Consider the following 72,089-nt stretch of genomic DNA (forward strand, 5'->3'; position numbering starts at 1 on the left):
TAAAGCTGTGAAACTGATTTTATTTTTTTTTCTTTTATTCTTTAAATACTGTACACATTCTCCTTGATATCTTAGGGTGTATCGCATAGTTTAAAATTTTCATTAACTTTGTGAAATCAGAAGCTAGGAGCTTAAAACTTTAACCTGAATAAAAGGCCATAAACATGCCTTAAGAAATGAAACATATTTAAAAATAAGAATAATACAATTAACCAGTTACCTTAGAAAATACGTGCAATGCTTAAATTTTCATGACTCATAGCCATTTTGTCAATTTCCCAACAATTTTTCACCCCTGAACCAACGTGATGCAACCACTTACGTCCTGCTCCCTAATTACTGAACGTATAACATTCTTAGCGCATTGTGACAAGAGAAAACAATCCATACACCCATTCATCCATCTAAATCCTAACCAGTTTAAGCATCGATGCATGATTTCTGCAATCATCTACCCATACATATACCCATCTACAAATGCATACATCCAGCAGTCAACTCACCCATCCACTCACCCAGCTCACATGCATGTATCATCTAACACGCATGCATCCATATATCCATGCAAACATCCATTCTATAATAATTAGAACCTAATGTCTATTCAGCTTAATAAATCAAATATTCTTTGCCAGTAGCTTATATAAATGTGTTTTTACATTCACATAATTGTACTTTTTTATCATAGTTAAATAATAAATTGGTAAAAATAAAATATCACTTTAAAATCAAGTTTAAATCAATTCACACTATATATATAATAACAAACAAACAAACAATAAAAAATTAGTATTAGACCTTCATACCACAATTTTGATACTTTCTATTTAAATTATTAATTATAGAATATTTAGAAATTTTTATTATATTTTTTATAGTTTTAACATCCATGAGTCTTTTTAAAAATAATACGGAGTCCAAATGATAATGCGATATGCAACAAGAAGTAGTTCATTTATTTTTCAGAAAAACAAATACAGATGTGCTTTCCCTTACACAAACCAGATCTAAAATATATATAATAGATTCTAACATTTAGTACGATTAAAATAATTATCATCAATATAATAAAAATAATAATAATAATGAGAATAAAAAATAATAATAATAATAATAATAATAATAATAATAATAATAAAATAGCATTTCGTATGAGTGGGAACCATATTTGACTCACAGGTATGTGATATAACCTTTGTTTGAGGACAACAAATGCTCAACGCCCGCTTATTGTCTAGCATTGTGCATTGTTGTTTTCGAGAATACATTTTTACAATACAAGTCGATATTAAATTAGTGACCCTCTGGGTCGATGCCATTTTCATTCAAATGTATAATTTGTATAAAACTTTTTAGAGGTCCATTAGGCAATTTATAAGTAGTTAAAATATTGTTAAAACTTCTGGATGCACCAAAAACAATCTCTTCAAATATAATCTCCTTTTTAAAGGGTCTAAACAAATATGTGACAGAAGAGGGACAAAGTTTACATACACTGCCACCACAAAAACTTAATTGTGGCGTCTGTAAATTAACAAAGCAGATTTTCTTCTAAAAATAATTTTTTGTTGAGGTTTTACGGCGCACCTAACAATAAGGGTCTTATGGGGCCGAAACAGGAAAATTTTGATTTTGGGGCTAACCCTTCTGTGTTACGTGTCCTCACCAAAATAAGGAGGTTTCTGATGGTACCCTGTGGAGAAAAATACTTGGACCTGGACAGAGGGTTCTGTAAAACACAAAATTTATGCCGCTTTCAAAATACGGTTTATTTAGCTTTCAAAAAATCGGGGCCCCTCCGCTATAAAAATTTCTTTCAAATGGGACAAAAACGGGAATACCAATAAAAAATGATGAATGACAAAATAAAAAAAATTTGAACAGCATCAAAACTTTTTCCCAAATTTCCCGAAAATACAAAAATTTTATGCGTTTTCAAATAATTTTTTTACTTTCAAAAACCCGGGGCTTCCCGCCTTTCAAATTTTTCAAAATATCCCACATGCTTTTAGTGAAATTTAAAATCAATGAAGTAGAAATAAATAAAAGGGGGCCCAAAAGGGTTGGGAAGTAAAATGATAAAATTTTGGGATGAAAAAATATATTAAAATTTTTAAAAGCTTTTTGGGACTTTAATGGGAAAAAATTTAACATAAAACTTTAACGAATATAAAACCTTTGCCCACAGTTTTAAAATTTAAAAACCAGTTTTCAAATCCCCCCAAACTGCTGGAGTTTCAGAGAGTTTTTCAAATTCATTTATTCCCTTTACGATCAATAGGTAAAGAGGATTCTGATAAAATTTTGAAAATTTCTTTTAAAGGAAAAAGGGGGGAAAAAAGAATATCTTTTTAAAATTATTTTCTTTGTTTTAAATGGACTTTTTTTCTTTCACTTTTATGCCTTTTTTTGAAAAGGGCAAACAATTTTTTTAAAAATGTATTTTTAATTTAAAATACCTTTGCAGCAGTTTTTTTTTGTTTTAAAACCCCAAATTTGCTTCATTTTCCCCTTCCCACGGGTTTTAACCGTACCCAAAATCCAGTATCAAAAAAATCCTTAAAAAAGTATCAGCTAAAATTTTAAACAGTAAAAAACCCTTAACAAAATCAAAAACGGTACACGGGGTAATTGTGTAAATAAAAATTTTAAATTGTTTTAAAATTTAAAGTTTTAAAATTTAAAACAAAAAAAGAAAAAAGTTACTTTTAAAAAACCCATTTTATCTTTTAAATTATACTTTTATAACCAGACAAAAAACTCTAAAAAAATCATTTCCGCTTTAATTTTCGGGGAGCTTTTTATAAACTACCCAAGAACACTCTATTTAATTGAAAAACTAAATACTTGAAATATGACACTAAAATATTACATTCGGGATTGTTGAAGCATAACAACTATGAAATGAAAATCATTTTCAAATGTTATTATGTTTATAACTTTATACTTGAAAAATAGACCAATTTCAATTTAAACACAAAATATGAACTAAACAGATATTATCGAGCGCGACACAAGTTCTTTGATATTCAACAAATTCAATGTATAAATTCAAAAATTCAATATCTCTTTATAAATTACGCACCGTAATATAATTATATAGCTATATGTATTTTTTTTATCACATTGCATACGCATTATAAATTACCTTTTTGTAACTTAAAGTATGAAATAATTGTTTGTTTTACGTTCTTTATACATATTTTTAATGTGACATTGATAAGTACATTTGTACTTATGACAACTGTTATATTCTTATAATTCATGCCATTCAAGTATTTGCCGTTCTCCAAGCGTATTCCTCTAGGATAAATGTTTAACGAAAGAACGGCCGGAATATTTCGAATATCAAGTGAAAAAAATTTCTTTCTCTAATTTGCCACATAACCATCCACATGCATGAGGAGAATTGCGAAAATAGCATCATCCGTGATTGTCTTAAAAATCATACAAGGCTTCCTTTTTGCTGCTTTGATGAATTTAATGTTGATGAATTGACGCGTTTTATGTATATTAGGTACTTTGTTTTTGACCCAAACAAAGAGAAACAGTTCCAATTTTCTTTATTATTCAGTCAGCAAACACGAAATACATTTGATTTCCTCTCTTCTTGACATTAATATTAACCTGAATATTCTGAAAATAAACCATCGGCCAAAAATCCAGGTATTTTAATAATTAACCCGGAAACATAGCAGGTTGGGCAATAGTTGATTGACTGAGGACAATAACTTAAAAATAAACAAAACTCTGAACCTCTTGATGAAAAATGATATATTACATACCCTATATACATGTGAAATATGTTCCTTTCTTTAACATGAGCTCGATTAAGTTCTTTGAATTAAAAGATTGCAATTACATATGATTTCTTTTAAAGAAATCACATAATTATGATGATTATTAAAAGCATTAACCAATAAAATCTTTTCAATAGACAAATTTTTTTATTGTGGTCATAATACAGTAAATTGCTCCAAATGCAAATCAGTCAAATCCTTCAAATGTTTCAAAATGTCATGACTCTTTTTTAAACTTTGCTGTCGGTCCGTCTACAGTATATGCACTCGGTTTCAAGATGACAGTATATAAATACTGTATAGGTTTGTGAGTGACAGAAAAATTATTAAAAAATAATGCCCTTTTTGTGCTTAAGTGTTCGCCAGAGAACAAAAATTGTTCTGTCATAATTGTCAAACGCAGAACATATTAAATATTATGCGCATAATTAATATAGTTAAAGTGTAAAATGCTTCTTTAGACAGTTAAGTATATAAAAGTTATGTTTTAACGTTAAGCATTCACTATATCAAAACCTAATAAATGGAAACATTCCCTCGAGGCCTAATTTAATAATTTTGAAACGAATTTTATGGGAATGACTTCATTATCTGCGCATGATTCAAAGAAATTTTGATCACCCATTTCCACAAGTTGAATTCATGGAAAGTAATTGAAAAAAAAAAAAAGAAAAAGAAACTAGTGAGTACAAATTTTCTTTTTTATATTGTTTTCTGCTGTTGTTAACATATGAAAATTCAATTTATCTCTTCATGCGATTAAAAACTCTTTGATGGGTGTCGTTCTGTATTGATTTTTTACGTACCTGTTGAAATATGGTAATACAAATTTTCATTTAAATCCTAAACAGAAACAATTAATGTGAAAAGACTCTCGGGTAAGATCCTAATAATTAAACGATCAAACCTGTTTGTTAATGAAAGAAATCATCTAGATCTCTATCGCTAATAACAATTTTAATAGGTCAATTTGAAATAGAAGGACAAACAAGATCATATAAATCCCTCCTTTGACCTCTTTATGTTTGAATAGAAAAAATAAGAAAACAAATTAACAATGTGCTCTTTTTTTTAACAATTACGTTGTGGCGGAAAAATCTTCAGTTATGGGAAAAGCCTGATCTTGACCATATAAATTAGACAGGTTGCTCACTCCCAATCGGTACACTCTTTGCAAAATATTAAAAAAATACCCTCTTTTTACATGCAACTAAGGTCATTTCTCCGCTGAAAAACAAATAGACGACATACAAGAAATCTTATGTATGTTTCATTCTACTTGAATAAAAAGCTGGTATGTCAGTGTAAAAGCGAGTACCATGGAAAAAACAAGAAATGTTGAACTATGTCTTTCTTTAAGGAATTTTTAAAATTCGTTCAATACCTTGGCAATTTAACAATTTAATTACTACACAAAAGTCGAGAAGGGTTTTCGCCCAACCCACCACCGCCTCAGCATGAAAATTGTTGGCGAAATGAAACCCCAAGATTTTACATTGTTATAACATGTAGTTTAATTTTAAATTATCTACGTAAAAATATAAAATAAATAAGTCCCAAAAATAAATTCATTTTAAAATAAACATAACTACACTTTAACTTTCGGTTTCTTAGCGGAAAAGGGTTACCTTTTCTATTATTTTTCCCTATCAAAGTACCCGCCTTTCATTTTCGTTTTTTAGAAAAAACCGGTACCCTCTTAAAGCATGTTATATAATAATATAAGTAAATCAAATATTGATTCTTTTTATCACATTTTGCGTTGTCTAGAAACCGGACTAAAAATTGAGAATTCGGACAAAGAACCCCATTACAATTAAAAAATACCCAATACTGAAACGAAAAAGGAAAAGGCTATTAAAATTTGTTACTAGACATGTGAAGTCGGTAAGCTTTTAAATCTATAAAAAAATGGCCATTTTATAACGGGTTGTCCCCAATTCTCGAAAAGCAGAGGGGTTCTAATCGCGATTTGTTTTTACTTTTAAAATCTAACAATTTTTAGTCTCAATATTTTGGACGCCAAGACCGACCGATGAACACAAGGCCCAATAATTAAAATAGATGTCTGTTATATAAATACAAATTCCTGGTTTAAAACAATTTTTTTGGCCAACCACTCGGATGTCAGTAGGGTCCCCTTGCATTTTCAACAAATTCGTGACGATCTATACCTGGCAATAAGGCTGTAAACTATCTCCAATAGTTGAAACCTTCCAATTTTCCAAAAATAACCCTTCATCGGGTTTTCGAGATTTGAAGGATTTACCAATCGATTGGCGCCCTTAGAGTCCTCTTACTTTTCGGGAATTTGTTATAAAACACCGGTACACTCTCTTAAGCATTATATTAATAATATAAGTAATATCAAATATTGACTTTTTTATCATATTTTGCGTTGTAGAAACCGGACTAAAGAATCTAGCCTAGGCTTAGAGCCCTCTACTTTTCGGGAATGTGTTATAAAAATATCATTTTAATAAAACTACCGACATTTTATATTATGGAAAAAACGAGGAAAGATTGTGACTGTGTCATACAATTTTATTTAGTTCTCTGTCGCATACTCAATTCTATCTTTTCCTTTTTTACTACGAAAATTGATAAAAAAGTTAAGAATGTTATGTTAACTTAATTATACCGTGCTTGAAAGGGAAAATCAAGCAAGAGGTTTTACCCTTGCCGCTGAGAACAACCGAAATATCACAGCACTTTTTTAAACCCTGAAATTGACTGAAAAAGAAATTAAGCGATTCTAATGATAATGCCTAATTTCGGATCGGTGGCAATTGCATTACTGCCATTTTTCAGCTCATTTATAATAATTAAAAACGAATTTAACATCATACTGATAAAGTTTTAATAAAGATGAACTCGTTTCCTTAATAACGTATGCTTCAAAACATTTTGTTTGTTAATGACATGAACGATAGAGTTATGCAGTAAGTCATCACTCATTACTCGAAGGGCGGCATTTAGTTTCCAAATAATATATGCAAACTTACCACAAAAATTTTTTTCAAAGGGCAAACGGCATCTTAGGGGGTGAAATTTATTAAAGCTTCATGTTTTGGGTACACCAAACTACCAAAAACCCCGGGATTCAAGGGGGCAAATTTTTCTAGAACTTGGGCTGACCCCCCAATTCATCCTCATAACTTTATTTTCCATTTAATTTCTTTTTGCCGTTTTTTAAGTATTTAAAATTAAAACACATATTTAATGTTTTTAATTTTAAGTTTTGTAAAACAAAAACTTCCCAAAAAAGCCTCGAATCTTAGTAAACACCGGGGGAAAAATCAAATGACTTTTACAAAATTCTGCAATAATTTAAAAAGGGAGAAAAAAAAAACCCGTTTTTTTTAATTCAAACAAAAATTGCAATTTTAATGAAAATTTTAAAACCCACCAAAAAGGTCATGGGGTTTGTAGTTGTAAAAATTTAATTTTTAGAACTAACGTTCATTATAAAAATTATTAATGGGTAAATTGTAATAAGTTATGTGAACTAACGAAAATTTTCTCCGCCGAAAATTAATATTCCCCAAATAAAAGAATTAGGATTTACCAAGAGGTTTGTTACCATAAAGTATTATGCTGCTTATGACCATTTGAAAAATATATGGCCTTCCTTAAAATTACATCATTTCAAGATGTACATCCGAATGTACCAGTACAGACCTCCGAAGAGTACTGGTATCTAAATAACTGACAGTTGAGCAGTCATATAAATATGCTAGCGGCCGCTTGAATGTCGTATATGACACTACAATAAAGATGGACACAATTTGACAAGTGTGCTATTGTGTCTATCTTTGAAACGGACAAAAGACCTCACTTTTTCGAATGTTAAAGCGGACAATTCTAGGCCTGGACACGAAAAACGTCGTATCAAAAAATACAGGTATTAAAAAACGCCGTCCAATCATATTTACATTTGTTGTTAACCGAAAAATATACCTTTTAAAGTTGTCAAAATGCTTTTGATTGTGTGCATCTGACAAATGCGATGTCGACGCCTGTACAAAAATTACTATTATACTGCCATGAATTATAGTAAGTAGAATAGAGAAATAAAGAATCCCTAAAGAAAGTTCAACACGACAAAATTGAAAATGTTGCTTCGCTCGGTTTTGATTGAGCCTGTTCATGGACGGTATGGAAAGTGCAAGTTTACCGTCCACCCACCCCCCTAGCACCAGCTTAAGCAGAATTCAATATTTAACACGAAAATAAAAGTGAAAATTTTGAATTAGAAACATCCTAGGTGTGTTCATACGGCATTTATCATGGAACGTTAATAGACCTAGTAAGACCCATTCCATAAAACCCGTTTATTAATTCCCCCAAATAGAAAAAGCTTGCTCCCAAAACCCAAGAAAACCCAATGGGTGGGAACTAAATCAAAAGCTAATTTGAAAGGGGATCTGAAGGGTTATAAGCCTGACCACTATCACAAATTTATGACGTCAAAAAGGGGGCCACATTTAACAAAAGCAGGCAACATATCCTAAGGAAGATTAAACAGTATTCAAGTAGGAATACTGGAACCACCCAAGTTGAAAAAAGCCAAACAGAAGCCTATGCAGCCTACAAAAAGGTAGAAAAATGCATTGTGTAATATGAAGTATGCAAATTAATAAACCCAATACAAATACTTCATTAACAGAGCTATCTATTTTATATGCACAATACTTATACACAGAATAGTACATTTGTCTGTTAATTGTATTTTCAAAGGTACCCAGCCATTCTTCTAATGTTGAGTTTTTTTACGTACTAGTATATAATATAATAGATTGTTAAACAAGCGCTGATTGGCGTAATTTATCTGGTATATCTGCTAGTTATGGGGCCGTCACACCTTGACGTTCTGGTCAGCGTACTATTACGTTTAAGAAACCGTTTTGAGTCGCCAATAGTTGCTCGGAAAACGCCAGAAAAAAAACGCGGTGTGAACGCCAGCGCCAGTGAACGTCAGTAGTCGCCGGGAATCGGCGTAGATCGCTGGTCCGGAAAAAAAATTTGAACATTCACAAATTTCTCACTCAGACCAGCGTTCTTCCACGATTAAATTCCAAACACTGAAGAACGTTTAAGAACGTTCATGGAACGTTTTATTGACTTTCGCAGAGCGTTGCACACGTTCGGCTATTGTTAGTCAGTTTTTACTCAATTGCAGTGAGCGACTTACTGGCGACCTGTCAACAACCGTTGAACGGTCTTCAAGCCAAGCACACAAAACCTGTTACTAAAAGTAAACGAACTTCTTTTTGGCGTCCATTAAGCGTCATTTGCGCGTCATTCGACCGTTTCACGAACGTTTATGCATATGTTAAAAACAGGGTTGGGCTATCCTTGAGTATGCCTACAATGGAAGATCCTGAAAGATTAAGTATGCTATATATGTTTGCTATGGCAAAGCATCAAGTAGATGTACTACACTTAAACTTATCTGAACATATCGAGGGAATTCATTCTCAAAGAAGACCCCGATATTCATCCACAGAGAAGAAGACCCCGACGAAGACGACAGTGTTGGACTGTATCATGAATATAAAGACGTGAAGGATTTGGAAATACACAATGTAGCTAGTAGGAAAAGCCCTCATCCCAATCTACTTTTTGGCGACATAATGCTGAATTTACAAACTCACAAGAACAACCGAATTCACTAAGAAATTTCCAGCGTTCTATATCCGTAAAAATTACACACGCCATCAGACGCTATCAGGCGTTGACAATTAGTTCGTTTCGCACCAGTGGCACGTTAGCACACGTTTATGGGTTTCAGGCTTATCTTACTTGGTCGCTGTTTCACGCTTCTCGTGCGTTAGACACACGCTAGTATTGCGTTATACGCACGTTCATTACACACTAGATGTGTCAACGTCATTCAAAAACGTTCAAAAATTGAACGATTGAAACGTTCAGAGAGCGTTGGCCAGAACGTCAAGGTGACGGACCTTTAGATGAATAACTACGCATGTACACAATGCAGTACAGATTAGGGCATATTGTGGCCTTTCAAAGTGTCTATCGAATAGTATAGCCGAAATGTTCTCTCAAGGATAAACCATTCCGTGTATTTTGTTTTTTGTATGGTGGAAGAGATAAAGTTACCGAATATTAATAAGGTCTTTCCGACGGTGTCCATTATGTTAAGACATGATGATACTTGACCAAGAAGCAATGATATAACTATGTTAGTCGAGAAGAAATAGATTTTTTCGATTCTCATCAACTCTATAATGGATAAAATATATGTAGGCATACCTTGAAACAGAGATTGTCCAGATATCTTTATTATTCCATCAAGCATTGATAGTTAACGTCATGTTGCGTTGATATATGTCGACATGCTAACATAGGGTCATCACGAACACAGCATCTGGAGGTGGAGTGGGATTCAATAATAGGTTTTGGAGCGTCACCCCAAATAACAAGACGTAGTATGCATGTCTTGTGCTAATTCGTATATATCCTGAATCGTAGAAATACAAATAGAGGGCCAATAAAGTAACTAAATGATATACACCGAGAATGCTGCACACAAACTTACCATTTCCAACTACCATTTTGCATCGTTTGAAAACCACAGTTCGAATGTTGAAGTTGAGGTTGAATCTAAAGTACATGGGAAAGAATTATCATTGTTCGCTTTGCACAGCCCTCCATTCATTTTCAAATTGGTTTTGAAATAAGAGAACTGGCTTTGAAAATATGAATTAGAAATGGTTTTGTTTATGTGTTCCGCAATTCCACTCTATTTCATTTATGATGTCATAGGTCACGTGGGATTGTCACCCTAAAGATGTGATTGAACGAAATTAATTTGAATCTAGCGAAATTTAGGACATACGAAATTTAGTACAAAATTTCGCCCCTTAGATGCGAAAATTATCGCGTGTTTCTAGCGAAAATTTGTGGACGAAACAGAACACCGTACATATAGTTTTAATTTCATTTAAACATTCAGGCGGTTTTACAAAAAGCCGTTAAGTGTATTAAATTAATTTTCTTTTTACATATACGTATACGATGAGATACAAGGGACATTGGTAATGTTTTATGTATCAGGTACACATGGTGTAGCTAATACTTTTGCACATGTGTACTAGAGCATGTACACGCAGTTAAAAGAAAAATCTGCATACGTGTTAACTTTTACGTGCACAGAAATCAACTCCTACATGCACTCGTAACTATCATTTGCATTATATTAGTTATTAGATGCGACAGTAAAAGCTAAAAGTAGTGCATGTTTTGTCAGTCAAAGTATTTTTTCGACACGCCTCATGTGATAGTTGACACATGTACACGTGTAAACATTGTGTGCACACGTGCTAAATTATTGCGTGCGTACGACATGGCTTATACAGGCACACGCAAGGACTACTACACGAGCATAAATCAGTAAAACGTGTATGTATTTTTTTACACATGCGCACGTTAAACTAATAATTGACGTGCACTAGTCCTCACGTGTAAGCTACGACGGGTACGCGCAACACGTAAGGACGTACGCAAAAGTAGCACGTGCGCTTGTAATAAGTGAAATATTTCCTATGTCCCTTTATGCTACCGAACTACGCTTTTCTTTTTGTGAGACAGCAGGAAAATAATTTGGGTCATTATGAAATTTTATCTTGATGATTCATTCAAGCCAGTCACGAAACACCTTTTGTTATAATACTCAATAGCTAGATACAGCTTGAATTCGCTATTCCTTTCATTAGCAATATTGACAAATAGGGGTGTCGATAATACTTATATAGAAACATACTGTATATCGTCTAAATCTTTCACCACCTTAACAATTACTCCTGCTTTATTCGTTCAGCGTAATACGTAGCGTAATAGTAGAGTATTTGTTTCGTGTTTGTATAAACCATGGTTCGAATCCTTGAAAAGGGATTTTTTATCTTCCAATATATATATTTTTAACACATATTTGCTTTCTATAGCTGAAGTTAGAGACACAAAAGTCGTGGTTATGGTGATAAATGAGCTATGAAAAGATATAAATTTATAAATACACATGAAAACAAATGAGTAAAAAATGTAAGGGAGTTTCAAATAGAATAGAATTGATAATACTTTTTAATCTGTTCAATGACTATTAAAAACAAATACATACACTTTTGCTTAACCGTTATAAGTTTAACTTTAAAATGTGCAAACTCTTTACTAAATTACAGGTTAATGAAAATGAATATGAAATGTGTTCTGAAAGTAAAAACCATACACACAAAAAATTTATCAAAGATATACAAACGCAGTTTTGAACTGGAACACGCATTTTCATAACATGCACTCTTCGTAGCGTGAATGCTATAACCACCACGCTATTCGGATTGACGTGTCCATACCCACTTTTATTATTCTACGTTTATTGCAATAAAATGTAAAATGTAATAACTTGCACAACCCATATTATCATAATGGTACGACGGGTTAATGTAAACGTTATCGTGTTCGGCTTATACAACCCAATCCCATTGAATAACGTTAAAATATGTCACTTGATACTAGTCCAATGATCTTATAAAGGTATAATTCAATACAAAAAAGAAGCTATAATTCAATACAAAGAAAAAAAAACCTTGAGTTTATCTATTGCCTCAGCCTTGTTTTTAACAACTGCGTAGTTACCTTATTACATGTCTTTGTCAGATACGTATCTCACTACGGTTTTGAATTTCGCTCACGAAGGTTGATATATTTTGTTTTGTTTCTTATAATAGTTTTGATCTATACGGACTTGTAGAATATAATAACATGATTTTAAAGAGCCTTGATATTAAAATATATATTGAACGCACATAAGACGTAGATAATTATAATAATAATATCAGTTAGATGTTTGTCCCTTTTATCAATAGTTTGGTGCATATATGACCCGATTCGCTAGGCGAGCGCTATTTGTATAAACCGTCATATAACCTGCAACGATTTTTTACAACGAATTTATAATACGGCAATCATCTTTTATAAATTAACATTAGCTCCATATATTGATTATATAAACGTTATGAATGTCCAATGAAGTGCAACGTCAAAACGGGCGCGTATATAAATTAAAATTATGAACATTTAATATCTAGATAAGATAAAATATTTTTGAGTTGTTTATTTTTCTGTCATTGGCAAAAAAACAAATTGTCTTAACAAATAAGGTAATACTATGTAATTTGTGTTGAATTGTACAAATGACTGGACTTAATGTTATTTATTGTGTACTTGGTAGTAACATACGTGTCCCATGTATCATGTCCGCTATACAGTAAAGTTTGGAATAACTCTAGCTTACAGACTAGTTTCTTTGTTACACAATGAATATGTTATTTAAGTGACTCTCTGAAAGTTTCAAACAGATTACCATTGAAATAATAAGAGAAATGATTTAATCTTATGAATTGAATAGTTTTGATATTTCGCACGCACCCATGACCTTTGTAGCGGACAACTTCTCAATAATACTCAGATACTGCAACCTTTATTTTATTGGTGCTGATAAAAAAATTAACCTTAAAATTCATCTCAAGTAAAACTTAATATATATATTAATGTTATAATTATACAGATGCTGAATACAGTTTGTAATGATTGAACATTTTTGTGATAGATTTATATTGTGAAATTGAAATGTAGGAATTTTCAGACTGCTTCCAGTTTATTGACAGCTTCATTTCGTTATACATGTTTATTCATGATTTGATATCGAATGAAATTAACTTGACATATGCAATAACTCTGTTCATAGATAATATGTCATAGACATAAGCTTCGCCAGAACTTCATCGCGTTACTTCATTAATATACTTGACTTCATGTAGACCATTTTTGCAACAAGTGATTTAAATAGCAACCATTGACTTTCATAGTCACCTATGGCTTTCCGTTGCAACCATAGTCATAGTCTTCCATAGCAACCAGTGACTTTTGAAGCAACAAGTGGCTCACACAGAAACCAATGATTACCATATCAACCATAGACATCTTAAGCGCCCAATGCTTGTCATATAAACCATTGATTTTTCAAAGCAATCATTTACTTTCCATAGCAACAATTGACTTTCCATAGCAATCAGTGCCTTCCGAGGCTACCATTGACTTTACATGGCAACCAGTGGTTCTCTACAGCAACTATTGACTTTTCATACCAACCATTGACTACAATAACAACCAGTGTCTTTCAAAAGCAACCATAAACTTCCATAGCAACAAGTGACTTCCCAAAGCAACAAGTGACTAATATATAAACTATTGATTTTCCACTGCAACCATATACTTCTTTAGCACCCAATGACTTTCCTTGCCATCCAGTGATTTGCCATAGCAACTAATGACTTACCATATCATTAATTGATTTGCAATAGCAACCGGTGACTTTCTACAGCAACCAACAACTTTCATAGCAACTAGTGATTTAAAATAGCAATTAATAACTGTCATTGCAACCATTGACATTCCAATGCACCCATGGACTTCTTAGCACCCGATGACGTTTTAAACATGCAGTGATTTGTCATAGCAACCATTGACGTGACATGGCAACCGTTGATTTTCCATATCAACAATAGACTACTTTAGCACCCTATGACTTTCGTGGTAAGAAAAGATATTAAATAAGTGGATATATCGATATCAGAGATGCTTTAAATGTAACGGACGCTACTTTGAGAAGTTATGGGCGATACAGGACACGTCAGAAATAAAAATAACCCCAGTGACGTCGCTGACGTCACCATCGTTACCTAGGACGCTGACAGTCGGTGGGCATTGCCTTTTGCGCCGTTAAATGACAGTTCCTCATACGCGATTGGAATTATATGTACAATTGTATATTAAATTGCGTTTCCGGTCATGTAATTTTTATGAATAATGTTTACCTAACAAAAAAATATAAGCACAGTCTACGAATATATTGTATATTGGACGCCCCTTAAATGTTTACAGTAAAAGCTAAAAAAAATTTTTTTTGCAGAGTTGACAAAAGCTAGAAGTTAGTTTTGCATGAACTATTGTAAAGTTAACCTCTACCATGATTGTTTAAATTATATCCCTGGGGTCAAAATTGGCCGCGCCCCGGATCAATGGTTTTCATTATGCACATACATGTGTAGAAGAAACCTAAACAAATCTTGTCGCGAGGTACAAGGCTTAGAGCTTTGATAATTGAAGCATAATATTATTTATAGGTCATGAACCGAAGTTGTTCCCAATTTTGTTACAGTTTAAATAAAACCCAGATTATATACTTGCTAAATGTCAAACAAAGTGCGTGTATCAATTTTTTTTTATGAAATAACTCATACCATTCTATTGAATACATTCTTGAATGGTTGAATTACCTTTTTTTCCTCAGCAGAAAAGTTATAATTTGCTATTTTCTTTACTTTAAGTTTCAAATTGAGACTTTTGTTGCAGAATAAGCAATGTCTTAAGTAAGGACTGTTTACACGACAACAACAGTAACTTTTATCAAATTGTATGAAAGATTATTGCTTGATTTATTACACATTATAATAATGCCTATAAGTAATAAAATAGAGATAAAAGAATCCTTAACAGAAGTTAAACACGGAAAACATGAAAATGTTGCATGCTCAATTTGAATGAACCTGTTCATGGACGGTAGTGGTAACTGCAAGCTACCTACCGTCCAAGCCTCCTAGCACCAGCTTCAGCAGAATTCACATTAAACATTAACTGGTTAACTTGAGATTTTTTTTTAACATTTGTGGATGTGTTCATATGGCGGTTATCATGAAACTTCCAATGTGACACGTTTTTGCCATTCCATGAAAAGCGGCATATTACCCCCAGGTTAAAAATTGCGTGTGCCCTAAACCAAAAGAAAATGAGTGAAACTAAATAAAATGAAATTTTGAGAGGGGATCGGAGGTTATGAAGCCTGCATACCACAGATTAGCTGTCAAAAGACAGAATTAAAAAGCAGGTAATACCCTAAGGGTGATTAAACAGTATTTAAGTGAGAAATACTGCAACCTTGAATTTCATTTTAAGTTAGATTTCCTTCTACAATAATGTATTTTGTAAGTATTTAAAAAGGGTTTGTTACGTTTGGCTTTCTTGGATTTTAAGTTTCAACGACACTGAGGTCATGTGAAAACATTCCTGCTTTAGTGTAAAGAAATGCACCAGATACCCTTTGTGAAACATTTTAGACACGAGCGGGCACCTGACTAGAACCACCGACCTTCAGTAAATTAGCTTGATAGATTCGTCACATACAAAGAATCCAAAGTCATGATGGGATTTCAACAGCAGTAAAGGAAAGATAATTTGAAGTCGACGGCCTTATCCCGACTCTGCCACTATTATAACGTATATACATATCATAATATGTAACTCCATTAGGCTAACTGGAGAAGATACTGTAATTGTCTGACCTTAATTTATACTCTATAACTTTCAATATTATTTTCTTTTTCAGAAACATGAAAACTTCTATACAGGATGTCTGAATTAAAATAAAAACAAAACGGTTTTTAATTAATAATGACAAAATAACCGTTACTTCAACAAAGAAGCGTTCGAAATGACGTCATATCATAATTTGATTTGAATGCTTTGGTTCGAGATGAGAAGGATCTTTAAACCTTAATTGCCTTTTTTCAAAATCTATGCTTTGGGGTTTTCGTATCCCCGATTGCAACCAAAACTATTTAAACAACCTCGGTAGAAAGTTATGTAAATTTCATACTTTTAGTCAAGTAGTTACTGAGCGGATGAGATTGCACACACATGCGTACGACAGACAGACGAATAGCCATCGGGCCAATAAGCTCACAGAGATTTAAAAGTTTATGTAACATTTATACATTTTACTTAGCATATATAGAAAATATTTAAGTCTAAACTGTAACCGAAATCGGGGTAAAACTGTAACAAAATCGGATAAAAATCGCTAGGTCTATGCTGTAACCCTGCACAAATCACATCGATCTATACTGTAACGTAGTTTATTTTTCAAACGCATTGAACTAACAGGAAAATAGGTTTAACTGGTCATTTACTTTTATAAACGTTTTCTAACATAAAAGACTAACGTTGTGCAGATTTTCTTTTTCAGGGCATGCATAAATTATGTCGGGATGGGAGAAAAATGCGTTGGTCTCTCGATTCAAATTTTCAAACTGTAAAATCTGCATATTAATGAGACAATATAGAGATAAATCTGCGGTGCAGGGTCTGGAGAAAAATATGACTAGATACCGGATTCTGTTCCTTACAAGCAAAGCACAAAAACATATTTTAGAAACTAAACTACTTGTAGTATGGGCCGGAATAAAAACCACCTACCTGTCCTCCCCACAAATAATCCTCCATCTTTAAAATTCTATACTGTAACACGTTCCCTATGGTGTGTTTTAGATGTAAGTTTTAATCTTGATCTAAGCTGACCTAGATTTCGATGATGTTACCTACTTTCTTGTCCTTTTATATAAAGCTATGAAATTTTGACTATGGATACAGATATTATTAGGACTTTGATATCAGCTGACTTAGATTTAGACAAAGTGACCTACTTTCTTGTCCTTTTATATAAAGCTATGCAATTTTGACTATGTGAATGGATACAGATATTATTAGGACTTTGATATCACTTGACTTAGATTTAGACAAAGTGACCTACTTTCTTGTCTTTTGATGTACAACCATGTAATTTAAGCCATGTTGTAAGAATGAAGTTTGGTATTAGCTTACCAAGACTTAGTTGAAGTAACATTATATGGCTTTTTATATACAGCTTTCACATTCTGGCGTGGAACAGATGTTTGACGTAATATGACCTAGATATTAAACAATGTTCAATGTCTTGTAATAAACGCTAGCTTTCACTGTTTTCACACAAATGGCAAGGCTGTCATCATGTAAGCGCGTTGAGGCCAATGGTCCATCGTAAGATATACTTAGTTAAAAGCAGTTGAAAACATTGTCTCGTAATTGTATGAAACTTTCAAACTGCACATGATGACATCAATAAATGTATTAAAATTGCAATCACAAATCATCAATGCAACTGGACATTTGTACTGTGTGGAATTTGGCGATAATAGTACAAGTAATTTTTAAATAAATTTAAAACGTATGAATGTAGATTTATTAAGAATTATTCAATCGCCCTTAATGGTTTAACCAGTTTTATGTAGAACTTTACTGGTCGTTTTCTCTCTGACAAATGGCTCAAATGTGCATTTGACTACAGGCGATAGAAACCTAGAAGATAAAAAAAAACTTATCAAATACAGTAAAACAGAATCCCTAAAGAAATTCCAACACAACAGAATTGAAAATGTTGCAAGCTCGGTTTGATTGAGCCTGGACGGTACTGGAAAGTGCAAGTTACCGTCCACGCCCCCTAGCACCGGCTAAAGCAGAATTCAACATTTAACACGAAACTGGTGAAATTTTGAATTTAGAAACATCCGCAGATGTGTTCATACGGCGATTAAAATAACTTATATTTGCTCTCGTCTTTATAAATACATAAACGTACACTTGTATTTTAAATGTGTATAAAGCTATATATCAGATGAAAAAAAAATGTTTTTATTTTAAAAAAGAATACTTCCAAAATGCTTGTACGAAATAAAAAGGCAATAAATTGCCTTAAAGCGAGTGGCGCATGCACACATCCATGTCTAAACGGATAAAAACCCTACTTTAAATAGCCAAACAATATTTTGTTTAGGAACATTTATTCTGTTTACTTAAATTTTACAAATGTGTTATATAACAGAGACAACTTTTTCGGATTTTTTTTTTGAAAATGGATGCGGAAGCAAATATTTTTATTATTAATTTACGCTCATATATATTGTTTTTTTCTTACTATTAGTTAACGTTCAATAAATGGTTTGTAATATTTTCATCATCACGCAATTAATTACGAAATAAAAAAAAGTGTGAAGGGGACACCGTGTTTTTCTTATTGATTTTGAGAGTGTGATTTTCAGAGGAAAAAAGGATGAATTTTGTAACAAAAATTTTAATACAGTCACATCTATTTCATTCGTTTGTATTTCTGGGACATTCATTGAAAGATTATGGAGTAATCTTTCATTTGATTCCAAAATTATTCGACTTTTTATATAAAAAAAATAAGAAGGGACGCTGTGTTTTCCTTCATTTTTTTTTTTAAATAGGAAAAGGCGCCGTGTATTATACCTGTCCGTACATTTCGGTAGTTCGTAAATACGTGGAAACACGTTTTCTTAAAATGTATTTTCTGTATTAGCGTTTTTGATTTCATTTGTATATTTCAGATACAGATAGATATCTATAAGTGTGCAAACTTGCTTATGCATTATATAAAATGAAAGATACAAGCTTGTAAATATGTTGTTGTTTTCCACGTTAAGTCAATTTCTAAGATTTACATGTAAACTTGTTATATAAAAGCAGGTGCCTTCAATTAAGAGGCATATTATTTGCTGTGCACGAATACAATAAAAAATGCCAGACATGCATCTTCACATTTTCAAAGTAGTTCTCAAAAGGAGCCCTTTACATGTCTAAATTTAACCCTTATTTCCGTTTTTATTTAAAATTCAGACTATGCCAATATGTCAACGACCGGCACTGAAAAACATTGCAGACTGTGCCTCATGCTTAGTAAAGGTGGAACAAAAGCATGTCATCATCTTCTATTAAAGCGTGTGGAAGATCTTAAACCAAGGGATCCTCAACCAAACGAATGGACACTTGCATCATTTTTGAACAGTAAAAAGCAAATGATAATTACGTCAAACCTTTCGAAGGAGAAGTATAAAGTCCTATTTCCAAACACCGGTGCTACAGTGCTTTCTAACTGGGATTTATCACTTTACTGTCACGTTCTTACTTCATACTGTGATTTGACTAGTTTAGATTGGTTGGATATAGAAAATTTGCGAACAATACGGAATGATCTCTGTCACATGAACGACGCCGAAATCACAGATCAGAAGTTTGAAAGCTACTGTGTAACGATACAAGTGATCATTGGTAGAATCTTGGAGAAACTCGATGCCAACGATTTGAAGCTAGAGCTTGACACAATCATCAACAATTTAAAAAGTGGACCTCTTTCGATTGACGAATCGCTGAAAGAAATGCGTAAGTTTTATTTGATGGAATTGGACATCCGTGAACAGTTGGAACATGGTACGTCGCTTAATCCATTAAATACTATATAAAGAATCATTTTCTTCCAAACCTTAATGACCGATTAAAATCAAAAAAGTGTTTTTATGTTAATGAATACACTGTCATACGACATGATGCGTTTTTTTTCACATACTTTGCTTAAAGAAATAACTTGCAGCGCACATTGTTAAAATATAAAATACAAATACAGTCAGTATATGATAACACATGCTTACGTTTATGCTAACGTATCTTTTTTTACAGTTTTAGAAAAACTTGAGGAACTTAGCAACAAGTTCGACCAAACAGCAAGTTCAGGAATCGATTCAACAAGGAACAATGTTGTTCCTGGTAATGGCCAATTTTTACACTAAGTCTTGTCTTTTTTTTGTGATTACATGTCAGAAAAAAAGTTCTAGCTTTAGCGAAAATATGTCACAAAGAAAAACTAATTAAATACAATCTTTTATAAATTATAAATTATTCATTTTATTTTAGAAAATACTTTTCATTATCTGGACTGTATAAGTGAAAAACAATTGCGACGTGGAAATGCGATTTTTTTCAATATATATTTCAAATGATTATTTAAATAATAAAGTATTGAATTACTGAACAGAATGAATACAATTACGTCATATTCTTAACATTTACCTGCTTTATGAATGATATCAGAAAAACAGTATTAAACAGTATTAAATTTAAAAAAATCATATTTTTGCAAATACTTCCGCACGCAAAGAGTTTACTTTTTGACTTTCGCAAAATATTTGTACGCATAAATTTCCACTTAATACAGTAATTTGATTATTTTAACAATGAAAAAATGTATGTTAACATTCAATCTATTAAAGTGAAATACTTTCTTTTCATAAAAACTCCTACTTAAAGGATAACATGAATAACACATTTCATGAAAATGTATGTGTGTCATCATTATCTATACATTTCTTTTCAAACTTATTAGACTTATATACCATTAACTCTCTTATACTTTATTTCTTACTACAGGAGTCAATATTGTTCTTGTTTTAAAAAATGTCAATGACGAAGAAGAAGAAAACATGTCTTATGTTTTACAACAGTTGTTTGAAGAAGTCATAAATGAGGACAATGGACTCAAATCCACCATACCACCCAATTCATATATTGGACTCAGAGCGGCAGTCAATAAAACATATCAGATATTTCTTTCAAAAGGATGGAAAATCATAAGCGCAAAACATAAATGCATACAACTACAAATAAGATGTAGTAATTTTAAATCGCTTGCCGCCTTGTTAAGGGAACATATTAATGGACAAATAGACAACCATCTTACAGATTTAAATGAATCATTAACAGAGTGTGTCAATGGAGGAAAGTCATGCTTTCAAACTATGATCTATAAAGACGAGTTTTGGAATGTTTTGGATAAATCAAGTAAGAAACTATGTTCTCATAAAATGACAAAAAATTGAACACCCGTATTTTTTTGTTTGTTGTTCTTGTTTCGTGTTTTTTGTTTTGTTAGAAAACCTGAAATGTATCGATTCAGGACAACTCCATACGATACTTTTCTATAAGTCATCATTGTTTGCATTTAACTGCAATTTTGGGAGATTGCGCAAGTATAAAGATTAATATATTCAATCTTAACATTCAAGATATATTACTAAATATGTTTAGTATTATATTTAATGACACATATGTTACACTTAAGTTGCAAATATATGTACAAGTTATTAGACAAATGTTTTGTGTACCACAATTAATAGTTGGACCTATCTTTCTTGTTAATTTTAGTCTCATCCGTCGATAGATTTTTATCCGAAGTCAACATCGACTTATCAAAGCAAAAGGATAACGTGCAACCACTCAATAAAGGCAGGGGGCTTATATTATCGTTAACAGCTCAAAACCTAATGTCTGGCAGTAACAAATCTTTCGAGGGAGACTGCAACAATGAGCTTCGTACTTCTCTACAATTACTGACATCAGAACTAGAATCAGAATTCCATGCCCCACATTTATCGATTCAAGGAAGTTGCTCGACAAATGTGAATTGCGAAACAGATGGTAAGTTTTTTAATTCTAATTCTAGTTTTTAAAATTAAATTTTCGAGTTTTAACTATATTCAAAGCGTCGTTCTCGTCGTGGCCGCTAGCATTTGCCATATTTTTTCTTTTTGATCGGTTGTCTTCTTGTCTTGACATAGCATTCTTTTGCACAAGAACTTTAAGTAAATCAGAATGAACTTGACGTTGATTGATAAATAATATTGATCTTGTAGGTTTAAATTTGAACTTTATTTAACTTTGCTAACACGTGGCTTGTTGTTTATGACTGATTGGTTTCTTCCTCCTCCAAGAAGATCAAATGGATCATGACTAAAGTCATATATGACTATTAACTTGATAGTCAAATTTTGAATTTTGCTTGTTTACTTTTATTTTTATCGGTTTTAACAAATGATTGGACATTTTTGAGACAACTAATTTTAGGATAACGCTTTTAATTATTAAACTTTATTTGAACTTGAATCATATATGGTCTTAAACGTTAAATCATTGTTATCTCAAAGTGTTTGCAATTATTTGCTAAAACTTTGTAAGTAATAAATTGATTGTCTTAATTCTTGGGCAGAATGCAACAGTCTAAAGGACAAAACTGATTTTGACAGTTATTTGACATTGACATTAAGGGACAAAATTTGCTAAAATTGTCTTAAACGTTGTTTCGTACTGTATGGATTTAACAAATTATTTTTCGTCTTCAAAAGAAAAATGACAAAACCAATATGTGGATATAATTTCAATTCTGACATTGATAATTTAAATGACCATGACATTGATCATGAAATAAATTAACATTTGCTTACATTGTCGTGATATTAAGAGGATATTTTTTCGTTTGCGTGAAATATGGCATATATTTTCACGAAACATGAAAATATGTTGCATTTTATCATGCTGAGTTGTTTTGTATTTATCAAATTTTTCAAACAAAACGGCGAAAGAAGTCCCTTAAAATAAATATGAGTTTTGACTCCGCCCACTTTCATATTTATATTTCATATTTATTTTAAAAAAATATGAAATATATTTGACTGATATAGCACCATATATCATGGGTAAAATTAAATAATATTATATATTCACAAAATTAATATGATTCGTTCTTACACGCAAAGTATTTTTAAAAACTATTAAATTTTGCTTAAATTTTAATTATCTATTTACAGATTTGATTTATACTAATATCCTAAAATTTTGCCGTCAGGACCATATTAATTTATCAAATTTTGCCCTAATTGTGATAATTTTATCTTGTTTACTGTTTTATTTATACACGCACTTCGATAAACAATATTATTAAGAAAATTAATTTTTCTAGTTTGACTATAATGTCAAAGTGACCCTGACCGTCATGTTCAAGTTTTAATTTTGCTTCAAAAGGTTTTGTTTTTATTCAATAAAATGGACTTTTTTAATTTATCTGAAATTGAAAAGTACTTATGACAAAGTTTATAACAGTACCGATTGAAACTGATCAATGACTAAATGGCATTGCTTCCAAGATTCATTTATTTATTTATTGTTTCTTTTTTTTTCTTTTTTTTTTTTTTTGGGGGGGGGGGGGGGTAGGTGATTCTTGAAAGCAATATTCTTTTTCTTTGACTTTTAACTATAATGACTTTGAAATATAAGAGAAAGGTGAGCTTGGCTGTGGCGATAAGTACAGTGTTCTTTTGAAGTGACATTATATTTTTCTTTTAAAAATTTGAACAGAGGTAGACCTGAATGGACAGAACAATATGATGCAAACAATTAAGAGTGGTGATGTTGAGATTTCAAATTACATTTGTATATTTAGAATATAAGGAAGGCAGTGATTGGTTTCAAGATGAAGAATATGACAAGACAGCGATCACGCAACGGTCTTTGAAAGAAATTGGTCCAACGAAAGAGGCACATGAAAGAGGAAAATATCACAGTGAAGAAAAGAAGGAAATTACAGAACAAGTAAGTTGTTACAATCAAACAATTAATATATCTCCGGCGTGTATATCAACATATTCAAGGGAAAATAATACAACCTCTGTAAGTAGACGAGCGAAAAAAACTATGTTTCAAATGTTTAATTTTTTTGTCATTTCAAATGAAAAAGAAGCTATACTCCTGATAAATCCATTGTGCCTTACTTTTGTTTTTAGCTTGGTTTAATATTCATTTTAACAAGGTAATATACAAAAAAAGAATCGCCGACCTTCCTGCTAATGCTAAGGTTTCCCTTGCACAATTTTATGCCTGCTGTATCAATCTTATCCTAAGGTAGCAGTATTTCTCTAAATAAAGCCTCCTGTTAATATCAACAAAACAACATGAATACCAATACCTTTGTTGTGCTGGACTGATATTAAGGTCACCCTTAAAGGTCAAACAGCAGACAATTGAGCATACGCATTAAAAATCATTTATTAAAAATATATAAAGTATGCCGAAATAATATAACTTTTGTTGAGCCTTTGGAATATTGGTCAACACAATATCGCACCTTACATTGCATAATTTAAAAATAAGAAATTAATTAAATAGAAATATTGGATGAAGGTTACTCTCCGTCGGTTTTAATCATTGGTCTCGAAAGTGAGACTTGCATATTTTGCTATTCCCGTGCTGTTTACAAATCAAATAAGCGCCGTTATGACCAGGAAAAACATCATAATTATTGGACACAAAAGATAGGAAATAAGACGTTAATATAGCTAAGACTTTCCTAACAATACATTTTTAGGGATGAATAATTAAAATTTTCGTTAGGTGTTAAGTGATGTAAGTAGTGCTTTACTAAAGTAAATCAAATAATGAAGCGTGGTCAAAATTTGACCCGTTGTTTATTCAGTTTTTAAATCTATCAATATTTTAAACCCTTAAAGTTCTTTAAACTTAATATAACAAGATAACTTGAAATTTTGAAATTCGCATTATTTATTCATTAAAATTATTTAATCAGTTTTCATGTTTTGATATAGTTCATTCTGGTTGTATGGTGAGTAGACTGTCTTTCCAATGTATTTTTTATACAGGTGTATATTTAAAGATGTATCATAATAAATGATGTTCTTTGCAAGCCCCACATGGGGTAACCCAATTTATTCGTTTCGTAACACAACCAGTTGTGGGTCGAAGCAAATGCCACAGTGGTTTTACAATTTTTTTTCATGCAAAGAAACGAGTATATTAGATGTGAAACCAATGTAGTGAAAAAAAGAAGAAAAATAACAATTACAAAAAAAAATTAAAAAAACCCCAAAAAAACACACACACAAAAGATAACAAACACAAAAACACAAAGAGACAAGGACGACACATGCATTCACACTTGCACTCATAACCGTATTTTTAAAAAAAAATAGTTTCAAAAGCATCAACATTATATAAAATATAATGCATGCTATTTTGGCTTGAATTATTTTTTAATTACACAAACTCAAAACAATACTTTTCAGTGTAGAAATAAGATTTTCTCAGCTGACATTTTCTTTTCAAAATAAAGACATTAATTTTCTAAAAAGACCCCAAATTTTATCAACTTTGGTAATATATTATGATTGCTACCTCTTTATCAGTCTTGAGCTGTTGTGTTATAAAGTTTTTAGCTGCAATCATCGATAAAGAAAGATCAATCATTTTACACCGATAAACATACATTTTAAAGTATACTAAAAATAAGTTTTTGCGCTAGGTAGATAATCTTTTGCAATATAGCCAAACATCATTTTTTATACACAAAGATAAAAAAGGTTCTTCATTTATTATAAAAAAATAATTTATAATTTTTTGACTTGACAATGGGACACAACCACCAAAATAGATGCTCAATGCTTTCAACATCATAACTACAAAAAGAACATAAAGGATTTTCTTTATACTTAATTTTTACTTAACAGATGATTGGTTCCAATAATCCTGTGTAAAATTCTTGTTTCTAACCATTGCAACTTGGCACATTTTGTAATTCTAAAAGGCATTTCAAGTATAATTTTCCATTCATTTTCACTAAAAGCTAGATAAATATTGTTCTACAATATTCGATACTCGTGGGCTTTGTTTTGTTTTTTATAGAAATGTTTTGCTCCATTTATGTCCGATATAATATCTTTAAAGTATAGCGGTATATCTGGGCCAATGTTTTTCTGTGGGATTTTAAAGATTATAAGAATCTTACACTGGCTGCTAGTACAGACCGGAATATCTAGCTCGAGGGTAACTGTTTATGGCGGTAACGAGGCTCTGCCGAGTTTCCGCTAAAGATTTACCCGATAGCTAGATATTTCCGTCTGTATTTGACTTTTTTTCTTGCATATTACATATCAATTATTTTCAGATTTCACGAAAATTGATACTCTCATTACGCACTTTTTATCCGGAAGTCGGCAGGGGATATAGAAATAGTCTTCGTCCGTCCAACCGTCCGTCCTTCAATCCGTTCGTCCGTCCGTCCTTCCGTCCGACATATTTGTCCGGAGCATATCTCAAAAAGTATTTGAGGTATCAGTTGAAAACTTCATAAGTGGATAGACTTCATTAAGGAGGAGTGCACTGCACAATAATAATATTATTGCCCTTTGTTATTTTTCAAAATTAATTTTTGTCCAGAGCATAACTAAAAAAGCCTTTGAGATATCAACATGAAACTTCATAGGTGCATAGATCTCACTTAGGAGGTGTGCAGTGCACAAGTATGATAACTTTTCCTTTCATAATATTTTAGTTATTGTCCTTTGTTATTTTTCATACTTAATTTTTCATCTGAGTGGAGCATAACTTAAAAAGTGTTTGAGATGACAACATGAAATGTCATAGGTGGATCTTATTGAGGAGGAATGCTGTGCGCAAGAATGATAACTTTTCTTTTCGTAATGTTTGAGTTATTGCCCTTTGTTCTTTTTTCATATTATTTTGTCGGGAACTTATCTCAAAAAGTATTTGAGGTTTCAACTTGAAACTTCATAGGTGGAAAGATTTTACTGAGGAGGGGTGCAGCACACAAGACTGATAACCTACCCTGCAGTCATTGTCCTTTGTTATTTTCAGCGATTAGTATTCACATAGGTCTGAAATCTGTAATCACTTCAGCCATCAGTTTTCATTACTAAAAGACCACTTAAATTTGAATTATTCTGCTCCAGAACATTTACATTCTTCCAATAAGCAAACACATTCACCGGGGGATGGCCATGTTGACCTGGCTCTTGTTTCTTATAGTAGCGTATGAAATTACAACTTCATTCATACCGTAAAATATGACGTCATCATATGAACGCAAATCATTCATAAAAGGCACGCGGAAATGACGTCATTTAAAACACGCGACTTGTTTAACATGGGGTGTAAGACACGCCCGTTTTACTCACAACGAGTGAAAAATGTCCATCGGTAAAAATGTTGTGAGCAACTTCCGTTCCTCGTTGTGAGCACCCATCTTTGACGTGTGACACGATAAACAAGGTGAGTTTTTCATAATTTTTGAAGATTACAGACATTTATGTAAAAATATCGAAATGCTGTTAGCTCGCGATGTGTTTTCCGAGTATGCACATGTAAAGATATTGCCTGTTGGTGGACAATTTGATGGAAATACCGTGCGACGCAGTCACTCGGTGTAGCTGGAAAACTGGAGACAACTTCTCTTTGGACCTAATTTAACATTGAAAACGTCGATTCTGGTGACGTTTTGTGCATTCTAACCTAAAACAGATGCCCACAAGTCTTCAGCGTAAAATATTATATGAAAGTCTTTATAGAAACGAAGATATACCCTTTTTTGCTTTAATCCTCGTTGTGAACACCATAGCCTCGTTATAAATACATAAATGTCTGTAATCTTCAAAAATTATGAAAAAACTCACCTTGTTTATCGTGTCACTCGTCATAGATGGGTGCTCACAACGAGGAACGGAAGTTGCTCACAACATTTTTACCGATGGACATTTTTCACCCGTTGTGAGTTAAACGGGCGTTGTAAGACAGGGTTTTCTAGCACCGGTGTAAACAGTAGATAATCCTGTCTGATATGCAAAAATATATTATATTTATAAAAGGAATTGCTTTCCTGGTAAAATTTACCGTTGAAAATTAAGATTTTATATTGAAAATTGTATATCGTATTAATAAATTCATTATAAGATAAAAACTTTCCTTCAGATGCTATTAGATGTTCTATGTTATAAACAACAGCATCGAACCACGATTTAAAATATAAGCTTTTTGAACCAATATTGTTATAAAATAAAGGATTTTTTCCGAAAAAATGATTTTCGATTGGAATTAATTCTATATATCGTGGTAAGGCTGTAAAGGTGTCCTTCCAAAAAATATTGTTTGTTTCTTTTGCAAGTTTATCAATTTGAAAGTAATGGTTTCCGCAGTGAAAAAATTTTTTTTCATATCCATTTTATCGTAAAGAATACTTTTCTTACGGGCATTTGAGATTCTTCTTTTAAACCATGGCATTTTTAATGCCATGATAAAGGCAGAAATATTTATCATTTGCAAGCCACCCTCAGCGTAGTTTATAACAACAACTGAAGACTTAATTTTAACATGTCCTTGCCAAATAAAGTCATAAAACATTTTATTTAATACACTGATTACATCTCAAGAAGGGTTTGGTAGTGAAATAAATAAATGATTTAGAGATGAGATCAAAAGCGGTTTAATAACAACATTTTTACCTATAGGCCTGAGAATTCTTCTTTTCCAGTTTTGATTAACCATTCGGATATTTTCTATTCTTTCGCTTTTTTTTTAAAACTATAATTTTACTTAAGTCAACATGAAAATTTATGCCTATCATTTTAAATTGATGTTGATTTTAGGACAATTTCCACCTTGTTTTTATACTGTTTTGAGAATATTTTATTTTTCCTATTCACACAACGTTAGTTTTATCAAAATTAACATCAAGTCCCGAAAGTTGTGCGAAATCTGACAAGATTTCCAAATATTTATTTAAAAACGCAAATAATTTTAATATAATATTTGATTTTTTAGAAATAGCATCATCAAGAGCTAAAATATATGTTAAAAAAATTTGAGCGCAATGAGATTAGCTTTTGTTTTGGCTTCATGACCGTCGATATTTATTTATCCACAATTATCCACAATTATCTCTCTTCCTAAACGACAATAAAATTTTGACTACAGTTCAATGGAAATATCATAACGTGAGCCTATTTATCTAAACGGTCCTGTTACAAGGACTTAATATGAAATTTAAAAAAGAAAGAAATAAATAGGTCATCTGATTAAAGTACAATACCCACGGTTTAGATATAATTGCATACATAATGTAAGAATCTACACCGGCTGTCGTTACAGACCGGAATATCTAACTCGAGGGTAACTGTTTACAGCGGTAACGAGGCTTTGCCGAGTTTTTGCTAAACAGTTACCCCGAGCGCTAGATATTTCCGTCTGTACCAATAGCTGGTGTTTGATTCTTTTTTTTGCACATTACATGTCAATGATTTTTGGAACAGAAATTATGAAAACTGATATTCTCATTCCGCATTTTTTTCTTATACATGTTATAGTAGCATATAAACATAGAACTTTATTCATTACGGAAATATGACGTCATCCTAAGAACGCGATTCATTCATAAAAGGCGCTCGTCAATGACGTCATTTAAAGCACGCGACTTGTTTTACATGGGGGGTGTAAGAAAGGGTTTCCAGCACCGGTGTAAACGGTAGATAATCCTGTCTGTGAATCAGCTAGAAGGCCTCTTCAAAAATGTTTCTCATGCCCAGAGGTAAAAAGAGTGTATGCCTATAGTAATTATAATGAAATAAGTGGGTATTTACTTCAAATTTTATGAAACTACACAACCAAGAACTAAGATATTGCTTTTACAAAAGTTTAAAAGTGTTTGTTCTGAATAGCCTGGCACTAAGGATTAAGTGGTATCAGTGGTAATGAGCTAGTTAGTAAACGGGTTAGGTTTTTCTTCAGTTAGTTTTCATTAGCCAATGTAGTTAAGAAACATTTGTTTGATTGCGAAAAAATGTATATTGTCAAAACGTTGGAGCAACATGCAAGGTTTGTGTTTTTGTTATTAAAACGTAAGAGATGAATGACATATTGTACCATATAATTCCTACGAAAGCGTGCTTTGATCCCAAGATGCCAATATCTAATGTGAAAATGTGAAGGCATGAAGACAAATATTAACGCGAAATTACATACTCTGATTATATATACATGTATATGATTATGTAGAATATGATGTAGAAGAATAAGTTATCCTGACATTAACTTATTTAAAACGTAGCGACATATTTGTGTAAATAATAGAAAATGAAAAGAACCATCGGATAGCCAAAGCAATATTTAGAAATTCAAAATCCTGTTTATCTAGTAACAATTATGACAAACCGCATACATCGTTGTCATTAGAAAACAAACTAAATGCTTTGAACGGTATATATCCAATAGAGCATTTCGGTTATATTTCGTCTCTCTGCAAGTGACTTTCATCTTTGGAAGTCTGCTCAAAGTCCCGTTGACTGTATATATTATATGTACGAGAATAAGAAAATATCAATAATAATAATAAAAGTTAGAAGGTTTCGTTCAGTTTTGGGGATATCTAATTTGTTTGTACCTGTTCGTTTCGTGCACTTCAAGTTTGATACGCCTATGATAGGCTCAGAATCAAATGGTGACAACATATCGACGGACAAATAACAAACAACAAATGAACGGTTTCCCAACGACTTAGCTTCACATAAATATAATTTTAAAGGACAACAAACAATGACCGTCGTAATTTGTTCCTTACTCGTTTGTTCTTAATTTTAGATGCTCGAAACAATGAGCGTAAGCACTTGTTGACAAACGAATATGTTTCTTTTTGATCACATTCTCACAATTAACACAACAACAACATCAACAACAAAATAGCTTGACACAATGAAAAACATTGAGTTATGTCATAATGCCCTAATGCTACTTAACCTTCAAACATTTTTCTGGCTCAACTAATTTGTTAATCGATTTCATAACACATGTACACATTAAACTCAGAGTACTTCAGATAACGTAAGTTCCTGACAGCATAACTGTCGAGCCGAAAAAGGACAAAAGTGTGTACCAATGGACGATGGGCAAACAATCAGTGATGCCAGTGCACGTTCACAGTCAAATGTACTATTTTGTGTAGTAGCATTGTGAATATGAAATTGATAAGTGAATTAAAGAAATATAAAGATTAGGTTTGTTAATTTGTATACTTCATTTAATACAAAGCATTTCGTATTGTTTGTATGTTGGATAGGTTAGTGGTAACTATAATTCCTATCAGTATCACAGTCATTTATTTATAGATTTTGCTACGGCATTCTGCTAAATGTCAGTTTCGTACCGATGGACACAATCAAACGACATCTGGACAAGTTTAAAATCTTTTTGTTCGGTTTGAAACAAAATGAAACATAATTAGTATATTTACCTTTGATTAGAGGTATTTTTTTTAAACTTGAAAATATGCCCTTCGATTGTGTCTATATGACATATGCGATGCTGAAGCTATAAAAAAACAAGGGTGCCATAGTCACAAAATACGCCCGTTTACGAAAGCTTTAGATGGAGAAGAGGGCATTATGGATAAGTGTTATCTAGCAAGCAAGTTTTTATCCTTGGCACTGTGTTATTAAATGAACCTTAAAACAAATCAGTAGGGAAGATATGCACAGGATGTGTGACCTTGACCTTGGTCGCAGGGACCTGAATTTTATGCACGGCACTCAGCCTCACAATGATGAACATTTGTGCCAAGTTATATTGAAATCCCTCTATGCATTTTCAAACGGGCGTATAAAAGGTACATGTAATTGTAATTTAATAACTAAAAAATTCTGATTTAAGATTTTATTCTAGGGAAATACATTTCATTACAATTCTTAATGTTTGAATGAGCTGAACTGATATTTACTTGAAAATTAAAATATAATTAAATTTCTATGAGAAAGTATTTACATTTGATAAGGTAATTACTGTATGATCTTTATGAACAAATACCAAGTCTACAGAACACCATAGTTATCACAGTTAAGAATCTTGACCAATGAATGAAACATGTGTAAATAAATGTTACATTCTTTAGAACATACTCAAGTCCAAGAAAGAGGATTATTTTATGCCCTTTGATTAAATTCTATTTTTTAGAATTGAAAGTGAAAGTAGATCAAGGGGAGTAATTGTGTAAGTCATTTATGAACAAAGTAATAACTTTGTTGTCGCCCTTTGATTAAATTCTATTTACAAAATCTGGATATTTCATCATCTTTAGTGACCTTGACCTTGTATATATTGACCTAAATTATATGTATCACAGCCATAGTCTTGATAATGACCATTTGTGTTACAATCCTCAATAAATGATGACTAAATGGTCCATATACACATCTTCATATTTTTATCTGAACTTTGACCTCTATGTGTGACCTTGACCTTGGCCGCAAGGACCTGAATCTTGCACGCGACACTCCGCCTCACAATGGTGAACATTTGTGCCAAGTAATATTGAAATCACTCTATACATGTGGAAGTTTTGCTCCGGACAAGCATTTTTCAATGAGCTCTAAGTGTGACCTTGACCTTTGACCTAGAGACCTGGTTTCATGTGCACGACACTGCTCCTCATAGTGGTGAACATTTCTATGAAGTTTCATTAAAATCCCTCAATACATGTAGGAGATATGCTCCGGACAAAATTGGACGCCGCCGCCCGCCCGCCCGCCCGCCAGGGGCGTTTCCATAATACGTCCCGTTTTTTCAAACGGGCGTATAATTACTACTATACAGCCAGTATGTATAGTTTCTACTTACCTATGCGGCCTACAAAAAGTAGGAAATGCGTTGTGTCTTACGAAGTTAACAAATTTATAAACGTAACATATTCATAAACTAGGCTATCAATTTCATATGCACACTACTACCACTACTACTACTACTACTACTACTACACAGAATAGTACATTTGGTTGTTAGTATAATTGTCCTTTCAAATGTATCTTCTAGTAGTCAGTTTACGTACGTATATGATAAAGTAGGTTGTTAACCCATTACGTTATATACACGCCTTTTTTACCCCCCCCCCCCTTTATATTGTCTCAAATGGTGAAAAAAGGGCTTATTTAAGCCCCCAACACTTGTTTTTGTTTGAGAAATGTTCTTAAAAAAGTGACTTCTTTTTCGGCGCGGCCCCCCATCCAAAAGATACATCAGAGGGTTGCCAGAAGGGGGATGTGCCCCTTCTGTTTGGGGGAGGGGGTTGAAGGGGGCGGAGTCCCCCTCATCGCCAGTAAGATTTTGGACTTGTGAGAGGCTATAAATGACCCCAGATTGATCATTAGGTAACGTGTAACCAACGCTGAAAAGCATTTGACTCCAGCTCAATCCATTAAGAAGTTGCAGCACTTTGAAATCAATCTTGATGGAAAAATCAACGCAAAATAGTGATTTTTGGCAATTTTGAGATGTCCCCTCGTTGCAATGGTAACAGAAAATTTAAGCCTGAGCATGTTGTTTCAAGGGCAATGGTCCAGTCAACATTTTTGCCAAGTTTGATTAGTGTTGAAGCAGTTTTTATAGTATTATAGCAATTTGAACTTGTAACTGGAGACTTTTCAATGAAACAGCCATTTTTCACAAAATGCTCATGAAGTAATGGGTTAAGTAAGCACTGACCAAATTAATTTAACACTGGTATAACTGCTAGTTTGATAAATAACTACGTATGTAAACATGTCTTGCATACCCGGGTGTAATTTGCAAAATCAAATGAAGTGTTTATCGAATAGTATAACCGAAATATTCTTTCAGTGATGAACCATTCAATGGATTTTTGTTTCGCCTCTATAGAGTACGGGCGTCATATAGGGGCCACTTCTCTGTCGTCTGTATGTCTGTCCGTCACAAAACATGTCCGGAATATTCCTCAGACACTACAAGCACAATTTCATCCAAATTTTACAGGAATGATAAGTACCAAGACTAGTTGTGCATATTGTCAGCACTTTCTGGTTCAATGATTTTGTCAGGGTTATGGGTGTTGAATAATTTTCATTTTTAAAGTTTGTTCAGGAATATATACACGAAGGTCAAAAATTACAAAACATTTGAACGTTAAACCAGTATCATTTTACTATAATACATGGAAACAATTGTAACAGATGTATTCTATTCTAACATGCTAATTTTGAAATTTATAAACACCATTGAGCATAGAAGTAATTTACTTCGAGTCATTTGGTTTATTCACCAATCGACTAAGGTGATCCTCCCTTATAAGTACTAACATTTCTGTCACCATACACATTTGTATGCCCCCGCAGGGCGGCATACAGTTATCGCACTGTTCGTCCGTCCGTCTGTCGGCACGTCCTTCCTTCCGTCCATCCGGTAAATCATGTTCGCGCTTCATCTCCAAAACTATTGGAGGGATTTCATGGCCACCCGAGCTATAATAGAATAATATTGTCCGTCTTTGACAGGTCAAACTGCTAGTGGGATTTCAATAAAACTTCATAGATTTAAGTGATTAATACTAGTTGTGTATATTGCCAGCACGTTCCGCTCCACTGTACAAAATGACCACTAGAGCTATACAAATAAAATAAAACTAGTTTGGCTTTCACAGGTCTGACTGCTAGGTTGATTTCAATAAAACTATATAGGGGTGATCATTATTGAATATCACTGAACTTGTAGGAATTATATTTATTAAAGGCGGTTAGGCTCATAATTAAATTACATATCTAAAGTAATTTTTTGCCATTCCAAGCTTCCTTTCGGGGGAATAAGTCACTTTTCTGTGACAGATCTTGTTTGGCACAATTTGCAAAAAGTATTTTTAGCTTTTGAATTTATTTTTCATTATTTTGTATACTTTTGATACAGTTTTTATTAAATATAAAAACGTAGCTAGAATAAACGTAGTGGAATAATGTGAAGTGTTTAAGAATAGACGTTTTATTTAATAACGTTAATTTTACGCGCAAAAGTTGGTGTCTCCTAACATCGACGACTGTTATGTCGTTTTCCTATCAACTAAAAAAGCGTAATTAAGCGAAACTTGTCTTGACAAAATTGTTGGCTTATGAATATTTCTATCATTAAGATCGCAGTTTTGCAAATTAAAAAGTCTAATATGTGGCGCATGAATGTTTGTTTGTTCCTTTATAAGCTTGTTTGCATCTATGTTAACATAGCTTTTAACTATTGCAGAACGCTTACGTGCTTAACTGTGGGAAATAAAATAATGCAAAAATCTATATTGCAATTTTATTGCAGAATCGCCTTGATCGAAAGTTGGCAATGTGGAGGAAATGGGAGGAAGAGCAAGCAAATTGGACGAAAGGAATTTCTGGTTTAACTATTACAAAATATGGTCTACTTATTTCCATCACTGAAATTTTGAAAAACTTTCTGTATTCATTTTCACCGGAACAGATTGGCCATTTGTCTGAATTCCTCGACAATGCACGAAACTCTAATTTGAAATTTATAACAGAAAAGGGTAAAACAAGGGGCTCTTGGGAAATGGAAGAAAGTTGTTGTAAATCAGGTCTATGTCAAACAATCCTAGATATGTTATGTGAGAAACAAGCGAACAATTTAAAAAACGTTGTTTGGAGCCCTAACGACAGGACAAGTGTATTGCATTCACGACATAAAAAGATGATGACCTTGCCAAACACACATTTCTTCAATTGGTCCATTCGCGGGGAATTTGACTGCCCATACGAGCGCGTCCGAAGAGGTATTCCTTTGTTAGATGATACACTACAACAAGGAGACGTCGATACATACTACTGGCAAATCGCAAAGATGTACATGTTCCGTGGAAAGGAAACAAATTATGATCCAAATACTGGGCCTGAAGATACAGATGTTGCATTGATTTTCAAGTTGATGAAGAATTGCAAGTTGTTCTCACTAGATGAGGAGTCAAATATAGATAATTCAATTTACGACGATGTATGTATTTGAATTTAAACTATTTCTTTTTTTATTTATTAATTATAATTTAATTGCACAAAAAATGATATGGGTTAAACAATGCATATGGATCGTTAAGCATTAACTTTATTTTGGTACAATATTGTCACAAACACATTCATAACGGCGAAGTTACGTCTATGACATCCTAGACATGCATTTTCATTTTTAAATGCACCAAATAATGTCTTTTAACTTAAGTTCATAATGCGCTAAAATAAAACTTATGTAACCACACCAGCTATCTAGCACCCCTCCTGAGAAATGAAAATCTCAGAAACAGTAACGCTAATGAACTAATGCTGTCTTAAAAAAAACTCATTCCAATGACACTGGTCTTTCACGGTATGTTTGTGTGTAAGTGTGTGTGTGTGTGTGTGTGTGTGTTTTCTGAATTTTCTACGATAAAAGAAAGAATTTTGATTTTAATATTGTTAACTACCCACATTTAGATGGAGATGTACCTCATTCTCCATCATATGGGGTGTATATTTCTCAATTAATAAGATTTGTTAGGGCGTGCAGTCGTGTTGATGATTTTAATGAACGCAATTTATCTATTACTAACAAACTTCTTAAACAAGGTTATCGCTATCATAAATTGCGTACATATTTTACTAAGCTTAACCGTCGTAATTCAGACTTAGTTTTTAAATTCTATTGTAATTTAAAAACTCTTTTGCGCCAAGGTATTGGCAAACCTGACTTATATGGAGATGATGTTTACAAACATCGTAGGATCATGGGTCATAGTAATTTTTATGCCGTCTTCAATAAATTATCAAACGGTTTATTAAAAGAGGTTTTGACCCTACTATTTTAAGGCATACCGCATGCTTGGTGTTCAACCCTTTTACAGTTGGACGCTACGCTTTCCTCTTTTGATAACATCTGACGGACAAGTGGGAGACTCTATGATGGACAGGTCTTAAAGCCCTTTGGGACTGAATTGTCTTAATGTTCGTCTTCTACCTTGCTTCGTCGGGCCCTTGAAGGTGATTTTCTTGTTGTTCTGCCTTCCTTTAAGGTATCGAGTACTTTGGTAATGGTCATTAGGCTGTAACTTTTTCTACATACTGACATAATTCTGTATGTGTTTTATTTATTTCGTCTAATGTAACCATGACCATTGTTAGAATTTCACTTGGCTGGGATTAATTTTATATACATTTTCGTATCATTTAGGAACATATTGGGGCTAAGAGTGAGGTTTGGCGCGCCTAAAACCGGTTTAAACTCCCCAGTGGTATAATTCCCTTATGGGCCTCTTTTTGTTTATATTATTTCACATTACATGTCCCGCTCCTTCCGCCCTTGTGTTCACTCCAGGTACATGTACTTCTTTGTAGCCTTCTTGGTGTCCTGCTTGGGTGTGTCCGGGGGTGGCGTCCTGTGAACGTTGCCTTTTTGATCTTTATTCTTGTTATTTTAACTACCACAGACCGTTCCAAAGCAGTACCCCCTTTTATTCTTTCACGTGTTTTTCTTGTCTGTATTGTTACTTGTTTTTTGATGTTTACATGTTTTGTGATGTTTGTCTTGTTGGATTGTCGTTGATGGTAAGTGTTTTCTCTTCCCCCCCCCCTCTTCCATTCTTTAACCCCCCCCCCACCTTTTCACCTGTACAGTCGTTTTCCCTTTAATTCCCTTATAGGCCCGTTTTTTGTTTATATTATTTCACATTACATGTCCCACCCTTTCGCCCTTGTGTCCACTCCAGGTATTTGTTTGATGCCTTCTGGGTGTCCTTCTTGGGTGTGTCCGGGGGCAGCGTCCTGTAACGTTACCTTTGCATTGTTGATCTTTATTCTTGTTATCTTAATTTCTGACTTAGATATTCAGTCTAATACTCGAAGAACTTGAGACTGTAATACTTCTAATTTCTTCTATTCAGATGTTGGCCATATAATCACTGGTAATTTTGATATAATTACAGACAAAAGAATTCGTAACTTATTCTTGAAAGGACCTAAATACAGAATTCCTTCTGAGATTGATTTTAATGCTTATCATAGTCAGATTGCTTAATCTTTAGAGGATTTTTCGGCGACATGGTGTCGCCATGAAAATGCGGATAGTAATGCTCTAGTTACATGGAAACGTAACATCTTTAAAAATATTGATTCACGTATTGATTTTAATCGTGGAAATGAACATCTTTTACCATCTAACCCAAGACTTACTTTAAGACATCTGAAAAAGGAAATTCTAGCATTTCATTCAAAATTTGTTTTGGTGCCACCGGACAAGACGGCTAATAATATTATGATTGTATGACGAACCCATCACATTAACATTTTGCATATGGAACTAAATAGTACTAATGCGTATTCTAAAACGTCTGTCTCCGAAAAAGACATTGTAAACAGTCATATTACTAATATTTCCAATCTTAAAGTCAAAATTAATGAAAAAGAAATCAAAATTCCTATTATGTATTGGATTCCTAAATTGCATACACAACCTTACAGGATTTCAACGAGCGGAAAATTTTATTAAAACAGGGCTACTGCTATCATAAATAACGCAAATATTTTACAAAATATTACAATCATAATTTTGATTTTATTTCAAAATTCAATAGTGATTTTAAAAAACACTTCTGCGACAAGCCAGCCTGGTTTTTATGGCGATGTGATTTACAAACTTCGTAAGATTTTGGGTCATGGTAATTTTTCTGCTGTTTTTACTAAAATCATTAAACGTTTTATTAAAGAGTGTTTGACCGTACTATTTTAAGACATACTGCATACATAGTGTTCAACCCTTTTACACTACGCTTTCCTCTTTTGATTACATCTGACGGACCAAGTTGGAGACTCTATGATGGACAGTTCTTAAGCCCTTTGGGACTGAATTGTCTTAATGTTTGTCTTCTGCCTTGCTTTGTCGGGCCCTTGTATGTGATTTTCTTGTTGTTCTGTCTTCCTTTAGGGCATTGATTACTTTTGTTATGGTCATTTGGTTTAATTCTATATGTTTCTACATGATCATTTTGGTGTTTAACTTATTTAACCTTTTGAAACCATGACCATTGTTAGAATTTAACTTGGCGGGGATTCATTTTATTTGCAGTGACTCGTTAATAGGAATATGGTGGGGCTAAAAGTGAGATTTGGTGCACCAATAACCAGTTTAAACTCCCCATCAGTCATAATTATGCTGCTGACCGTTCCAAAGCGGCGCCCCTCTGTGTTCTTCAGATGTATGACTCTATTGTTTCATACTGATTTAGTGACACTTTTGCTTGTGTCCCTTGTTGTTTTTTCGTCTACGGTAAGTATCTTTCCCGATGCCCTTGTTCTTATTTCTTTAATTTACCCCCTTCCCCGGGTCTCCTGTCCCCTTCCCCTTTGCCTTTGTGGGCGTATTGTTCAGTCATTTATTTGTTTTCTTTGAATTCTTATCAGTTACAAAATATTTATCATTTTAGTGATTAGCCTGTCCGTGCTTACCTAGTGCTCTGTCCTGTTTTTGTTTGGGGTCCACCTGGGCTCCTTGCCACTGGTTCTTGTTGCTGGGTCATGTGGGGGTTGCGTTCATTGAACACCGCCTTTCCTTGTTGATCTTGTTTATCATATTTGGTGCGTGCGTGCGAGTATGTGTTTGTTTTTCTCTCAATAAATATTGAAACTATGTCTCTGCAACACATAATAACATAGACACGTTTATGTAATTTTGTTAATTATTCCTGTGTAGTATCTACATGTGTAACCTTCAGAGTCTTCACCTTTAAGTTTTGACCTTTAGGTTGTATTATCAAATTATTAGTCTTATTGGGCTGATACTGGAAATAGCTTACCCTGCAGCATTTATGTTGTTATGTCGTCGGACCTCGCGGTAGATATTAAGTAAAAGAAGCCACAAGGGATAAGTCATATGATTCAATAAGGTAAGGGAGACTTGAATAACCAAATACTCAACAACACGGTGCTTTTGTTGGTCCTGGATAATCATCTGTGTCAGTACACTAAATAACTTCAATTCAAAGTTCATTAACGCGTAGTTTATCAAGATTCTGACTGACGTGTAGGCCAGGATACATGATTTTGTCAGGATAATTGATACTTTTTGGGTTATCACAGGAACAAATGTTACCTCACTGGTTTCCTGACTTGGGCCTTTTTATCAACACGTCATATTGTATGATATTCTATTGTATGTGTCGTACGTTTTCGACAACGTCTTTCGACCGTTTATAAATCTTGTCGCAGACGTCGTGTGTTCTTTTTAATGGACGATAATTCTTGCGATACACAGTCAAGTCATTGCGCGCTTAGATGTAAGTAACAACAGAAAGCAAAGTTCTTAGAGCACTGGTGAAAGACGATTTTGAAATTTACATGATCATTATATTACGGATATATATGTTTCAGTATCGTTCATAGAACGAATTGTAGTGAAGGAAAAAAAACCCGATCCACTTACACATACTATGTCATGCTACGCTTGTATCTTTAATTCCTGTTTTGTACTGAATGATGATGGTCCATTATGTCTCAGAAGCGAGTATCTTTTTCCATCTGGAATAAGAGTAAACAATGGTTTTATAACGTTGAAGTAACGATTTTAGAGAATGTCAGATGCTTAAAACTTGAACAAGTAGCTGTGAGTGTGAATTATTTGTAATAACATTAGCAAAATGTAGACAAAGTTTTATTTGACTTTCATAAAAAATACTAAATAACTGCCAACGAACTAAAACGCTAAAAATTAACAGAAGCGAAACATTGTTTAAGTTAATGAGATTACTAATCATTGTTTGAAATTAAACAGTACAACAAAAAAACTAAAGCTTTTACAAAATTAAAACACTTCTGGTCCTTTTGGAAGATTTTATGCCCGTTAGAAATAATTATAGAAACATTTTTAAGAATCACCAAACGGTATTTTTTTAAGTAGTGTAAATTTAAAGCTTGCTCTCAATTCTGTTTGTCTTTTTTTATAAAAATTACTTAAACTTAACCAATTTTATCACATAAACCGCGGCGCAGGAGTGTAATAAAGCCATTCAATAAAAACGATATTACACTAGTGTAATAACACCTTGACGTGACGTCATTTGCGCTATATAGAAATATAGCGTTAAAGCGAGCTAGAGGCTCGCATAATATGATTTTATTCAACTCGTTCAATAAATTTAGTATGGAACTACACTCATTCAATATCCTCTATTTAACGAGATAAGGTGCATAGTACCCGCAATTGAGCAAGGTACCCACAGTATATCAAAACTAAGAAAGCCCCTGAATTCTGGTTTTCGAGAACATTCGAGTATAGTCAGTTGTTATAGTATTTTCTGAGGAATAGGGTACCAACTCGATGATAAAAACAAGTGACTAACTAGTCCTCTGTTATTGTCGTTGTTTGAAATTTAAAATATAATTTTATAATAAAAATTATGTTATAGGATTGACATACTTTTTATGCTTTTTCGATTGAATCACACTGCTTTTTGCTATTCCAATTTCTAATTTATATGAACTATTTCACTTTAGTGTTCAGCCACTACAACCTATTTAATAATTGTCGCCTTGTTTATTTATATAAACGGAATATGACAGTAAGGGCATATTTGCTCTAAATGTACGATATTTGAGACATTTTTAGCTCACCTGAGCATATGCTAAGGGTGAGCTATTAGGATCACTCTTCGTCCGTCGTCTGTCGTCCGTTGTCCGTTCACACTTTTAATACGACATCTCCTCTGAAACCAAAGGGCAGATCATAATGAAACTTCACAGGGATGTTCCTTGTGTGAAGCCTCAACAAAGTTGTTCAAAGAAGTCCATTCCATGCAGAACTTTGGTTGCCATGGCAACCAAAAGAAAAAAAGCTTTAAATATCTTCTTCTAAAAAACCAAAAGAGCTAGAGCTTAGATATTTGGCATCAAACATCTCCAAATGAGTGTCTAACAAGTTTGTTCAAATAAAAGCCCTTGAGTCAAAATTGGCCCCGCCCAAGGGGTTCATTTATTTTCCCTATATGCATATAGTAAAAACTTCTTTTAAAGAACCCAAAGAGCTAAGGCTAAGATATTTAGCATCTAACATCTTCTAATGGGTGTCTACCAAGTTTGTTCCAATAAAAGCCCCGGGGTCAATATTGGCTCTGCAAATGAGGGTCATTGATTTTCCCTATATGCATATTGTAAAAACTTGAAAAAATCTTTTTTTAAAGAACCCACAGAGCTAGAGCTAAGATATTTAGCATGAAACATGTTCTAATGGATGTCTACCAATTTTGTTCAAATAAGAGCCCTGAGGTCAAAATTGGCCCTGCCCCAGGGGGTCATTGATTTTCCTTATGCGTGTATATAGCAAAAACTTAAAAAATATTTTGGAAAAAAAACCAAATAGCTAGAGTTTAGATGACTAAGCATGAAACATCTTCTAGTAAGTGTCTACAAAGTTTGTTCAAATAAAAGCCACGGGGTCAAAATTGGCCCTCCCCGTGGGTTATTGATTTTCCTTATATGTGTATAGCAAAAACTTAAAAATCTTCTTTGAAAAAAACCCGAATAGCTAGAGTTAAGATATTAATCATGAAACATTTTCTAGTAAGTGTCTACAAAGATTGTTCAAATAAAAGCTCTGGGGTCAAAACTGGCCCTGCACAGGGGTGCCATTTTTTTTTTACTATATGTGTAAAGAAAAACTTTAAAAATCTTCTTTTAAAAAACCCAACGAGCTAGACCTTAGATGTTTAGCATGAAACATCTTCTAATGGGTGTCTACCAAGTTTGTTCAAATACAAGCCCTGGGGTTTAAACTGGCCCCGCTCCGGGGGCCTATATACAGGTGAGCGACTTCAGGGCAAGTATGGCCCTCTTGTTATGACAAATATAGCATATTCTTTATCTTTCTTACCTAGGTCCCCTAAATACGATATTGTTTTCAACGGAATACAAAAGACAACGACGTATCGCAGAACGTTGATAAAACTGCCATAACTCTAACGTGCAGTTCACTCAAGTCCATTTTAAAAATATTTAAATAACCCAAAGTTTTAAACAATAACAGGGAGTGTAAGAAGTCTTTTGAACACAAATTGCGTTATGTGCTTTATGTTAGAATTGCTATAATAGATATATACAGCCAAACATATTTTTGTTAGTTACTAGAAGTGAGGAACCTGTTGATGCACAGTGCTGATAGCCGCTTGTCGGACGAAGCTTTGGAGGAATGCTTCGAGCGAATGAAAAGTATACTGAAAGCCGATATGTTTTCCAGCGAACATAGTAAAAAGGCAATAACTGGACTAGAAAAGGTATACGTATATACACTTTGTTATATGAAGGAACCTTGATCAAATGCATAATTATTGGAAAATAAAAGTTCTTTCAAATATTAAAAAATACACGCATTGTTTGATTCACAATTCTCAAGAAAACAAGCGTAAAAAAAAAAAAAAAAAAAAAAAAAAAAAAAAAAAAAAACAATGAAAAAAAACATAATGATCGATTTATTGTTATCATGCCTTTCGTTTGTTTTATTTCTGTATATGCACCTTATTAGTGATTCATTAACATTTGAAACAGTTCAATTGTTTTGCATGAACATTAGCATTCAAATGGGATGGTGTTAAATATGAATACGCTGATTTATGTGATTATTTTCTAAGTAGTTAGTTTCTCTTGAAACAATATAAAAAAACTCACTTCACCAGCTCCACGTATGGTAAAATAATTAAAAAAAACAAAGATCCTTTATGCTTGTAAACATGTCACAATTAACAAAATTAATGATTTTAATGCATCTTTCAAATGCAACCATGATTAGTGTTTGGCGGAAATGTACTTTATAGATAACGTGATTGCCTCCCTTTTCTATAAGCTCGCCATTTGCATATAAAACGATTGATTTATAAATCCATCATGATATAAAGAGTAGATATTTAGGTCATTTTTAATATCATATCTGTATAATTTTAGGACATCCTCTGATGTGTATATATTTCCAATTGTTTTTCAATTACTCACAATTGTTTGTACAAAGGATAGTTCAGGTAAGAGACGATTATGAAATTAAGTTAGAATCGGTATCAAGAAACGTTTTATTTTTATTAGCCAATCAAAATCATTGTCTTTTTTCACTGCTTCAACAGTATAAATAGAGCGTGCGCAGCTCAAAATAATCAGTTTTGTTTCGTCCGTGACGCAGATCAGAGCAGTATTATTGGCTCCGCGCCGAAGCGCGGCGCCCTTATGGAATGAAATCAGATTTTGTGAAAGGGCGACAGCAACTTCTCGAGCCTTATAGTCGGTCATGATAAAAGCCGATCATTCCGATTGGTATGAGGGTGCTTGATTAAAAAAATGTCTCGATATGTACTGCAGAATTTCGCAATGCATGAAATAACCTTTTCCGTCTCTTCGGGGTTTTTTTATTCATCATTTTGTAGTACACAGTGGGTTATTAAGGTATGTTAAAATAGAATGATGAGTTGATGACCTAAACATTCCGAAAATCTATTTATAGAGGGATGTACTGCTATCGGTAATTCCCAGTCTCTCCCGGTCTATTTTGACCGGGATCGAATAGTATCACACGTGTATTGTCCGGTCTCTCCCGGTTTTGGAGTAGATGTTTGGTATTGTCACAGAACAGAACAGATATTTTACAGATAAATAAGCTTTTTTTCCAAAAATGAATGTTTGTCACTTAGTTTGGTTACAATAATTAATAAACATAGATCAACTCTCAAATTTATTGATTATTATTATACATAAACATACAATTCGAACAAAGCCCAACAACAACAACAATAGCATGTTTCATTTTATCTATATGAGATAAAAACAATAAATATGTACAATAATTGAGAAAAAGATACATTGTTATGGTATAAATATGACACTATCAACTTTGAAACATTTTATTTAATTTGTTATTCGTGTTTAGTAAAGATGCCCAGGAATTATTCAAAGGTACAAATTAGATTTTATGAATTATTCAATTGATTGATAATTTTAAAAAATGATAAAGAAAAATACAAATGTACATGTACATGGTTTAAGAATAAGCAATATTATATATTGAAAGATTAAGCATAATTTACTGACTTTTTCCAGTTAAGTTTTGACTTATAACCGTCGGTCAATATAACAACAGAATTCTTAAAATTTATTTTACAATTTTAATAAAAAAAGAGTAGTAAACGTGAAAACTCAGTATTAAAATAGCACATAAAACACGAAAAAAGAGAGGAAAACAATATTAATAAAATCTGTTTTTTTATATTAAAATAGATATTACAATTATTGTATACATTTGTAATAAACAATTATGCTCAACATGATCAACATGGTAATATAACCAGTGTCATATTTTTACTAAGTGTGAACAGATACCTTAAGAGGGGGTCTTCGCTAAAAGCGATAACATAATAAGAGACAATTCCACAAGTGTGGTGTTGATCATGCGTTACACATATGGATTATAAATGAGTGTATACATGTATATCCGTTGCTATTAATAACCACGATCATAAAGAAATAACAAGTAATATTCTAATCTCAAGCATGCCATGAACAATGTCTTCCGTCCGTTCATTCTGGTAAAAGCCAATTAACCATTGAAAAGTTTATAAGAATATCTTGTCATCATATGTCTACTAGTTCATCTTCACTTTCTGCATTTCTTGCTTGGACGCCCTTTGATGCTTTGCATCAATGCTTTTCTTGTATTTACTGGTACACAGAAATCTTAGATATCTGGTGCTAAAAATATCTTGCTGTCTGAGATGTTAGTATTTAAGGTAGTCTGAATATGTATGTGTATAGAAGGGAACGACGAAGTAAATACATAATAGAGTACAGAAATCGAAGATATCTGGCACTATGGACGTTTTACTATTTCTGTCAAATCTCTAAGTAAATGTTTAGTTTAAGTATTTTTGGGAAATAAATATTTGAAATATGTTTGGTAATGCCCTTTTAAGGGTCGGATCGTAATGATAGAAACATTTTCTTGTATACAAAAAATCTAACATATCTGGTACAGAAGTGTTCTAGTGTTTCAGTAATACCTCTAGGGCCAACGGTTGATGAGAAATAATATTTTGACTGAAGTTAAAGATTATAGTTACTAGTACACAGACATCTCAGATATCTGGTACTAAAGATGCTATATATTTATATTAGACAAGTGTTTAATGAGGAACTATATTTATATGAATGCTCGAAGTTTCAGAAAGATAGAATATGAGGTTGTTGGAATGTAAATGTAGGGGATGAAGGATAGGTTTAGCTTTCGACTTATATTTGTTTGAGACTTGTTTTTGAGAAAATAAATTGTTTATTTTAGACTATACAATGATTCAAGAAGTAGATTAAGATTGTTATTTTGCAATGAATGATTTTTTTAGTTATTTTCCAATCATAAGGTTAAGTATCCCGAGAAAAAATATATATTTTCATTTAAAAGTGTCAAGAATGTTTGAATTTATTTTGTAGCAATAGAATAATAAACAATCCGCTTGGTACACGCTACATATGTGAAAAATTGAACTACAATAACCACTAGTGTTTGCTCTCCATTTAAGAGTTAATGTGTGGCTGAGGGGTTGCCTTTACTGATTAAGGCATCAAAATGCAGTCCCTGTTGAACTCTGCCTGATCGAAAGAAGCGACTAAATGAGGTTAATTTATTGGAATTTATGCATCTCTAAGCACCGGCAGGTATGGAGATTCTGACGCTTGGTGCTGCCTAAAGGTTGTAGCACCTGCGGTTTGCCCAAATCATCTTTCATGTTTCGGCGCCATCTGACCTTAACTGAAGTAATGCGCCGGAAACCAAACCAGATAATTTTTTAACGAATTCTTACAATTACTGACGATAAATATCTGGAAAATAGTGATTCCTCGGAAGCATTAGTCACAAGAAAATAACATGAAAATTGCAGACACGGTAATATAAAGTACATAATATAAAATACTACAATTCAAATATTGCAACTTAACTTTTAAAAAGGGCACATATATACCAAAAGTAACATTGTTATTATTTCACCTTGACTATTTTGCTAAATGTTGACAAGTTATATTTCCTTTTTAAAATAGTTAGACGAAGAATAAGTAGCTAACTAACTTCTAAAACATAAAAATGGAAACCCCACATTCCAGCGTTAGGTCAGGTCTACGGATGGACAGCGGGGCAACATAACAGCATGTCAGCGTGACGGAGGGGCGGACAAATAGTGACAGCAACGACGTGTATCACTCTTTACAACAGAAAAACATCACTTTTGGACTAGAAAAAAGAGAGTTCCGTTATTTTTATAGGCCTATTGTAAAATAAGGCACTAATTCGATGCCCGTATTTATAATAGGTAGCCGCTACCTGACCGCCGTTCTAGGTCCGTTTTGTTGAGTACCAATTCAATAAAATGCATATTCCACAAGCATCGATTCACGCGAGATTTGATGATTTACCTTGTTTGAGCCCCATTCTATGAATGATAAAAATTGAAGATATGAAGAAAAAACAGTGCTTAGCAAATCTGAAGTAGTGGAGAACATATTGAGAACGATCATTTTAATATTATTTCGTATTTAAATTGAGTTTTAGCCATTAGAGAAATTTTTAATCTATTATCGTGTTCCTGCTTGTCAGGGTGAGTGCAATGCGATGATAAGCAACGCAGCGGCATTGCAATTTAATCGCGATGAGGGGAATAGAACATAAACATTTTTTATGGTGTTTTTCATTTTTTACTTTTGTTTTTGTTCTTTTTGTTTTAGCGTGAATCGGTGAACCACTGATAAGAGCGTAAATCTCCTTCAGATCCACAGAAATGTTGAAAGCGTACAGGTGTTGTAGTATGAACGTTTCGTTTATCAGACGCAGTTGCGTAAAAATTGCACCGTACTGCGTTCATGTAGGATGTAATATTTCAAACTTAACATTTACAATTAATGAAATAGAGAAATAAGAACCTCTCAAAGAAAGGTCAAATGGAGAATTGAAAATGTTGCGGGCTCGGTTTGATTGAGCCTGTTCATGGACAGAAATGTCAGGTAAAAACTACCGTGCACGCCCCCTATCACCGGCTTAAGCTGAATTCAGCAAATTTTTAATTAAGAAACATCCGCAGATGATTTCATAGCATAGTCCCTTTCTCTTTTGATTCTTACCTGCGAGGCATTTATTTTGCAAGTCATGAACATTTTCGCATTTTGCCGTTTGGAGGGGTTTATGGGTTTCTATTGTTCTCTATTTCAAACTTGCTTTAACTTTTAGTGTGCCAATGCCGGTTCGTCATGAAATATATTGATAAACTTTACACTTCTATCACAAATCTAATTGCACATTCCTTTCAATTATATAGTTAAAAGATATGCGTATCATAATGACTTCGCTGACATTACAACAAGCAGCTTTGATTGAAGAAGCTTTCAACTTACAACAATCTTCAGTGGAATTTGACATACATTTTAAGGGCTCATTGAAAAACGACTACGTTTTAGAAGGTATCCTGAAAGCAAGCCAAGAGAATAGTAGGAAGTACAAAGTATATGCTCAACAGGTAATTGTACATAAGATCTTTAACTGTTGTCATGATGTATGCCAGTAGTTGTGACCCAAAACATAATGGAGTAAAAGCTTTACTTGAACCACTTTGTCGCGTCAGTCAGTCTGTCTCCATCGTGTCCGCCTGATAAATTAAGTACGCCTTGATTTTTTTTAACTTGACTTAATATTCACCATAACAATAACAAATCTTGCCGATGTGCCAGCTGATTGCCAATGTTTCTCTTGAACAATTTTATGCCTGTTTTATAAAACCCTGAAATGTTTTTATCGACTGTTTATCTCAACAAGACGAAGTGAAAACCCAAATACCTCCGCTGTTCTGGCCTAACGTCAAGGTCACCCTTAAATGTTGAATAAATATATATAGAAATACATAACATGCATTCTGCTATTCATACTATACCTACAGCTCAGATATTTTTTGCGTATAGTATCGGCTTAAAGTATTCCACAGAGTTTTTTCTCAATCCCTTTCAACTAGTTCCGACCTCTGGTGTCACTTTATTTATATTGACAAAAATGGGTATTTAAGAATAACTTTATTACTTATTAAATTTTGAGTTTGCATTGTATGGCTCGACAAAATTTTAAAACGTGTGCCCTGTTGGTCAGAATGCATTCACACTTATTTCGCAGTAGTTTAGTAAAATTTAAGTAAAAAAAAAACAAAAAACGATGTGCAGTGAGATAACGTCGGAGTAGCAAACCAGGTTTATATATATTTGTGAAATATTTGATTAATTTGTGACAGATGAATAAAACATCGCACCATGCAATTCCTTTGAAAACTTGTTTTGACCAAACAATGCCTATGTCTTATGTGATTTGTCGGCGCGTAGACATTTTTTAACGCAAACTCACATATTATATCAATATTATTGTATGCTAAGATCTGGGTCGGGGCATGGCGACATATGCATGCATGATAGATATTAACGAGGATCATAAGATAACCTAACTAAATAAACTAAATAATATTCGATAACGTCAAACTGCCTATATCGTTGTAATAATAGAAATATTAAATGCTTTGAACGGTACATGTCTGAAAGAACATTTATATATACAGTTCATCACTCTGTTAACCTATATGTGTCCACTTTTATCTTAGAAATTTATTTAAAGTGCACATAGATTGATGCCTATTTGCTTTGCATTTTTTGTCTCTCTGTTAGTTAAACAAGATAAATGTATGTGTTTGCAGAACAGGCAAATCATACACGTTTTATTGTGGTGGACATGTAGATTCTGGAAAGCTTCAAACGGACATTTCAGATTACATCAAAATGCATTCTATTTTCATAATGCATATGTTACTGTAAAGTATGTAAAAAGCTATTGAGAGAACCCTTTGGTAAACTACAAAATGTACATTCCTATTTCCTTCAATACTTTATATCTACAACAACGCATTATAAAAGTATATCTGTAAGTTAACTTGACCCTCTGCCCAAGCCCACTTTAACACAAAAATGAAATCATTTACTAATTATATAGCGTTGAAAAACATGAACGCAATAAATTAAGTTCTCAAACACATTTTTTAATTGACACCATGAGTTGACAAAAGCAAATTAAAATGAATGTTACTGACTTTCATCTTTTTTTTTTGAGTTTTAGTTACTTACAAAAAAAGTATAGAGATTACACATTACATCGTTGTTGCCAATAATATTTTAATATAGTTTTGAACAATGAATAACTTGATAATATTGGATAGTAAATGTCTCTGATTTAATCACTTTTATACATGTATATACAAAAAAGAATGTCATCTATTGAATGTCTCTGACATTTTTCTGCTCTCCCCGTGTTTTTTGAACATACAATTACACACAGAGATGTAATGATATGTAATACATTTGAAAAAAAATGTTTTCATTGTAAGTTAAATGTAAGCACCGAATCATAAGTGATAAAGCTAATATGCAAATGTTTGCAAGGAAATAGGGACTTTGGTCTAATATTCGTAATTTGATGATCGTTTTGCCTATTTATTATCATGATAAGTCAAAACAAGGTTCGAGTAAGGAAATACATTCTTGTTGCTCATGCTTCAAAATTGGTATGATATAAAATCAAACGATCGAGCGACCAAAATTTCAAAATACAAAATATATTAAGTGTCTTAGGTGAATCCAGTATTATCAGGTTTAAGCTAACATTTAAAATACATAGGAAATACTTCATAAAAAATGCTTTAACTTTATTTCATTATGCATTATTAGTAAATTAAATGAAAGCCCAAATTTTAATATTCTTAGACACTGTTAATAGAAAACTCGACATTTCGTAGCCAATATTTAATTTGTTGATCACTTGTTTTGATTATTTCCTTTATAAAACTATTATTATTCCTTGAAATTAATTCATTGTCTTTCATTGATAATTATATATGGATGATGTATGTATACAAAAAACAAAAAGTTTAGTCAGTATTTTGTTATTGCGATATCTACTACACGCTGTAAAATAGCAATTTATACTAGCATGTGTAATCATGCTGAGCGCCTGGTTATTTGGTTATTTTATTGTGTACTATTGCAATGTGCATGCTGTTCACACAGACGTCAAATAGCACGTGAACCACATGTTTGCACAGCCCAGTGTCATCAAGTTTAATTTTACTAGTGGTACAACGTGTGTTGTCGTATACAAAACTGAATTCTTAAAGAAAAGTTTTAAAACGTTGTCATGGGATGTCGCCCTGACATGACGTTGAACATAAGGCTTATAGCTATCGGTATGCTCAACGGTGGATCAACCGCTAACCACGTCACACATCATTTTCAAGTGCATGAGAGGACAATTTACCGTCTCCAGTCCAGGTTCAGACAATCAAACAGTTTTAAAGATAGACCATGTTCTGGAAGACCGGACAAAACAACGCAACGTGAAGACAGGTACCTTGTGACGTCGTCGCGACGTATCGGTTTTTGACAAGTACTGAACTGTCAAGCAGCTTACATACTGCAACAGGAACTAGAATTTCGTCATGTACCGCTCGTAACCATCTCAGAGCTGCATGATTTCGGTCCAGACGTCCGTTGGTTGAAGTACCGTCATCGCCGTGCGCGTTTGAACTGGGCCCGACAACGTCTCGCTTGGACAAGACAGTAGTGTTTACCGATGAATCAAGATTCAATATGCAGAAAGCTAACGGAAGATTGCGGATATGGAGGCGAAAAGGTGAACGTGTCTCAAACATTGTACAGCGAGATCGGTATGGAGACGGTAGTGTGATTGTATGGGGTGGTATATTATGCTCAGAGACTATACATCTGTTAACAGTCAACGGTAACCTGAATGCTATTGAATACTGTGACAATATCATTTAGCCAGTGGTTATGTCATATATACGTCAGGGTAACGCTGATGCCAAACACCGCTCGGGTAACACGGGACTTCTTGGAGCAAAACAACGTCCGGATGCTCGACTGCCGGCCAGATCTCCGGATTGATCTCAAATAGAGCACCTCTGGGACCATCTTGGCCGCAAGGTTCGTCAAAGTAATGACGTCAACAACCTAAGGGATCTAACGAGCGTTACATGAGGAATGGTTGAACATCCCACTCCAGGTTATCAGACGGTTGATCAACAGCATGAAAAGGCGCTGTTTGGCAGTTATCAACAAAGTCGGAGGACACACCCGCTACTACCAAATTTCGCTTTCGACCTCTAGATGACGAGAATAATGTTTAACTTCTTACAATTGATTAAATTTTGTTATAAATTCACTAAATATACAAATGTAAATTCAAATCAATGATTCTAAAATTTGAACAGTTTAGAACTAAGTTAAAAACACGTATTGAACTAGAACAAATAATAGCGTTGAAAGACGATAATGTAGAAATATTCAATAAAACTTGGCAAACTTTTCTCCCCTTATAAAAGACTCATTTAGCCTGGTGAAAACATTCCCAATCCCAATCATCTATTTTTTATTTTTTGTTATCTCATTTTTTTCACTCATTTTTTTCTCCAATAAAAAGGAGCCAACAATTAGGGTACCACCACAGCCTACTCTTTTAAATCATGATTGGGGCCAAAAAAAAAATAAAATGAAATAAATGTTGTAATATGAATGAAATTGAAGAAGACACGTTACTTTTTTTGAAAAAAAATTTTCTTTTTTATTTCTTTAGAGTTTTAATGCATCAGTCCTATTATCTTTGTCTACTGACTTAACGTTTTGTGTTGAGTTTATTTGCTTGATTTTTGCTAAAATCTCAAGAGAAATTATACAAATGTTATTATGTTACAAAAGGAGATAACAAATGGTCAAGTTGCATTATGTTTGGTCTAGCTATTAGGAAAGCTAAACAATATATATTTGATGATTTATACATTTTTGTACAATTCAAACATGTGTGTCATTTATTTGAAGTTTATCCATGAGCCATTCATGCTAAAAGGAAATTAAGGAGACAATATTAATTATATTTTTCTGTTTACGGATTCTGTTTCTTAAAGTCCGAATATAAGAAGATTCGAAATGTAAAACAAAAGTAACGTACATTATCTAAAATGACTGCTTGAAGATTTATGGAATTATCATATTATATTTTTATTATATAACAAAAATGTTGTTGTTTTTAGTCAAGCGCTACAACACTGGGAGGTGCTGCCACTGGTGCTGCAGTGGGAAGTATTGCCGGGCCCTCTGGAGCTGCTATTGGTTCAGCAGTTGGATGGCTATTTGGAAAACTCGCGGAATAACAGAATTGTTCATTGTGATTTGAAACAAAGACATTAAGAACGCTAATCAACTTTCATTCATCGAAAACTTTAAAACTTCGAGACATTTCATTTTGCAAACTTTTCAATGTATATATTTTAATTTTAAGTCTGATGTCCTTTTGTCTTTGATTAATGAATATTTGTGCATGTACGCGCATGTACATGCACGTACATGTATTGCAAGGAAGTAGTATTTCCCCGCACATGCGCAATCTGCATAGGGCAAAAAAAACATAGTCTAACATAGAAATATAGAAGACGTTCATAGACAATTCCGAGTTAGTTTAAGGTAAAAGGTAGAAAATTATATAAAATAGCTTTAAACAAAAATAGAAAAGATTCCTTTACAGAGATTGCCAAAGAAAGGCATGGAAAAGGAAATTGTTTAAGAATTCCCCCTTACGTCGGGCCCGCTTATGTCACGGACCTGACATTGAGATTTTTTTAAAGAAAAAGTAGAATTATATCTTTTTTTCAAATGGGAGTCAACTAAATTGTTGTTGAAATAGTTTATAAAAAAAGATAAAATAAATTTTATAACATATGAAATAATTAGCATTCTGAAAATAGTCAGAGCAGGCCCGGTGATAATGCATTTTTAGTGTTCAGTTTACCTTATTTTATCCTTTATTTGTCTGTGATGCAAAACAGATAATTTTTAAGTCACATAAATATATTTTAAATACTTTATTTTCCTTCAAAATCTTTAAGGAAAGTGAAATAACACTCATTTTATCCGGTTCATCGTAACACATGTTAATATTTTTTAATGCAAGTCACACTAATTGTCACTTCACAAATCAATAAACATTGATGAGATCGGTATTATATAAAAGTTACTTAAATTACGATTTTCATAATTGTGCTATGTCATGGTTCTAAAACGTCCGGGTTAAATGATATTTATACAATATCTAGCTGGAAACAAACAACCACGGTCGCGTGTCAATCTGTTTGACACTTACCGCCTGGCCAATCCAAAGGAAGTGTACAATACACATTGTGTTATATTATGTAAATACAGGGGTAATAAAATTTAATCTTTAACACCCTGCTGTCTAAATTTAAATTACGGATGAAAAAATCGTCTAATGATACCTAACAGACGTCTTTTGTATGCGCCTTTTGACAATTGGATTATTAGTCCTGCATATTTATTATACCTGTTATGAATATCAATTGACGTTTTAAGTACTTACCGCTTTAAGTCATAAAATTACTGTTTTCTGATTGAGATAACATGGAATCGCGACTATTAAAGCCTGAAAGTATCATACACTGTTGTCAATTTTATTGCGCTTTTGCTCTACGCAGGATGCGCATACGCGAAATGCAACATTGGTTGCTATGGAAGAATCGTATTGTAAAAAGGTCTATAGATTTAGCCGTGTTTACTAAAACGCGCAAGTCAAAAATTATATCACGTTTTGTTATTAGCAACTTTTTACTATCATTGCCTTATTTTTCAAATGTCATTTGTATTTCATCTCTCTGATTATAAGTTATTATAAATGGGATTTGTCTAAGTTTCAATTAATTCACATATATACTCGACAATCTCAGAAGAGAAAATTTTAATGTCATGTCAGAGTAGCTATTTTGTGGATAGATATATATATTATCTCCAAAGCGTTTTGTTGTTTTGTATCGCACAAAACTACTACGAATATAAATATTACAAATTTTGATTATAAACTTATTTGCACAGTTGTATTTAATGACACTTGCTGTTTATATAGGAAAAATAAATAAATCCATTTTGAAGTGTTTCTCACAAATTGTGCTTCATTATTCTAAAATTACATTAAACATATTTGTTTGTAATGTATTTAGAAAACAATGTGCTTGCCGTAATACAAAACGTTAAGTTTCACTATTATATAATAAAGTAAATTGTAGTTCGACTTTACGCATATTCCATTAAGCATTTTGTTTACTTTTTTTTCTAAGATTAGCAGTTATGGTCATAGATACCCTGAAACAAAAAGATTGCTATTAAACATAACAAGGAGCAACAAAATGAGCTTATCTAGCAGTTGACAACTGGCTCCAGACGAAATTATTCATATATATATCATTCATAAAGGCTGATGCTCATGTCGCGAACCTTCAACTGCCTTTAAGAAATGCCTTAAAAGTTAGAACTATCACATTATTACCAAAGTACAGAAATTGTCCAACTGAGTAAATAGATGTAAATTCCGTTTTTTTTCTCTTGCTACTTACTGAAATTTATAGTTTGTTTCTGAAGAAAATAGATGCTGGTGACTTAGTTTCTTTCAAAAGCAATAATTGCTATGAATTCTTTTTTCAACTGGCACATTTGCATTCAAGTCAATTGGGAGGTTTGTAATCAATATATATACAAGACCTAATGCCAATAGCGAGCTTTTTTCTAGCACATTCTTTTTATCTAGTAAAGTGAAGTCTAAAAGCAAACGCTTTTTTTCTATGTAGGTGGTACTGTTAGATATCTAACTTACGTACAGAAGAAAGTGAAGTGCGGGCGTATGTCTTTCTGGCATGGTCTATCTGACATGGCTACTGACAAAGCTCCTGACTTTATGTTGTTGTAAAAGGGGCTCAATGTGTCACGTGCATAGTTTCGTATTTGTTTGTAGGATTAAACATCTAAAATCTTCAACGAGCTTATCATGTAGATGTTAGCTTGCATTGCTTTTTCAAAAGTAAATAGTACTACCCAGTCTGTGATTACATTTACATAAATGATCCTAGGAGGTCTAAGAGGTCCCCCTTACGACAGTATACGGTAATAAGCACTGTTACAGCACTTAACAATTACAATCACGTCTGTTCGTTAACATCGTTAGTATACATACCAGTATTAAGACGCACACATATGAGGATGTTTCAAAATTCCAAAATTTTACCAGTTCATGTCAAATGTTGAATTTTGCTTAAGCTGGTGCTAGGGGGCGTGGATGGTAGTTTGCACTTGACAGTACCGTCAATGAACAGACACAATCAAACCGAACCTGCAACATTTTCAATTTTGCCGTATTGGGCTTTCTATAGGGATTCTTATTTTCACTATTTTATATGATGCAAGATACCACGGATACAATGATTATATGAGTTGCAAAGAACAGTGCCACACTTGTTTGGCAAATTAAATGGATCGGATAAGTAATAGAAAGAGCATCGAAACGCGAGGCTATTTAATAAGTACGAGGGTGCGTAGGCCCCGAGTATTAATCAGATTGCCGAGTGTTTTGATGATCTTTCTTTTTTTATCATAGTCAAACATAAAAATATGGTCCCTGTTGTCACAATATGAAACCCCAGAAAAAAGGAACCAATGATGAGCATCTGAATATGATATTTCTGTCGCTTTCCCTTTCTCTGCCACCACAATAAGTAAACCCGTGCAAAAATAAGCCAATCAATGGACATGCTCTGGAGTGCGGGTAACTAATTTTTCAAAATTAGAATACAGTCGACAGTGTTTTAAGAGATCACTCAAGGGACTGCAAAAAGTGGTATCTTAATAAAGTGGTCTCTCAATAGAATTCTGGAAAATTCGAGACTCGAGGGTTTCGTTTACATACTACAAGTCAATGATACAATAACATCTTTTTATAATAACAAAAACAGTTCAATATTATGTATGTATTAAAGTTTCATAATAACATGTATGCCTTGTTTTAAAAAGTCACCAATATGTGTTTGTTTTTGTTTTTTAGTAGAAATATGTGTACAAATGTGATCTTCGCTCATAATACTATCAAGCAGGTAATTATGGTCATGAAACAAAGCATATTGTCTTATTAGGGGAAGTCAAAAGCCGGGTCCGAAAAGCGGGCCCGGGCTTTCAACCTTTGGCTTGCCCGGCTATAGACTACACGTGTATATTTAAAAGGAATAAAAAAAGCAATTAGAATAATTATATAGAATTCTATACCGACTGTAATTATCCTTGAAGAACGGAGAGAGCGAATGATCTTAAGTTTTGCATTTATGTTTTTTGTCTGAACATACGTACATCAAATCAAATATTAATCTTATTTCAAGTCCGGTCATGGAGTCCCTTTAATTTACAAAAAGTAAATTTATCAAGACAACTAATTACAGGGATATGGGATTGGAAGATGAGAGAGCAAACATTAGGAGATTTTGGAAGAAAGAAAAGGCAGTATCTCAATTGACGAATATTTACACATAACCACAAATACACAATATGTTATATACCCCCCCCCCCCCAACCCACACGTACACTTTTTTGTAATGTAAATTTCCCATAGGCCACTTATTAATACTTTTAATGCAAGTGTACCACCTGACAAAGAAATTTGTACTATTACATAGGTAATAGCACATTTTAACAGTTTTACATCTGGTTATGTGGTTTATGTCCTACCATTGACCATTAATGTCGAAAATTTAACTAAGTCGCTAAACAGGAAATGAATGAGCGACAGACCTGAAATCGAATCCCACGGTACGGGACCACGTGTCAGTGCTGTATACCAAATATCAAGAGTGGGAACGTGTTAAATTCTTAGTGTATTGGTGACACGTGAAAAACAATCCACCCATTTAAGCATCAATCAATGCAAAACGTTACCATTTATTTATACGTTGCATGAAGCCTGCAACAATCTACCCATGCATACACCCATTTACAAATACATACATCCAACAATCAACTCACCCATTTATGCACCCGTCTAAATTTGTATAAGCAATTAAGAAATATCAAAATATCATAATTGTTCTGTGCCATATGTAGGGCCATCGGTATCTTATTCACATTCTTTTCAAATTACATAAAATAATTTTACGGATTTAATTGGCAGTTTTAAAGGCTTTTAAAACGTCTATCCTTAAATGTGTATGATTTGTTACTGTTCAATGCATAACTTTGAGAAAAGTGTTTAAAGTTTACAATAACATTTAAATTTAGATATTCGGTGCGATAACATTTTTCAAGCATAGAGTTACAAATTTATTTTAAACTGACTTAAAAATTATCTTTCTATCAAGATTTTACAGTCCTTGAATGAGGGATAAATAAAATAAAATGTTGACAACAGAGCGTAGATGAATATTTTGGGTTTTTGTATTTTCTGATCGCAGATCAGTAAATACAATCATTATGCTGACATTCAATCTCTGGCACAGAGATGTCATGACAAACCTAACATCAATAAGTAGTTCTCAAAACAGCTTAAAACTAGCGATGTATAAAAAGACAGAATTTTTTTTTTGGTTACAAGTTTCCAACAAATTACAACGCATTGAATTTCAAAGTTTAAAAGTAGCGTTGGCTTATAGTTTTGTCACTAAATGCACGCGAATGAATATCAGTTTTATCACGGATTTAAATCCGTGGTTTTATCAAGGAAAATGCTATTTTTAGCGATGTCGATAACCGAAAACTTCAGTGCGTAGTACACAAATAATTCTGACTTTCTTACTGCCGAGCAGTGGAATATATCCATATGTCGGACTGTTTTGGCGAGAAGATTTTCGCTAAATTATTGACATCAGTGTTAAACAACAGGTTTTTCGTAAACAAAATACCTCGAAATTAATAAGGATTACAAACCCGTAATGGAAAATCTAAATTTAGAATTATCTGACTTTTTTAAAGCTTTTTTTTCATATAATTTCCTTGGTGCAGGGGTAACGCTCGTTTATGGTGTGAGAGGTCTTGAGTTCAAATCCCAGTTGAGGCAACATTTTTTTAAGTGTCTTTTTTAAGGAAGTTGCCACGATATGCAAGGATAAAGTGTGGTTGTCATAAAAATTGAACATAAATGTTTCTTGCGGCAGCTCTAGACATATGCAAAATTCCGTATGTACATGTATCAAACTCAAACTGTTATAGTTAAACATCTAAATGCCGAACTACATGCGCTCAATATCTTACACAATGTCAAGAAGTATCTTTATTCTTTGCTAATTTGATGTTTCATTATTAATTATATATATATTATTTGCATTAAACTTATCTATGGTAAGGACAAAATGGATTCATCAAATATGAAATAAAATATGAAGGGGAGTGGTGGCATAGTGGTTAAGGTGTCTGCATCTCAACTCGGGGTTCATAGGTTCGAGCCCTAATCGGGTCATGACCATGTTTCTTCATATGACACCAGTAGTGGTATTTTCCAGGAATCAGACTCGAAAGTGATTAATATAGGTTGCAAGAACTTCTTTCGCAATCAAGCTTAAATAGATATGTTTTAACCAAATAAAATATTGATCATTTTATTCAACTGTGAAATAAGATAATATATAAATTAATAGTTTCTTAAACATCATTGCATATATTAGCGCAGTTAAAATCAGAATATAAAACAGCAGCTTACTGATAAATGACAGAATCCTTGTTAACACTAATGCTGAATGTAGCTGTTTTAATGCACTGGTCGTGCATTTACGAGTAAATGTTAATACATTAAAATAAGCCCTTACACTAACGAATAAAGTTAACCTGAAATCTTATGGAACTAAATTAATAAGCCTAAGCCACCAGTTCAGAGCCAGGGCCAGCCTGTACTCGCTTGAAGTCTGACCAAGTTTTTATACTGTAAGAAGCCTATTGTGTAGTAGTATACCTTGTTTATATTGAAAACACTTCAGTTTTGAACAGACTGTTTGAACTTCTTAACGGACAATTAAAAGGTGTGAAATAGGCTAGGCATTTTAGCCAAAAATAAGACCCAACCTCAAACAAATTCCTTCAGAAAAGATATTTGCATATTTGTTATCTACTATATATGTGTTGCTACAGGAAAAAAGTCCAAAAAAAAAAATCGAATTATAAAATGCTAAAAATGTCATGTTTTGAAATCATGTGTTTTCAATTAGAAAAATTTGTGAAATTAAATAACCCAGATATTCTACGCAAATATGGTCAGTAACAAAGTAACACATGAAAACACAAACATGCTTTATTTAAACTAAAACATTTCAACCATTGTTCATTACATTAAAAAAGTCGCAACACTGCATAATCTATACATCATCATTTAGACTGGTATAAAACATTACCCCACCCACTAATGATAAAATATTTTATTTTTTACTTTAAGTCAGATTCCATTTTATATTCTTACAAGTTAGCTCTACCAAGAATAAAGTTGTATGAATCTATCTAAATTCATATTATAATTCAAAATTGCACATTTTACACGAATAATCATTATTTATATACATTATATTTGCATTTCTGTTCGTATAACCTGTAAAGTGTTGATGTGACATAAAAACCAACAAACAAATCTCTGATCTTCGTAATTCCGAGAATGTAAGAAAACTGCAGTTTTGGACACTAAAAATAAGAAAACCATTTAGCTTTTACAAATGTGAATTCCCTTTAGAAAGGTTATCTATGCAGTAGAACACACAATTGAATCTGGTACAGCAACAGTGTATTAAAAAAATAGAGGGTTTTTCTTTGATTTACCTGTTAATGATCTTTTTCAAACAGAGGCCATTTAGCCTCTCCTAACTCATCGTCGGAACCTACGGTACACATTCCGTATATACTACATTTAATACATGTATACGGTAAATAAGCTGGGTTACCACCGACGATGCTCCTAACTTGGAGATATGGAAAACTCTTGCCACATCCAATCAACGGATTGATTTTTGTTCGCCAAAATATAAAAGGCTGGACTTTCGCTAAATATTGTCTTCTGCAATCAACCATCCCATACTATGTTTAGCCCTTCCTCTGGAAATAAGATATATAAAGTCCATAAAACATTATCAAAAAGATATTAAAAAGAAATAGTATTGAAATGATATAATAGGGAAACGCCTAAGAAAATGTTGGTATGAGCAAACTCTTTTGTATGTGCATTTATTATAGTCATGCTGTAAAATAAGGATGTAAATTTGTGTTGATATATCAATTTCTATTGTATTAACAAACCTGAAAGACATCCAATTGTTTTGTTTTCATTCATTCAATAAGATATATCTACGTAAAAAGCCATTTTTCTCTCACATCACATTATACCTTGTGTAGAAGTCACGTGTCTATCCATCTTCTAACTAATTATACAACAATTAACTGTTCTATAAATGCTGACAGCAACATGGAAAACATTACTTAAAATATACATATAACTGGCACTGGTATCAGATTATAGATTATCAAGCTACACAACATTTAGAAAGAAAACAATTGAAGCAGATTTAATATGTTATAATAAGAATAAAATGGTTTAAGATCGGAAAAGATATGATTAAAATCTATATCAAATGCATTTTTGAAGTGGTCTGTTAACACCTTATTTCATTTTTCTCTTCGAATATGTCATCTTAGTATTTAAGTAAATTGTGTGTTTTAAAACCATTTTGTTAAGTGCATGAAATCTATTGCATGTTGGCATTTGATTATTAGACTTATCCAAATTGTCTAGAATGATAGAATAAAAAATAGTTAAAACATAAGATATAAAACTTTGTAAAGAACAGAACAGAATTTTATTTTAGATTTGTACATAGTGCATCATCACTACAATATAAATACACAAATTGTAAAGATGTCACGTTTCTTTTTAACAAATAATATAGGATTTAACATATAGTATTGAATTTCATGTAAAGCTGGAGAATGAACAATAATGGATTAAGACTATATTATTACCACGTATAAAACAATTTGTTACGCTGAGTATACAACAAATCAATTGATTGTTAAGAATAAATTTGTAACAAAATATCAAAATTCAGTTGTTAGTACTAACAATAATGTTCCTGATTTTAATCGATTCTCTAAAATATTTAGCTAGATTAGTAAGTATAAGTTTATTATTAGAAGAAATCAGTTCAATAAATTTACACATTGATGGGCATTTGTAATAATATCGTTTCACATTTTTTTTTCCATATGTCAACATATCATGGGCATATCAAAACAAAATGGAATTCGTCTTCTAAATCCATAGTATTACAACATTAACAATATCTTTCACTCCTTGGGATTCTATTTTGACCATATCTACCCGTTGGTACTCTTAGTGTATGTGCAGACATTCTTATTATTGTAATGTTAAATCTAAGATCCTTTGGTAATATGTTAAGATAGTTTTCGTATGAATATAATTATTTACAGTTTTTATAAAGTTCTAAAACAGAATTATTTTCTAGAGATGAATGCCATATTTGTATGTAATTATCAATAACTCTTTGTTCAAATATTTTTGGAAATAATTTACTATCTACGATATTATTTTCAAAAAAGTATTTGGATAAACCATATACGTATATCTAGCATTTCTTTAACATTTGATACCCAGTTTTTTTTTACCTTTAACAATCAGATAAACTTAATTCATATGTTTTCCGTAAAATCATATTGTCAGTATTTATCAATTTGCACCAAAACTTAATTATTCTTTCGTATCGATTTATATGCAATGGGTAACGGCCGAGTTCGCGATACGAACATTGCTTGTATTGGCTCTAACATTTAAAATTCTTTTACAATATTTCAAGTGAATACGCTCAATATCTTTTGATTGGCTATAACCTAATACTTCAGATGCATATGATATGATTGAGCCTACAAAAGAATCAAATAATTGGCATAATAATTTGGGTTTTAAATCCATATCTTTTGTTAAGAAGTTAAAGTAATGTACAAATTTCCATTACAAACTTCCTCATTAATAGGTAATAGTTTTAGCTTGATTACACCCTATTGGATACGCTGTCTATTTTTCATATAACATGCTGGAATATTATCATTTCGCTTAGAAATGCATTATGTATTACAACATTCGTTTGTTTACATCAAGTTAACACATTATTTGATTTAATTATGATTTCCACAATTCATAAAACATGCCAACTCTTTGAAATAAGTCAAATTTAACATTTTAAAAATATCCCTAGACTTTCGTGATTTTGGTCACAACACGCTTCCGTAGAAAAGAAAAAAATACATAAATTGTGCATATACATTTTTTTAAATACTCAGTAAGATGTGTGGTTAATTCTGCGTCATTTTTGATAATGGTACAAAAGAAAACAATGTAGAACAGTGAGTAAAAGATAAACTCTCTTTAAAGTATTACTTCATTCAAAATTGTGTTTAAAATCGCGAAATTATATGACACATTTTGTCATCTGCATAATCGATTGATTGGTTGTCAATTATATAAATCTACTGCATATTTTCCCCTAAAATTTATACAAAAGAATATAAAAATGACTAAAACTACTCACCTTTACACTAGGAATGCTGTAATTGAAAATCTTGTCGTACAGATTTTTACAGACCTCCAACAATGACAAGTAACAGATAAGCAAATTATCTTCTGATATTGGGTGTAATGAATAAAATTCCAGAACAATTAGGGCTTAAAGGTAAACATAGTAGTAAAATGGGGGTAAAAATGATGTTGAAAAAGTCTTCAGGAGACCCAAAGTTGTGTTATGTTCGAATCCCAAATTATTCCGAAAATGATCATGTCTCGGTATTGAATTGTTCTCTTATTGGGGAAGGGAGGTAGATTGTAGGCGGCCAGATAGCTTAGTCAGTAGAGCCGCAGTACGGTATTCCGAGGGTCCCAGGTTTTGAGTCTCGGTCAGGTTTTACATTAAAAAAATTACATATATATATATATATATATATATATATATATTATATATATATATAATATATATATATATATATATATATATATATATATATTTAAAATGGAGGTGTACAAACATTACTCATGGCGAAAAAAGTATTTAGTGAGTAAAGTATATATATAGGATCAATGTTAAGGGAAACCTCAGATGATTCTTACAGTGTAGAATTACCGTCTGAATGCAAGTCTTGTATAGCTTTGAAAATTGTACATCTTATCTCTAATTAGTGCTGTACCGTCCGTTGAAGCCTTAACGAGCTTCAGTGCTAATTAATTTGTCTGCTAAACGATGTCTCTGTTTCTCCAATTATTACCATTTCATGATATCTCCACCCTTTCATTACCGAGATAAACTATATTTTAAAGTTCACGATTATAAAATAAAATAAAGACAGGTTTTGTCTGTCTGAGATATATTAACTTCCTGTAAAATATACGCGGAAGAACTGAATAAAGGTAGGATGTCCATTGATCAGTTTAACATAATGGACTGAAATCAGAGAATCTAATTGGACATTCTCAAATTAGTAAAATAATCTAAAGGATCTTTCCGAAACGTATATTAGTCTAAATTCCTAATGAATCTAAAGGAGTTTCGAAAACAAAGTATTAAATTAAATTTCTCGGATATTTGAGATGTATTATTCTTGCTTCCTCCCATTTCAATTTTTACAACAGGTGACAATGTATTTATCCTTAGAAATAATCTGATATAAATGACATTTTATAAGTTCCATCTAAAATGGCGAGGTCACCAATAACGATCTTGGAAATTCATGTGCATGAAAATACCGAGAGACACAATATAAATAAAAACTCCGAATTTATCTGGTACTCTCGGTAGATTATGTTCAGTGTTCATGATATTATATGTATATGTATATGTGTTCTATTGATTTGAATCTCATGATTCTCATACATACACATATTTGGTGCTCATACATATATTTTTGCATACATGTATTAATTAAGAACATATTAACAGATTAATGTGTAAACGAATTACAAGGTACAATATAGTTTTATATATCTACAGTGTGCCCGAGATCTAACCATTTAATGCTATATCAATTGTAGTAAAATTGAGAATTTGCACACGCAATTACTATAATTATTAAACAATCGGTCAGTTTACATTCCTGCTCATGAATAACCTAAGTAACTAAATAACTTGGTAACTAATTAATACAATTAAATACATGTTTACTTTGTCCTAGTATCTACAATGGCACATAGGTGAAATATGTTTGATTGAATATATCTCGTGCGCACGAGATATATGTCGTGACCATGAGTTATTAAGTGGTGCGCACGAGATACTATGTCGTGGCCACGAGTTATTAAGTGGTGCGCAAGATATACTTTGTCGTGGCCATGAGTTATTAAGTGGGTGCACACGAGATACTATGTCGTGGCCACGAGTTATTAAGTGGTGTGCACGAGATACTATGTCGTAGCCACGAGTTCTTAAGTGGTGCGCACGAGATACTATGTCGTGGCCACGAGTTATAAAGTGGTGCGCACGAGATAATTAAGTGGTGCGCACGAGATACTGTGTCGTGACCACCGGTTATTAAGTGGTGCGCACGTGATAATTAAGTGATGCACACGAGATACTATGTCATGGCCACGAGTAATTAAGTGGTGCGCACGAGATACTATGTCGTGACCACGACATAGTATCTCGTGCGCACCACTTAATTATCTCGTGCGCATTACTAAATAACTCATGATAATATTATTTTCATAATATTTACACAAAAGTAGCAAAATGGTTGAACCACGAGATCTTACAACATCAGCAAACGGTTCAACCCTGATTGGTATTTGGAAAATCCCGCCCATCAAGTAAAGATTATGACGATATCATTCATAAACATTCTCTTCAAAGAGTTTACTAAAGTGACCTTCCAAAGGTCAGAGTGATCATTACATAGATTAAATATAGCCGCAATACTTTTATTCATATATTTACCATTCAAAACATTTAGTTTGTTGTTGATGCAGATTGTCGTAATCTTTACTTGATCGACGGGATTTAGTTGGAATTGGAAATTGGAAGACGTGCGCACGTTGTAACAAATACCTGTGCATGTGTTAACTGTGACATGCGCACATAATATAAAAAGCGTCCGTAAGTGTTAATTAGCGCTTGCAAAGGTTTCAACTACAACGTACATACATAATTATAACTTGCGCACGTATTAGTCACCAGATGCGCCTTAAGAACTAATAGGCATGCATGCATTGTCAATCAAAGTATTTTTCAATACGTCCGCACGTGATAGTTGACACATGTAAGGTTTACACCACGTGCATTTATTAGTATAACGTGTATGTATTTATATATACACATGCGCACGTTATTCTAATAAAGTTTGTATAAGTCCTCACGTGGGCGACCTTTACGCGCAATACTTACACGAGCGATGCAAAATTAACACGTTCACTTGAAATAAGTAATTAAAAAATATTTCTAATGTCCCATTCATGCCACCGTACTACGCTTCTCTCCTCGTTAGTCAGTCATCAACAGGAAACTAATCCGGGTAATCATGACATTTCATCTTGATGATTCGTTTCGAGCAAGTCACGATACACAATAGCTATATGAAAGCAAAAATGCTACCCAATCCCTGTTTTGGTTTTTTGGGGGGTTTTATTTGGTTTTGAATTCAAAAAACAACAAAACAAAAGCTCTAGTTTATTTATTGACACAGTTTTTTTTTAAACAACTGCGTAGTTACCTTATTACCTGTCTTTATTAAAAATACTTTTCACTTTGGAATTGAATGTCGCTCACTAAGGTTGGTATATTTTGTTTCTTATAATATTTTTTGATATATATGTGTGCGTGCGTGCGTGCGTGCGTGTGTGTGTGTTTGTGTGTGCGTGTGTGTGTGTGTGTGTGTGTGTGTCTGTGTGTGTGTTCACGTATATATGTTATATTTTTGTCTGTAAAAAAGTTTGTTGATTAAATGAATGTAGCTATGTCAAAATATTCAGATACATAGTCTTTAAAGGAAGTTGTTCTTATTCTTTAGACTTCTAGTGCGTTGTTTGACTGTATCTTTATGTCTTACACGTTTTATTTCCGTTTGAAGGAGGTATTCTCTTTTCAAGGTTAGAAGACTTATGGTAATGGTTTCTCTAGTCTTATAAAGATTGATATAGTTATGATTTTACTGCATTCTTTTTTGACTATTAGATGTGTTAATATATAACAATGATTGCTATGTTTCTTGTCAGTGATTTGTATTTTTTCTTTATGTTTTGTTTGACGGGTTTTGACGGAATCTGATTATTGTAAGCCCTTTTTGTTATATTGACATTTAACATTTATAATGTATCATGGATTGTGTTCTAAATGTCAGTTCTTAAATTAATCCATTATTAAGTAATACTGAGTTTAGTTTATTTAAATGGTACATTTATTTCTGGAGGTTGATTCTGGCTTTGAGATAATTTGAAGTATTTTTGTTAAACATAGAATCTTTTAACTATCGATATGTCAGGGGCGTTTTATTATTACGTCTTTTATCAGGTTTATATAGTAAAGATCATTTATCACACACCCGTGCCGATTTTGCGACTCCTTAAAAATGGTATTGCACGGCCGTGCATATAATCATTTTGACGTGACGTCATTAGCGTTATACAGACGCGCTAAATGTTAGCGTTATACTATAGGCGCGTCAATGAAAAATGACTCTTATTGCACTTTAAACGGTCTTGGGTATGTGATAAATAGAATATTAAATTCGTGTAAGTTCATTACTGAATTTATTGCACTCGTTGAATAAAATAATATTATTCAACCCGTGCAATAAATTCAGTATTGAACTTACACTCATTCAATATCCTCTATTTATTTTAATTGGTAGCACGATGATCTTTCTCTCAAAATGGGCGATTTGTTTTGATATGCTTGCCTGGTTTTATTGTATTTATCCGCGGTTATTATAAGTCGAACACGATAACGTTTACATTATTTGGTCTTACCTACCGGCTCTTTTGTTAAAAGCGGTCTAGTAAATCACTTACCGACCGCTTAACAGGTCTGCAAATATATACCGACCTGTTTTTGTTCTATTGTTCTCTATACAATAGAAAATAATTATGTGAAGTCGAGAAACTCGTGCATTACGGTACACAATATTCATCGCAAAATAACGCTGAATTGTGAGGGGGGGGGGGGGGGGTGACCACTTTGAATAGGTAAAAGGGTCGATATATATTTTAAAGTTTAATAGAAAAAGATTAGCCTTTTTTATAGTTTGATTTTCGGTATGCCTAACACATTTGCCGAACTATATAGCTTCATAAGTTACAAGTTTTCGGCATTTATTTTCACAACTATGTCTGATTTTGCACAATCCTGCATTATTTCCCAAAATATTACTTTCAGTGAGAGTATAGTTCATCTTAAGTATAAGACCGTTTTTCTAATTTGTATACCAGTACTCGCCTGTTCTTCGCAAGAAAACGACTTGCGCTTCCATTCTAGACCGGTCTTATCAAACGTATGAATAACAGATGATGCTAAGATGATGCTAATTAAGAATACGCCGAAAGGTAATTCTTCCAAACATGGATAAAATTCTAAGAACATTTAAAATCAGCCATCATAAAAAACAACATCAACAAACCCAACTTACATGACGGTGTCACTACATGTAATACAATGTACTAATATTTATTCATAGAACCCCGTCTTTTACTTTCCTTTGAAAAAATCGTATATTTTAATCATGATCATCTATTTACCATGAAATTTTTATATATAAAGATAAAGTATTCCGTTTTTTATGATTAGAAAACATTTTTATCTTCCTATATTTGTTTATATCATTAATATGTTATGTATTCATTTATCAAAATAATGATCTTACCTTTCCCTACTCAACAAGTTCTGTTTTCATTTTCTGTGACTCAACTCAACAAGTACATTAACTGACCTTATTACATAATGAAACCCCACGAAAATCACGAGAATATTCAAATAACACCTGATTAGTGAACGAATGAATTACAAGAGCGTAGCGGATGGTATCTTTGCTTGGCTTTGGGATGCTTTGGAATGTTTTCTTTAACATGATAAAGTACATAAATAATATGTTTCTTGTGAGTAATATTAATAAATACTGAGTTAAAAACTGATGTATGGATAGAAAAACAAAAGAGCTTGCAGGTAAGATAGTTACCGCACTTGGAATAGGTCTGCATAGTATTTACAGACCCGGTGGCCTTTTAAAAACCTCGATCGCTACGCTCTCTCGGTCTTCAAATCGCCACCCGGGTCTGTAAATACTATGCAGACCTATTCCTCGTACGGTAACTATTACAGACCATTATGATGTAGTTGGCTGTGAAAGTTATTCATTTATCATTTTTTTCTATTTTTATTACAATATATAAGAATAGAAATGTAATTACGTAATCCCGAGTAGCGGAGTGGCATGGGAGTTCAGGTTATGAAGCGCTCAGGTAATAAACATGGTTTTCTCGAGTTCAAATCTGCAATTGTGCGCATTTAAGTGTGTTTTATTACTTTCATAATATATCACGTACATTTTGATTTTCTCTCTTTTATTTACCTGTAGTGAAATTTATATTTTGAACAACTGAAATTTAAACTTATACTGTAACGGTTAAGGCAAAAAATAAATGTATTTGCATTTTAACAGTCATTGGACAAATTGAATAGTAATATCATTTTATTCGTTTTGAAATTCTGAATTATATTCGCCACATTGTTTACAATTTTGGCACCATTTTCTTCCATTGCTATTTATTTGGTCATTTAACAGCCCTATTAGCGAATTTATTGACTCTTAATAACTCAATCTGTTTAATGCGAAAATGTGTTAAACTAATTGTTTTCAAATAGCCGTGATCAAAAGGTTAAAATATAGTAAGGGAATAAACATGCCTATTTCAGGATTCGAGCAAGGGTTCTACGTTCACGATAAAATTCATTATAATAGCTGTATTAATGAAAATACAGTAACATGTGTCACCAGTTACTCAATATATATCAATTTACATAGAAAACCTTTTACAGTATTATCATTTTGTGGAATTAAGTACAATATTACCTTTTTACTTCACAAATTTTCATTCTCAATATTACCTCCTACAAATGAAAATGATAAAATATACAACAGTTCTTCAAATAAATTAATATATAAAAAATAAATATTTTCAATAGATTTTTCTAATTCTTTCTTTATATCAACATATAAGTGTTCTGGTCAAGATAAATCAATAAAATGATAGGGTCACCATGTTACTTTTTTCTTAAAATCAAGGTTCCCATGGTAACCATTTCTGAAAAAAATGCTCAAAACAGCATACATCATAAAAAATAAAAACAATTTCATCAATTTTTATAAATTAAAGGAATAAAATCATCTGATTATATTATGTTAATGTAAAATAAACTATATCTTTTTTTTTCCACAAAACTGGTTTTTATACTAGTTAACTCAAGAAACATTGATAAAATATCCATACATCAAGCAAATAAATTAAGATGTGCTAAATAGATTTTGACAAAACTTTCTATACACTATCATATAAGTGTTATTGACAAATGTTAGTGATGAAATTATTACATCACCATGTTACATGTACTTTTTTCAAAAATCAATGGTTTCCATGGTAACCATTTCTGAAAAATGCTCAAAACAGCATGAATCATAAAAAGATAAGTTAAATTAAATCAATAGGCATAAATTTAAGCAAAACCATCTTATTTTTTCTATCTTAATGTCAAATAAACAATAATATTAATCGTTTTCTTCACAAAACAAGTATTTCATTAAACAGAAATAAACGATAAACTAGTTCTTGTAAAAATTTAGTGAAATTGTTTCATTTTTTTCTCATATGAAGAATGATTGCATCATTATAAATTTGTTTTAAAGATTCTGGACAATTAATATTTCCTTATATAGATGGTTATATGACCGGATATAAATGTTATTTTGTACATAACAGCTCAGGTTATATTGCATTCATTGTGTGTGGTTTTTTTTTAAATATTTTTTTAGGTACATTGTATATGGCTGTATGTCAGTTTTTGATATTTGTGTTTTATTTATGTCACTTAGGGTAATTTGGTTTATATTTGCTATTGATTTTAAAGCGGTTGTAATTTAATTTAATGTAAGCCCTTTTGTTAATTTATCATGGATTGTGTTCTAAATGTTAGTTCTTACATTAATCCATTATGAAGAACATGCAATATTGGATTTAATTTATTTAAGTGTCATATATCAATACATACACTGGTACACTTTTTCTGGAGTTTTCGTCTGGTTATAAGATAATTTTTTAAATGAAATGAATGGAATTATTTTGAGGAAAGATATATGCCCGTCCGGCATTTAGTTTAACAGTTGAATATTTTCTTAAAAGATTACGAAACGAAACATGACAACAGTGGTGCATGTAAAGTAGAAGTTACATGAGAACCATTTTTCTTTAAGAACACTTTAAATTATAAGTTTGATAGCCTCAGTATCACATGTTGTATGTGAATGTCCTCTATATGTTCAGCCACAAATACATTAAGGGCGTTTTCTAGAGTTTGATCCTTCAAAAGAAATTGGTAATTTTTTATATTTTATGTAAAAATGTATGGTGACTTCTAAAATCACAAAAAAGCATATGTCATCGGATTAAATTTATTGTAAAATGACAGTGTACATGGTAACCGTATGCACCAAAATGATACAATTCATTAATAGCTGTATTTAATGAAAATACAGTAACACGTGTCATCAGTTACTCAATATATATCAATTTACATAGAAACCTTTAACAGTATTATTATTTTGTGGAATAAAGTACAATATTACCTTTTTACTTCACAAATTTTCATTCTCAATATTACCTCCTACAAATGAAAATGATAAAATGTAAACAGTTCTTCAAATAAATAAATATAAAAAAATCTTCTCAATAGATTTTGCGAATTCTTTCTATACATCAACATATAAGTGTTCTGGTCAAAATAAATCAATAAAATGATAGGGTCACCATGTTACTTTTTTCTTAAAATCAAGGTTCCCATTTCTGAAAGAAATGCTCAAAACAGCATAAATCATAAAAAAACAAAAACAATTTAATCAATGTATATAAATTTAGGGATAAAACCAT

General features: G+C 32.6%; 1 protein-coding gene across 1 annotated transcript; it reads left to right on the plus strand.

The window, feature by feature from the left end:
- Positions 1-4,428: 4,428 nt before the first annotated feature.
- LOC132721990 (uncharacterized) lies at positions 4,429-55,016 on the plus strand. Its single transcript, XM_060706382.1, has 10 exons — positions 4,429-4,482; positions 19,389-19,979; positions 20,226-20,312; positions 20,973-21,383; positions 21,747-22,019; positions 23,818-23,966; positions 35,307-35,993; positions 43,132-43,284; positions 48,346-48,543; positions 53,155-55,016. Exons 2-10 carry the CDS (start codon positions 19,400-19,402, stop codon positions 53,272-53,274), a joined length of 2,658 nt encoding a protein of 885 aa, XP_060562365.1. The 5' UTR covers positions 4,429-4,482; positions 19,389-19,399; the 3' UTR covers positions 53,275-55,016.
- The last annotated feature ends 17,073 nt before the right edge of the window (positions 55,017-72,089 follow it).

Source organism: Ruditapes philippinarum, unplaced genomic scaffold, assembly GCF_026571515.1.
Source record: "Ruditapes philippinarum isolate M1 unplaced genomic scaffold, ASM2657151v2 ctg1959_1_1_1_1, whole genome shotgun sequence".
Lineage (NCBI taxonomy): Eukaryota > Metazoa > Mollusca > Bivalvia > Venerida > Veneridae > Ruditapes > Ruditapes philippinarum.

Excerpts from the sequence above, each read along its gene's own strand:
- LOC132721990 (XM_060706382.1), top strand. The coding sequence starts at position 19,400 with ATGTCAACGACCGGCACTGAAAAACATTGCAGACTGTGCCTCATGCTT. Across the intron at positions 35,994-43,131 it reads ATAATTCAATTTACGACGAT|TTACTAGAAGTGAGGAACCT; the intron begins GTATGTATTTGA and ends TATTTTTGTTAG. Across the intron at positions 43,285-48,345 it reads CAATAACTGGACTAGAAAAG|TTAAAAGATATGCGTATCAT; the intron begins GTATACGTATAT and ends TCAATTATATAG.